The following is a 72089-nucleotide window of genomic DNA, read 5'->3' as shown; positions in this document are numbered from 1 at the left end:
TCAAATTTCTCAAGGGCCATAAAATAAAGTACAAAGAAATGTATATAGTGTATAATTTCAAAAGCTTGGTTGTAAGAGGGAATATTAATCTGTATTAATGTCAGGGTTTTTGCCATTAAGGAACAATTTTTAATTTAAAATATCAAATATAGCTATTTATTTTTACTTCAAAGTTTAAAAACCCAGAATCAAGATTATCTACCCCGCACCCTGCCCCATACTTACAGAAGGGATGGGCAGACACAAACAACTGGTTACCTGAAAAAGAGAAATTTCTGAGTGAAGATACCAGATACAAACACTGAAATTACTTTAGAAAGTTCTCAAAAGAGCGTTTCACTCACATTGGCGCTGCAGCTGCAGTTCGAGGTTGAGTCTTCCTAGAGTGGGTAAGGACATGATAAGTCACAGTGAATGGTGTGCTTTTCATCGCCTGGAGGGACCTACCACCTTGCCTGCCTCAATCTTTCCCACAGGATCCCTGCAGCTCAGCAGCCTACCTTCAGCTTCTTGAGGAGGAAGTCAACATCCCTGATTCCTGCAGAGGTGGAACACCTCTGGCTGGCCACAGAGCACAAGAGCAGGGTGGAGGCGAGGAAGGTGCCCAGAAGCATCTTGACTGGGAACTGGAGCTCAGCTTGCAGACACCTTCCAATCTACTCCTATTTAAAGCTCCTTTCAAACAGGGAAAACCCCTGACATCAAACTGATACCAAGGGCCCACTTTTTCTCTGTAAGTTGGGGCGACTTGATATTAAAAAAAAAAATCACACTGAGTCACTTGACAAAGATTATGTGGTGCCAGGAAATATCATTCCTCAGAAAAGATACTTTTCAAAAGGTTGGGTTTTGAAATACTGAAGGAAAAGTTAAGATCTAAAAATCATAATTTGCCTTCTTTTTTTTTTTTTTTTTTTTTAAAGATACGGATTCTGGTTGTGAGAGTTAGAAGACTTTCCATGAAAGCTCAGGTCTGTGTTTTCCCTTTTTACATCATTGAAAATGCTGATGTAATAGCCAGTCCTGGGTGTTGAAATGAAGGGGACAGAAGGATGATGAGTGACAGGGCAGGATACACTTCCATCTGTTAGGGTTTTCTTTTAGGAACTGTGGCCTTGACCTTACTATACTTTATTACCAAATCTTCATGCCTTTCAGGCCCTGGGTGAAATTCCTGTGCAAATTTGACAAGAATTCTTATGAGCAGGTGTATGAAAGAGGAAATTTTCTTTTTCTTTCCTTTTTATACAAATGTTTTATTAGAGATGAATGTTTTCTTTTAGTGCATTATAGTTAAAAATAATATTGACATAATTATACAAGAGTGGAATATAATTTGCTCCAATTCAGTTCCCAGCACTTCCCCTTTCCCTCCCCTCTACCATCCCTCCCCCGTTCCCTTTCCTCTACTCTACTGGTCTTTTATTTATAAATTAGTGCATGATAGATAAAGGTGGAATTCCCTGTGGTATATTCACATATGTCCACGGAATGCTTGGGTCAATTTCATTCTACCATTCCTCCCTTTTCCCATCCCTCCTACCTCCTCCTCAATCCTCTTCCTCAGTTCCACTCTGATCTCTTTATTTTCATGAGATTCTTACGCACAAGCGAAAATATTCAACTGTGAGCTGTGGCTCTGCTTGATAAAATTGGCCTTGGGGATTCCTTGGTATCTTTGGAGACCTTGTATAGATAGCACTGTGTAAACATCAGGTAAAAACTCAAAACTTAAAATGGGATAATAGCTAATATTTATTGAGCATTTTCTAAATACGGGTCACAATTCTGTGTACTTTATGTAAATTAAATAATTAAATAAATTAATTACGTAATATGCATAGCCCTCAAGTAAGATCGGTACAAATTTGTCACCCTCATTTTTTATCCTTTCAATCCTGCCTACATCCTAGTTTCTGGGCCCATGAATGGGGCTGTGTTCATTAAGAACCAGAAAGCAGTTTTATTGTGCCCCCACCCCCACCCCCACCCAACTCCCATGAAATAAATAGTTATCCTCAGTATTTTATGGTTAGGAAAACTGAAGCATAGAGAAGCAAATAATTTACCCTAAGTCATACAACCAAGAAGCCACTGAATTCAATCCCAGAAGTCTTGGCCCCCAGTCCAGCTCCTGACCTTCTTGTTCTCCTGCCTCTGTGTTTCATCTTTTCTTCTTCTTCTTTTTTTTTTTCAGTTCCTCATTAGATCTTCACCTTTTATTTTTATTTTTTTTATTTATTCTTTTTTGAATGCACGACAGTAGATGTATTTTGATATATTATACATAGAGTACAATTTCCCATTCTGTCTCTTTTATTGTTGTTTGTTTGATTGATTGATTTTGTCCACTTCTCTCTCCAGGACACAAATTCCAGGGGCCTTGTGGGTCTAGTTCATCCCTTAGGGACCTGGGGAATCATGGATGCTCACTCAATGTTTGTTGAGTTAAAACATTAATTTGAAACTTAGTTCTTGAAATACAAAGGTGTGCATAATTTTGGATTTTATAAGGTTTCAAATTTAGTTTCTACGGTGAATATTTGCAGGTGAGGGTAGGTAAGAAAATATTTCTTTTATATAATAAATTGAGAAGGTAGCTGGTTCTTTGGCTTAGTGTTCTGAGTCATAGTGGCCAATCGGGACAAACTTGTAAGATTTTCTTAGTGCTATTGCAAAAATGTGTGGCAATATTTTTCTCATTGCAAACTGTTCCTTAGGAGGGATGATGGATCATCAGGGTTTTGCTGTACTGTGAGGAAGGGGTTCCCTGAACAGAAAGTAAGATAAATAGAAATGGCTTTTGGCTAATTTCTCAAATCATCCCACAGCTTTGACTTATATGTGTGTCCTTTGCAGACATGAAAGAGAAAGCTGGAAAGACTCTCAACCTATGGAAAACATTTTTGTCTGGAGTATAGGTTTTATATTCTTTTCTCTCTGATAGAACCCTGGTGAGTTCTGGGTACAATGTACCCAAACACCCACTTTTCCAGCCTGTTTTGCTGGAAATGTGACAGGTTTTGATCAATGCACTCCTTCCTGCCTTGCTCCCCAGACCAAGTCCTACCCTGATCAACAGGTCTCCTACCTTGGGTACAGAGAAAAGTGATCTGTGAGCATGGATGCTCCTGGGCAGGTTGCTTAGGCTTTCACCAGCCCTCACCCACACGGAGAAGGGAATCTGGGGCCATCACCCAGCCCTTCCCCAGGGAAGGACAAAAGTGTTCCATCTGGGATATGTGTCTCAGGGCTGATCTTCATTTCCACTTGAATATTTGGCCTGGTCTTATCCAGACTCCTCAGACTCGGTCTCCCCTTTACCCACTATCCTCCGGGCACGTTGGTTTCTATTTCCAGCCCCCAGGCCTTTGCCCTTGCTGAGCTCTGCCTGGAATATGCTTCCTCAGCTCCTTCATCCATGGCCTGCTGTCTTCCTCCAACCTTCCCAGACCACAGTGATCATTGCAATCTACATCCCTCCCCCAACCCAATTAATACATAATTGTATACATATTAATGGGGTGTAGTGTGATATTTTAATACCTGTATGCCATGTGTGCTAATCAGCTCAGTATGGTCAGCATTTCCATCTCCTTATCACTTCTTTATGGTTGGAGGCTTTGTGCTCCTATCTTCCAGTTCTTCATAAAAATAAATTTGTTATTATGAACTGTAGCGAGCTGGTCCTCCACCATGCTGCAGAACACAGAAATTTATTTCTCCTAACTGTATTATCCAACCTACCTGAATCTCCCCTCTCCTCTACCCTTTCTAACTTTCAGAAATTGCTATTCTACTCTTTTCTACTTCAAGACCAATCTATTTAGCTTCCACATATGAGAAAGAACGTGAAGAACTCGTCTTCCTGTATTTGACTTATTTCACTTAATGTCCTTAAGTTTCATTCATTTTTGCAACAAATTACAGAATTTCATTCTCTTTTATGGCTGAATAATATTTCATTATGCATATATACCATATTTTCTTTATCTAACAGTGGATGGACATAGTTTGATGTCATATCCTAGTATTGTAAATATAGTGCCATGGTAAACATGGGAATGCAGGTATCTCCTGGGTGTGCCAAATTCATTTTCTTTAGGTATATACAGAAAAGTGTGGTTTCTGGATCATATAGACTATCTATTTTTAGTTTTTAAAAGAATTTTTATACTTTTCTCCATAATGACTGCACTAATTTACATTTTTTACGATGTATAAGAGTCCCCTTTAGGGCTGGGATGTGGCTCAGTGTAGAGTGTACATCTAGCACCTTCGAAACCCTGGGTTGGATCCACATAAAAATAAATAAAATAAAGGTATTATGTCCAACTACAACTAAAAAATAAAATATATTAAAAAAGAGTTCCCTTTATTCTGCAGCCTTGCCAGTATTTGTTATTTTTTGTTTTTTTAAATAATTGCCATTTTGGCTGGGAAGAGATAATATCAAGAGAAAGAAATAAAAGGAGTGTAAATCAGAAGAGAAGAAGTCAAATTATCTCTGTTTGAAGACAACATGTTTATATATGTAGAAAAGACAACTAGAACTTAAAAATGAATTCAATAGAGTTACAGAATATAAAATTTAGTAGCATTTTTATGTACTCATAACAAACTTTTTAAGAAAAATAATCCCGAAAGCAATATTATTCATAAGAGCAACAAAAATAAAACAAAATAAAATGCTCAGGATTAAGTCAGGCATGGTTGTGTGCACACCTACAGTCCCAAATACTAGGAGGCTGAGGCAGAAGGATCACATGAGCCCAATGATTAAAGGCCAGATTGGACAACATAAAGCAATCCCATTAAAAAAATTATGTGTGTGTGTGTGTATGTGTGTGTGTGTGTGTGTGTGTGTGTGTGTGTGTGTGTGTGTACATATAGGTGTATACATGCACATATGCCTAGGAATAGATTTAACCAAAGAAGTAATGATCTGCTGAATTGAAAATTATAGAACACTAATGAAGGAAATTGAAAACACACACAAAAAAATGAAAAGGTCTTCCATGTTCATGGATTGGGAAAATAAATATTGTTAAAATGTTCATACTACCAAAGGCAGTTTATAGATTCAGTGCATTTTTCTATCAAATTACCAATGATATCATTCACAAAAACAGAAGGAACAGTAAAAAATTTACATATGTGGATTTCTTTTGGTGTCTATTTCTCCTAGAATAATTAAGTTTTGAGAGGGCTGATACTATGCCTAATTCATGTTCATCATTATATTCCCAGGGCATGGTATATATTAAATGCTAAGTTATCACTGTTTAAAAGAAGAAATGTCACATAATTTAAATTTGGAAAATGTATTAAATTTATATTATGTATAAAATGATCAATACATGGTTCCCAGTACATGATCAACAAACAGAAAGCAGATATATCATTTTAAAAAACTTGAACATGGGAGGCGTTTGAAGAGTGATTAAGTGATGGATGGAGTAAACCTCCCTCTGTGTAACTCCTTGCATTGGGGGAGTGCTGGAGAATTGCTGACATGCTTTTCAATCTCTCCTGTCTCTGTGTCTCATAGTAACAGCATGGGGAAGCCATATGTGGGGTGGGTACTCCCACTCTGTAGTGGATTAAACAGAAAGAGGGAGACAGGTTAGGTGACTGACTCTTTATCATTCTTTCCCATTTCCCCACCCACTCCATTATAAAAAAGAAAGAAAAGAATAAAGGCTATCTAAGAGTAGTGCGCAGTTCAAAACACTATTAAAACAGCAGATGTTTATCTAGGCAGTCTACAACTTCTGAGGTTTAGCTTCTAGGATTTCTTTGAGTATTAAAATGCAAGCATGCAAATCATCTCCTACAGAGGAAATACACCCAGCTCAGAGATTACTCACCTGTTTTAAATATCAAGAAGACTGGAGAGTGGGATGCACACCAAGATTTCACATAGATAACGTATTTCACAATAAGTGACAAAAGACAATAATCAACCATTTATTTTGTTCCAAAGATAAACTTTGACATTCTTATTTTATGATAAATGCTCATGTGTAATGGATTATTTCTCTAGGAATATAACAAAATGGTGATTTGTTCTAAGAAGCCATAGCAGAAAATGATAAAAGAAAAAAAAACAGCAACAAATTTCTAAGTAAAACCCATGCTGCATATTACTCTAAACAACCAAAAGATAACTAGTTCTGAGATTCCCCAGGCACTAATTTCCTAATAGTTATTTCCCAACCAAGTGTGTTGGTAAGTCCCACTCTGCACTAACACAAGGGACCACAGACTTGGAGGCTTACTCAGGTCACTGAATTACTCTTCAAATGCCTTCCATATTCAAGTTTTTAAAATGTCATATCCGATTTTTGTTTGTTAATCATCTATGGGGAGCCATATATTGATCATTTCATAAATAATATGAATCGAATAATTTTTTACAGAATTTAAATTGTTTAGTCATTTTTTTTCACTTAACGAGTCATTTCTGAGCCCTTAATATAGTTCATGCTCTGAGACTGCAACAGTGAACAAGTCAGTCATGGTCTCAAGGAACCTCTCCCCAAAGAAGGGTGATTTTCAACTGGGCACCTGGGACCTCTACTCTTGAATACATCCTAAGAAAATTCTGGTTCTGCCTTCTGTGGATGCAAGGCCATTGCTTCCAGTTTGTCTTCCACACACTTTTCTCATGCCCTAAGATCTATGATCTATTCCTTTCCCTCACCAATCCACACACCTCACCACTGGTTAATAATAACACATGCTGTCCTTGTAAATGGAATCCTTACATCCAGTCTATCAGGTCATGAAACTTGCCTATTTCACAGACACTTTGCTATGGCTAAACCATTGATGTCTACTAATTCAGGAAAGATGAGAACTCCTCTTCTGGGTTAGGTTGGGAAGGTGTTAGAGTCTGTTAAATCTTACTAAACATATTCAAGCACTTTCTACATATTCATTTCTACACATTTCTACATATTCACTTTCTACATATTCTTTTGGTCATCTTAATAATCTTTATTAACTCCATTTTACAGATCTCAGAAGCCCAAGAGTGTTGTCCAAGTATAAAACTAGAACTGGATTTATCTAACCACAGAGCCTGTATTTTTGTTTGCAATGATACATATCAATCTCCATTTCTGTTGACCCATACTTTATGGCCTGTATTCCAAGTCTATTTAATGCAACCAGAAAATCAAGGAATGCCTTTAGGACAGGGGGAGAGATTACCTATAATAGTGTCTAAGGCTGTGGTCCAAAGTACCACAAACAGATGACTGCAACAGAAATTTATTCTCTCACAATTCTAGAGTCAAGAAATCCAAAACGGAGGTGTTGGCAGGTTTGAAAGCATCCTGATCACTACAGAGGTAGTTGTTGATAAGTAGAAAATAAGTCTGAAGAGTTAAAAAGGAAAGGACAGAGCTCTATAACATCAAGAATGTGTTAGTTCTTCAGCATCAAGAATCAAGATAATCTCAGACACCCCTAAACAAGTGATGAGAAAACCTCCCCATCCCACCAAACACTAAATCTATGGTTAGAGTAGGACCCAGGGTGCTCAGGTCAGCAGCTCAGAGATATAACAAGTACAGGCTTCTTCTGCTCCCTGTGGTCTCACCTGTTGCTCCTTGATGACCATCTCAGTTCCAGGTCTTACATCAGACATGACAATACGAATTCTAGAATTGGAGATGGTGGTTAAGAAATTTCAATGCATGCACTTTTAATATGTATTGCCAAACTGGCTTCCAGAAAGATCCATAGGAAGATTTACAACTTACAATAATTCCACAGTTGGGTTAAGAATGCCTGCTTCTGACATCCCTGTCAACATCCTTGATGGTTTTCATTAAACTTTACCAATGTATTGGACACATATATGTTGCTGATACATAGTTGCTGAATTCATAAGTTAATGCTCCTTTCTATTTCTTCATTTATAAACTGTGCTGTTTTCTGTTTTGTGTTGATCTCTTACTTTTTTTTTTTTTTTTTTTTTTTTTGGTGCTAGGGATTGAACCCAGGGCCTGTGTATTCAAGGCAAGCACTCTACCATCTGAACTATATCCCCAGCCCATGTGTTGAGCTCTTAATAATTTCTGAGAGTTTCTTGTAAATCTTTGTTTTTTAAATATATTACATTTATTTCTAGGGTATAGAAAGAATCTAACTTGGTTTTTTTTTCTATGTTTGATTAAATACCTCTTTTCTTTACTGATTTCAAATACCACTATATTGAGGATTATATTTTCCTTTTTTTGTTTAGTTGTGTTTCTGGACTCTGGTTTGTTCCATTGAATGGACTATGTGCGCTGATGGTATAGAATCATAATCTGGTTTCTGTAGCTCCTTAATGCCTTAGTACAGGATAGGGAATATCTTCCTGTCTCCCATTACTTTTCTTAGAGCATTTTAGATAGTTGCAAACATTTATAACTCCTGATGGTTTCAAGAATCCTTTTGATGATCTTTTCTCTGGTGCCCCCCAAAATCCTACTGGGATTGTGTCCAATTTAAAATAGACTTGAGAAAATTTGATAACCTTAAAATGGTCAATCTTTCCATCTAGGAAGAGGAGATGTCAATTCAAGCTTTAAAAAAACATTTCCCTCAATTCAACTTTATAGTTTTGCTATTTAATTCAGGTTCTGTGCACTTTGGTGAAATTCCTAGGTACACTGATTTATTCAACAATGTTTATTGAGAACTTATATCCTGGGTGTTGCTTTAAGGTTCTTGGGAAAAAGCGGTGAACAAAACAAAGTTCCTGGTCTTGCAAAGCCCATGTTCTAGAAAGTGGAGAAAGGAAATGAGCAAATTTATACATACATTGTTACCATGTCAAGTAGTGGTAAGTGCCATGAAAAACAACAGCCCATGAGGAAAGTGAGAGGTAGAGGGCAGCAGCCGGATCCTCTATGTGGCCGTGAGAGGGATCTCCGATAATGGTGATTTGAGCAGAAGCCCAGATAAAGCAAGTGAGTGAATCAAGCAGATATCTGGGGAAAGAACTTTTCAGGCAAAGGAAATTGGAAGTGTAAATGCCCTGAAGATAGAGTTTGCGTATTATACAGGAGATGCAGCAGGAGAACCAGTGTCTCTATAGCAAAGTGATTCAAGTATAGAAATAGCTATGGTCAGGGAAGGGGACAAAAAGTCACATCATACAGCACCTTAAAGGCAGTGAGGAGGATTTAAGATTTCACTCCAAGTAAAGAGGGAGCCACTGGAGAACATCATACACAGGAAAGGTGCAATCTGACCTATATTGTAGACTTGATCCTTAATGCTTCTGGGAGATCAGTTTGGATGCCCTTGGGATAGTCCTTGTGAGAGATGAAGCTGTTATGGACCATGGTGGTTCCAAAAGATGTAGTAAGTAAACATCAAGATATAAACAATTTTTAAGGAAGAGCCAATAAGATCTACTAATGGGCTGGAAAATGATGGGAGAGAAATAGAGGAGTCAAAGATGACTCAGAGGATTTTGGACTCTGGCAACTGTTAGAGCCAAGTGGTCATTAACTGAGATAAGGACCAGTGTAGGCACTGGGTGGAGAAGTGGTGGTGGGGTCAATTTTGTTTTGAGAACTTTAGTTTGGGATGCTTTATTAAGCATTCAGGGCCCGTGTTGAGCAGATATTTGGATATTAAAGTGTAAAGAAAATGGGAAAGTGTTTTCTGTTTTAATACCTATTATGTGCAGGGTATATTTTCTAACTGGTTATTGATGATGTTCAAATACAGTAGTTTTTGCTAACTAACAACCCCAACACCGTACAAGCATGCAATGCTGTTCAGTTTATACACATCCCTGGGTCTCAGTTGTATTTGACTGAAAAGCTCTGCTGAACTTGGCTGGGCTCATTCATACATGACTGGTTCATTGAATTCAGGCATGACTGACTCATATATCATATCATATCATAGATGGGTGGATAAGACAGGCACATCCTTCCTGTGGGGATGGGAGAGGAACAAGCCCAATGCTCAGTTTGATCTCAAGTCTCTGCATTGTATTTGCCAACATCCCAATGACAAAGCACATGACTAGCCAAAGAGCGAAGCAGGTCACCTTGCCCACTGTTCAGAACACTGAACAGTGACATGGTAAAAAACATGGATACAGGTTGGAGTGAGACGTTAAAGCTAAATGATGCAACAAATTAGAATTATTAAAGTTTATATCATTATACCCATACACTACTGAGCCTTCTTATTGTAATAATTTTCAATTGATTGCATTTTTTCCCATGTAAATAAGTGTTTTTATCTGCAAGTAATGATCCTCTAGTCAAGAGGTCTGCAAACACTTTTTCTCAAATGGTCAGATAGTAAATATTTCAGACTGGCCTTAAGGACTCTGTCACAACCATTCAACTCTGTTGTTGTGGCAAGAAGGCATTCACAAATAACTCACAAATCAAGTGGCCGTGGCTTTAGTAAATTATGTATTTTAAGTCCTGGAAGAAATAGTAATTACAAAAAAAAAGTTTATTTACCAAAATGGGTGGCCAATCCAGTTAAGGCCACAATTTACTGAGCACTGCTGCTCTAAACAATTCCTTTAGAATATCTTCATTTCTTTTTCTTTTTTTTTTTCTTCATAGAAAAAAGAAACACTGCCATTTTCTTTTCTTTATTGGGAATGCTTTTAATGTCTTTCATTTAAATGTCATGTCTGCTATTGACTTTATAATGGGGAATAGTTTTGAATTTCTAGTTCATTAAGATTTTTGTTTAATTCTAGCTGAATATTTCCAAATGTCAGGATCATGAGTTTGATCTTTCAACCTCTTCATGTGATAAATTATTTTAATAGATTACTAAATATTGAAAAATTTTTATATTCCTAGAATATGTTCTGTTTGATTATATGACTATCTTAATATATTGCTGGATTCAATTTGCTTTTCCTTTATTTTGTATTTTTTCATCTATGATGCCCCCAGGAGGTTTTCTCAGGTTTAATCAAATGTTCAACTAAGCTTAGATTCAATTAAATATTCAAACACAAGACTAGCATAGGTTATACTATGTATCTGTATCCTCTGAATAGTTAGGGATGGAATATAGCTTTCTAGGAGGTCAAAATTAGTGGGCAGTGCTCCTCTTCAGTAGGAATGGTCCTCATAGTTATTCAGAAATTTGAGGACTCCAGGAAACGGCTCAGGTATGAAAAATACAGACTCCCATTGGGTGGGCATGGGCATGTACTAACTTGAATCCCCATTCCCCCTAAGAGCCAATATCTTTTGGAAGAGCTTCATAAACATGGCTTCCAGAGAGCCAAAGGCTGTGGTGTCTTCATGAGGAATACTTAATTCATGTATTATTCTCCCAGTCAGATACAGTTTACAAATCAGACCTCGTTGGCAGTTCACCTGTATCTGGTTTGCAGGGAAACATCTAAAGTGAACTATTAAGGCAAAAGTCAAATTATATCTCAGAAATGGAAAGTTTGCATTGACACTCTTCTTAGAGCACCTACCTCCATAAGTGATTTCATTCATATTAATAACGTTTCAATCTTTGCTAATTCTTCATTTGCTTACCTACTCTTCTACTAAGATTTATTCTTTCCTGTGCTCTTATGAGTGTGTTTGTCATTCTTTTTTTTCCCCCTGGATGTAGGATTCCCATAAGTATCATCTGTAATACTGGTATAGTAGTTGTGAATTCCTTTGGTTTATACTTAGCATGAAAAGACTATTTCTCTTTTATTCTTAAGGATAACTTTGATGGGCGTGTTAATCTAGGTTGGCAACTCTTTTATTCCAGGACTTAATATACATCATGCTCTCTTTGCCTTTATAGTTTCTGCTTAGAAATCTACTGATATCCTGATGTATTTATCTTTAAATGTGATATGGCACTTCCCTCTTTCAACTTTTAATATTCTTTATTTATTTTGCACTTTGGGTAATTTAACTATAAATGTTGTTGAAGTTCTTTTCTGATCATGACTGCCTGGGATTCTAAATCATCCTGTACCTTGGTGTTCAGGTTTTCCCCAATATTTTGGAATTTCCTGATATTATTCCATTGAATAAGTTTTCTATACCTCCAACCTATAACTCTTCTCTCTTGTCTATTCCAATTATGTTTAGTCTTTTAGTGGTGTCCCAGAGATCACGTATGCCCTGTTCAATCTTTCTTATTTTCTTCTTTCTGAATGTGATAATCCATCAGTCTTGTCTTCAAGACCTTTCTTCTACTTAGTACAGCCAATTGATAAAGCTTCCAGCTGAGTTTTTAAAATCTGACTTAATGAGCTCTTCACTTCCAAGATCTGTTTGGTTCTTTTTCAAAATCTCTAGCTCTTTATTGAATTTGTCAGTCATATCTTACACTATCTTCCTTAATTCATTTAATTGTGTTTTTTATTTCCTTGGAAATCACTGATCTTTTTAACAAAAGTCATTCTTTTGAATCCTTTACCCAGCATTTCCTCTACTTTGAAATCTTTGGAATCTGTTGCTACATAAACTTTAGAAGGTGTCACATTTCCTTTTTTTTCACATTTCTTGTGTTTCTAGGCTGAGAGTTGTGCGTGTGTTAGGGTGATTATCTCTTCCATTTTCACGCAAAGAACGTCTTAATAAGCAGCCTTCTTTTGATGACGTGTCTTTGGATATCAGTTTGTAGTGTAGTGTTGAGTTTTACTTCAATTAAGCTTCAAAGTATAATTTCCCATGGTTACTTTAGCTGTGGTTATGGTTATCGGGTTTTGACATAATGTGTACTGCATCAGTGCCTGAGGGACCCACTTTTCCGATAGGTCTCACTAGAATGGGGTACCTCTGTTAATTCAGGCTGGTGTGCTGTAGATCACAGATAACGTGGGGTGTGCCCCTTGTGGTAACTCCTATTATGTGAGTGAAGCCCTCACTGGGTGGTGGGGCTTTCTGCAGGCACTGATGAACTTAGCTCTGTAACTTGAAAGTGATTCTGATTTTGACTGTTCCAGTCATACTGAAAAACCTGAAACAGCTGGGCGCTTTTGTCTCCCATTTATTTTAAGTAAATGTGTCTGCCAAGGTTCCAGGGGGACTTACTTGTGATCAGAATTGGGGTTGATTTTTCTCAGCTGATCTGGGAGCATAGCTCTGAGGCAAAGCACCTGCACCATGTGCACTACGCCCTTAGCTAGATCCCTACTACTGGACAAGAAAGAGAAAAAGAAGAAAGAATGAAAGTGGATAAATAAAGAAGAAAAAGGAGAATGAAAGGGGAAATAATATGGGAAAACAGGGAAAAGGAGAAAGAAGAGAGAGGAAGCATCCAATTAAAGAATAATAAAGTAAGAGGAAAGTAAGAAAATACTAAATAAAAAGAAATAATAGTAAAAGACACAATAGATGAAGGGGAAAAAAGAGTAAAAATGTTCTCCTAGCTGAGGTGCTTGAGGACACGTCTCTCCAGGTCTTCTAAGGTTGGAATCCACCAGGTATGGAAGGGGATAATAGATTGAAACTGCTGCTTGTTTTAATTCCTCTCAGATCTCACCAAATGAGTTGGGGGGCGGGGGCGGGGAAGCAGACTGTGCTGTGTCTTTCTTGCCCAGCAGGTTAATTGATCATATTTTTTCTGGAGGCTTTTAGGTTGTGTCCTTGAGGTTTGTAGTAATTGTTGAACTGCAGTGATCCCTCTTGCCTGCTGAGTTTTAGCAAAAGTACTGCCTGCATGCGCAGTAGTATAAATTTGCCCCAGAGTTTTGTAGACTGTGCACCCAGAGATCTGGCAAAAGTTCCAACTATCTCCTCGAGTTGGGGTACCAACTAACCCTTCAAGTTTTTACTGGCGAGGAGTTGTGAGAACCTAGTGATGTGCCAGCATTGATCCTGGCCTTCAGACCTGGACCCCATTTGAAACAATACTCAACTAGTGTCACTTCACATCAGAGGACAGGATCACTGAACCACTGTCTCCTCTGCTCCACTGTCTGTGTTTCCTGTAGCATAAACCTCTGTGTGAACCTGTATCAAAGGCACTTCCTCAAACTATGACTGTCTCATGTGGTTGCCACCTACCCGATCAGTATTGGGCAAAGTCAGTGGGGTCCCTGAGATGTGATTTTCCAGGATTTTCTAATCTTCAGAGCAGTTTAGTCTTTAACAATAAGACTCTTCTCAAGATGGCTGCCAGCTATGCACTCCAGTGGTTTGCTGATAGAACCAGTGAGTTTCTTCTCTAAAGCTAGCTTGTTGTACAGGCTTTAGGTCAACTGTTTATTTAAGCTGTTTGTCTGCTGGGTTCAGTCTTCTGTACCACAATGAGACTTTGTCTTTCACCTTTACTCCCCTGAATGAGGTGCCAGGCACTAAGAGCTGTGGTATTCTTCTTCTCTTGCTTTGTTCATTTTCTACTCCACTGACTTCCAGTGCTCACCTTCAGCTCCTCATCTCCGTGAGTATTACACATCTCTTGATTTGTTTCTCTCCTGAGTTGGAGCAACCCAGTCCTGACTCTGTCTATTCCACCATCTCAAATCTCCCTCCTCTCCAACTTCATTCTTAATTTTTTACTTTTATGCATTCTTCAGATTTCAATCCAGTTATGGCGACAAAGTGAATTAAGAAGATTTTCATCTTTTTGTACACTACAGAAGAGTCTAAAAAGTATGAGTATTTTCAGTGTTCCCTCACTCTTCCAGAGGAAGTGAGAGATTTTTCATATTCATTTCCATAAACCCAGTAACAAAACACTGCCTGGGACACAGTAATTAGAATGTGTGTTGAATGAATTAAGTTCAGAATGAACTTGTCATAAAATCTGAGTGTGATTGATAGGGAACAGGTAGACATGGGTAATAAGAATATGGACAATGAGGGGTTAATTCTACTGAGTGAAACTATATGCTAATTTTCATGTTTTTAAAGAAACAGCTTACATAAAGTCATTCCTGGCCCTGCTCTGATTAATGATAATAGTCCTCTAACAACATATTATTCACAGGGCTAAGGAGCTTTTGCCTAAGACTTCTCTTTTGATAAGAGGAAGACAGATCACCCTGACCAGAGGCTGGAGGAATCCACAACCTCAAGGTCTGTGAAATCAAGTTCCAGATAAAATCAGACTGTGCAAGTCAACATGACCAAAGTTGCCTTTATGTCCTTTATATCTTATTGTACTTATGAATTTTCACCTTCGTGGGATTCACTGAGACATTCATGAGCAAGACAAATGCAATAGGGATTAAAAATCTGATATGATCTGTCAATCAAGACCCATGAGGTGGTTCTTGGGCAGGATTCTCTGGAAACTTTCCCTAAAAATCCCAATAAAAGCTGGGACAAAAAGAAGTGAGTTGTTGATCTCCTCCCTGAGACAACCCACTCTCTCACTTGACAGTGTCTTCCCTACTGCTTCTTTCTCTTCTAATAAACTTAGCTATATTTTTTTTACTATACTTTGTGTGTTGCTTGAAATCTTCTCTCATGAAGACACAAGGGCCAAGGACACAATGCAATTTTCTGGTAGCATGCTTGGTGCCATGTGACTCAGATTCAATCTTATCCATATGATCTCACTGGCCAGGTAATAAACATTTCCCCTTTTAAAGGGATTGAGATAGTATGTCTTTGCTGGCTGCCTTGTCTTCACTTTCCCATGCCATTGGGAATACTGCTGCTTACTTTTTAAATGTGAGAACTATAGACTTCACATCTGCTGTGTCTGCAAAGCCTACAGGGATACTAGATACTATATTCTACCTTTCTCTACAGGAGGTAAACTGAGGAAGCAACCTTGGTAAATTTCCCTGATTGTTTCTCTTTCTGCTTTGTTCTTTGGCTGTAATTTACTATATGTAAGCTCCTGTAGTTCAGTTGCAGGGTTAGCACAAAGGCTTTGGATTTTTTTTCTCTCTCTCTCTTCTACTATCCTTTTGCATATTCTAAGATATGAGGTTTCCTGGAAGTTTGTTATTAGCCAATCTTGAATGGAAAGTAAACTTCTGTGAATTAGCTCCTAGACTCATTTGATACTAAGACGCAAGAGGGGTGTGGGTGTAGGGGGCTTGTCTTTTTAAAATCCAAGCTGCTGTGAGACTTAAACAAGTAATTTAAATTTTTTGTCACAAAATATAATTTGAATCTGTTTCTCTCTCTCTCTCTCTCTCTCTCTCTCTCTCTCTCTCTCTCTCTCTCTCTCTCTCTCGTTCCCTCTCTCGTTCCCTCTTTTCATTGGCCAGAAGTTTTCTTTCTTAGGTGAGTATTTAAAATACCAAAGGCCAGAGATACCACCTCCCTCCAACTTCATAGTCCCAACTCCTGACTCTTTAGTCCCTGATATGATTGAAATTTTGAGAAAAAATTTTCCTCCTTTTTTTTTCACTCCCTTAACTCTTTTCTGTGATAAACACAGGCTCATGATTCATGCTCCAGCTAAATCAATCTGTCCTTTACAACTACTATCAGCAAGGAGGCATTCTCAGACCTTCACTTAGTTAAATCTTGCTGATTCTCACATTTACTTTCATATTCTCTGTGCACAATGTTTGGAGAAGGAAGCTATTCAGATTTTGACCTGTTTATATGTACATAGATCTTATAGATATAGTCCCAGAGGAAAATGCCTTCTTTGTTTAACCTCCTATTAAAATTGGGATAAATATTCTCCCAACTGGTATATCATCTGACTGGTAAGAAAATAGCTCCACCCTTGGGAATGGCAATTGCTATAGCTAGACATGTATGGTTTTTGCATTAACCCCCAGCATGAAGAAATGCGATTGCTATGTGAAATCTGCCCAACTTGATCATGGGAGAAGATATCAACCTTAAATAACTATGTTTGCCTGATATCCGAGTTTTCTTAAGTATCCTAGGAATAATAGTAATTAGGTAAACACAAATGGGATAAATGCTTCTAAATGTATGTTAGAGATAAAACATCAAAGTCATTTGTGGTTTAGAATACTGAAACTCAATAGCTAAGTATAAATTCTTAAATTATATGTATAATATATATGTATGTATATAAATATATACACACACATTGTGATTTCATAAATTGTTGATATATATATATATAGAAAAAAGAGTTTGAGATTGCTTCTTTTCTGAGTCTTCACTAAAAACAGGTTACCAAGAGTTAAAATTCTCATTAACATGTACTCTTCTATATACAAGAAACAAGAAGAAATTAAGCTGTGTTTGATGAGAAAAACTATAAGGAAAACATAAAAGTATTTTATTTCATTGTGGAAAAGAATAATTTTGTGTACAGTCAGAAGTTTTGTAAGAATAGTTTCAAAATAAAAACTTAACGAAGGAATTAAGTCAGAAAAGACCAAAAAAGTAGAAGTGAAAGAGATGTAAATAAAGTTAGTTATGAGTCTGAATATATTTGGTAAGGAAGGCTTAAAAAAAAGAGAGAATATTTTTGTATAAGGAACATTCTTGTATGGCAAAATAAGATTTTGTCCAAAAGTGAAATAACTGGTTTTTCCAAAATGGGAAAAGGAAGAAAAGGAGAAAACCACACAAAGCAAGTCGCAGAGGATCTAAGTAATTGCAAATGGTCTGTGAAGAATGAAACTTATTCAAGAAATTTTGTATGTGTGATACTGTTGGTTCATTATAAAATTATGGCAGATTATTTAAAGGGTTTTCCTAAAATAAAAATTTAATTCACTGATAGAACCAAAGTCTAATTTTCTATGTTTAAATAAATTAATTTTCTTAAGATATTAATCTGTTCTTGGTAGAACTTATAAAAACATAAAAAACAAGGACTTTCAATTTTTTTAAGATAACTTGTTAGGTTTTCTGTTGCCTTGATTTTTTGGTTACTTGGGAAAACTGAGTATTAATTTTGCTTTTATTAAATTTACCTAGCTTTTCCCACTCAGGAACATTCCCAAATCTCTACAAGGTGTTCATATTCTCACCATTAAAAATAAAACAGCAACAACAAAATTGCAAGAACACCTAGATTAAAATCTCGGGGACCATAAGGGGTTAGAGACTGAATCTTTGTGTACATACCATAAAAAAAAAATGGCAGAGGACTTATATGTTTTCAAGCCTCAGGAGCACCTAAGAGGTTGACAAGAGACTATAAGCTTAAAGGTAAGACAGATATGGACAGGGGTGCTACACTGGATTCTCACCACCCTCTGGAGAATATCTCAAGAGTTCAACAACAAAAGCCAAACAAAGACCATGAAATAAGGGAATGCCCTCCCATGGTCAAGATAAGCACTGGCCATCTGGGAAAGGGATGCCTGACCCAGTAGAAGTTTATGGCCCTCCACTTGTTTTTTCCTTGCAGATGAGAAATTAACCATATATCCTATCGAATTCCCCTTTGGGATACTTCCTTTTAAAAATTAAGGTTTATTCAAATATCTACTTGTTTTTAAAATCCTTTAAATGATAACTTTGTAACTCTGGTTAAATCTACCTTATAAGTTTTATCATATAAACAGCTATTATTTTACAATACACTCATGAGTAGTATCTTAATATACTATATACTACAAAAGAAAGTAATTAAATTAATTGTCTGTCAATTGCTGAGCTCATCAGAATTCTAACCATGGATATGTTTTTTGGTTTTTGTTTGAGATAGATTTATTTGGGAAAGCAGATACACATTCAAGGGAGAATGTGGGCTATCTCAGGGAAGGAACTTTTGTGATAACGTAAGAAATGCACATTCAAGGAGAAGGCAGACTATGTCAGGGAAGAGACATTTAAGGGTGGGGGAGTAAGAAACACACATTCAAGGGAAATGCCAGGCATCTTGCAAAGAAGGATGTTTGCCATATTAAAAATCAGAAGCTCTCTGGGTAAATCAAGGAATATACATTCAAGGGAGAATGCAAGCTATCTTCAGAGGAAGAAACAGCCTATTATGGCTGCACTGTCTTTTTTAATACACAGTTTTGATCCTTCTCTGAAGCATTTTCAATCAGATTCACAGAAAAGACTCTAAGAAGTACTCTTACATATAGCTTCTTGATAAAACTAAATTTATAGACAAATTAGTTTTCCTTTGATTATCTTTGGTAAAAATTGACTGGTAAAATTTTATTTCTTTGTCCAAAATTGCTATATAAAATGAATTTAGCTTATTCTTATTGGTCTTGTTTGGTATTTTTTTTTAACTTTGTAACTATTATACCAATTGAGTTTTATAAAAGCACCATACTATGATCTGGTTCAGTGTTTTCAAATGCTAGCACCAGCTACAAAACAGGTAAGATTAAAACTAACAATACACTCCAGGTTAGTTTGGCATAAAAACTTTTTCTTCTAAATCTCCTTGTTGCTCAAATGTGGCTAGAATGTTTATGAGGCTCACTCTCAATTATCAACCATTTCCCCTTCAACATAAGACTAAATAAGACCAATAACTTGGACAGTTACATCCCAGCGACAAGGGACAATTAAAAAAACAAACAATAAAAACAAAAAAGAAGTAATGACAAAATGGTTAGCAACATCTTCAGGAAAAGTTTTCACAAAGATGAGGGGGAATAAGAGTATAAGAGGTGACAAAATCAAGATGGAGTCACTTGTGCCAACCCACCAAAAACTAAATAAAGCCAAAAGTTAATAAAATAAGGGCTCTTATGTATGAATGCCTGATAATAGCTATCATGAAAGACTCTTCCGAAATCATAAGTTTTTCCTGAATCAATCTGAGTCATATCTAAAATAATTTCTAATCTCTTAGTTCTCCAAAACATCTTTTTTTAAAGTTACTAATCTTTCTGGTAATTATTATTTGTGAGGAAAAATACCCTATTGTCTTAGAATATATATTCAATATATTCAATATGATTCCACCTTTCTGGTCATTACGCTTCTCTCAATCAGCGAACTATCAAGACTCACCTATATGTTGAGACTACTCTTCCACAGATACTCTTGACTATTACCATGGACTTCTTGATTGCTCAAATGCTGAATCCTCTCAACTGTGCTTGTCCTATGACAGAGAGCAAGGACAAAAACACCTAATCCCTAGGCTTATAATCTTCACCAGCAGGAGGTAGTCAAAGACCTGACATCTACTTTCCCCAAAGATTTTAGGGTCTACAGTCCTTGAGAGAGCAAGGATAAGAACAGGTAGACATGAGTGATAAGAACATGGAAAATTAGGGGTTAATTCTACATGCTAATTCTCAACATGTTTTTAAAGAAACAACTTATACGAAGCTATTCCTGGTCCTGTTTTGACTTACCATAATAGCCCTGTAACAATATATCTATTATCCACAAAGCTGATGAGCATTTGCCCAAGACTCTTCTTTTGATAAGAGGAAGACAGACTGCCCGGATCCAAGGTTGGAGAGTTCAAGGTCTGTGAAATCAAGTTCCAGATACAATCAGCCTGTGCAAGCTAAGATGACCAAAGTTGTCTTTATGTCCTTGGCATATTATTTAATCTTATTATAATTATAAATTTTTAGCCTTGGGGATTTCACTTAGATATTCATAAGTAAGACATGCAATAGAGATTTAGCAATCTGATACAATCTGTCAATCAAGAGCCAGGAGGTGGTTCTTGAGCAGGATTCTCCAGAAATTTTCCCTAAAAACCCCAATAAAAGCTGGGACACAAAGAAGTGAGTTGTTGACCTCTTCTCAGACACAACCCACTCTGTCCCTTGAGAGTGTCTTCCCTGATTCTTTTTTCTCTTCTAATAAACTTTGCTATATTTTAACACATATCTCTCTCAAAATCTTCTCTCATGCAGACACAAGAACCAAGAACAAAATGCAGATTTCTGTAATGTGATAACTTCTGGAGCCTAATTCTTTTGTATTTTATATTTCTTTTTCTTTTTTTTTGCCATATTATATTTTCTGTGTCTTAATTGTGATGTGCATTTTTGTAGAAAATGACTCCAGATTTGTGCTATCACTTTTTTTTTGTAGGAAACCCTTTTGATTCTTCCTATCTGTACAATCTTCAATACTGAAACTCAGGAATTTACCTGGTATTTCTAGTTATGAAAATTCTTTCACTGTTCTTAACCAGCATACAGTTGGCCCATTTGCTGAGGTTCATTTGACATAATCATACATGCATGGAATGGAATTTGCTCCATTTCAGTCCCAAGTACTTTCTCTTTTCTTCCCTTTTCTCTCCCTCTGTTCTCCTTCCTCTAGTGTACTCATCTCCCTTCTATATATGTATTGTTTTAAAAATTGGTGCTTTTTAGATATACATAAATGTAGAATTTAGCCCATTGGGCCATAAGATCATATTATTTAGTTAAAAAATTTATTTTAGTTTTTTTGATCTCTAATCTTATTTTTCTCCTTATTTTAATGCCCAAATTTTCTAGGAGATTAAATTAATTTAAAATTCCATTAAAACTTTTGTTTCCACTAAAGCCATTTTACCCTGGATATAGCTATCCACCTTCTCTTTTTCTAAGTTCTCATGGCCACTGACAGACCATAAAACTGATTTGGGATTCCATCCTGCTCTTCTCGTACCTTACCTGAGAATATTTCTCATCTTCTTTTTTGTTCTTTAGTAAACTTCTATTTTTTTTCATTTTAGGAGAGTTTCAGATTTATATAAAAATTATTAAGATAGCACAGAGAGTTTTCATATACCATATACCTCATGTCCAGTTGCCCTTATATTGATATTTTACATTAATGTGTACATTTGTTACAATTCATGAACCAGGGTTGATATATTATTATTAACTAAAGTCCATAGCTTATTGGGGCTTCCTTAGTTTTATCCAATGCCCTTTTTCCTGTCTCAGGATCGCATCTAGGACACCACGTGACATTTGGTCAGCACGGTTTTTCAAGCTTGAACTTTCTTTATTTTTGATACCTTGATAGTTTGGTGGAAGACTGATTCAGTATCTTGTAGAACATCTCTCAGTGGGGATTGGCCTGACATTTTCCTCATAATTAAACTGGGCTTATGTGTCTTGGGAGGAAGACCACAAAAATAAAATGCTGTTTTTGCCACATCCTAACAAAGGTACGTACTTTCAGCATGATATATCACTGTTGGTGTTACCATAATCATATGGCCATAGTCGTTTTATTAGATTTCTTCACTGCAAGATCAGTCTTTTCCCTCTTTTTTCTATACTGTGCTCTTTGGAAGAAAGTCTCTTTGCACAGGTCTCATTTAAGTTGTAGAGAGATATACTCCACATCCTAGAGGACTGAGGATCCATATAAATTATTTGAAATTCTTATATATGGAATATTTGTCTCTCCAATTTATTTATTTATTAAATTATTTATTTGTATATATTATTATATTTTATATATTTTAAATATTAGTAAATTATTTATTTTTAGTTTGGATTCATAGATATTTATTATACTTTGTTTTATAATTCAAAGCAGCTTTGTTTGTCTTGTTGCTCAAATTGTTTCAGCTTTGTCTATTAGGAGTTCCTTCAAGTTGTTTCCTGAATCCCCTTTGATCTCACAATGTTTCTTTCTTTTTTTTTTTTTTAATTGAGGGTTTTGAGAGGGTTTTATATTCTTTCTTTTTTCATTCTTTTCATTTATTTTTTGCTTTCTGGTGCTACAAGTTACTCCAGGCTCATCTTGCCTATTTCCTGCCCCAGGAAGCAACCAATTTTTTTCCCCCAAAGAGTACTAGTTCCATTTACTGAGGAAAGGCATTAGAAACTAAGAAAGCAGCTATGTGAGCTCATTGATGCTGGTTTTCCACTGAGGTTTTCTGGTTGTGCAATCATATTTTTTATCTTGTTCTAATATCACTTCCTTTCTGTAACAATCTGGCCTTACTTTATGGATGCAATATGAGAATAGGAATTATAGTTAACACAGGAAACAGGAATAGAAGGAAAAGCTCTTTATTAAGTGTTTTTTCAATGGGAGTTCATTTTGCTCTGGGTGCACCATTTAAACTATGGAGTATTTTTATGAATCTAGAAATTTTTGTTCCATTGATGCAAATGGATAGATGTTCAGAAAGATGAAATGGTTTCCACTGAGACTTTGAAAGCCGATGTCATTTCTTTCAGTCCTTAAAACAAAATAAACAAACAAAAAAACCCTTGGATGTTTACCTTTTTTTTAGCAACTTAGACACCCAATGATCTGTTCCTGATAGGGATGGATGCCATTTCACCTTTTTCTCTAGGAAGCTGGAAGTCAGTCAGCACAGTGCCTCTCTCTAGGTGACATCTTGTCCATTGCTGACCTCAGAGAGTCATTCTCTTCCCAGAGGACAGTTCCTGCCTTCTGTAGCCTCAGGGATGAAAATTATTAGCAAGCTTGCTGGATCCCACTCTGCTCAGCCTCCAGCACCTGCTTTAGGTACTTGAAGTGGGCGACTCATCATTGTCTCTGCTCATCCTATTCCTTGTAACCTGCTCTATCTCTAGCTTCCTGGGGTGTGGGATGCAGCTACAATGGCTCAGAGGTGATGATTGTCTAACACTCTTACTCTACTCCTACCTATGTCAGTCACACTGAAACCTCATAAAGTGACAAGGTTGCTGTATTAGTTGTATATGGTTGTATGACAGACTACTTCAAAACCAAGTAGCCTATCATAACATGTACTTATTATCACACTGTTGGTGTCTGTCAGAAATCAGGCATGACCTAGTGGGTTCTCTGCTTCAAGGCTTCTCTCAAAGTTGCAGTTGAAGAATTGAAAAAGCAGGTGTAGTCTCATTTTAAGGCTTCACTGGGGGAAAGATCTACTTACAAGCCCACATGTGATCTTGGTGGGATGTAGTTCCTCATGGGTTGTTACTCTCAAGATACTGGTTCCTCCCTGGATGTTGACTAGAGGCTCTTCTCAGTTCCTGTCACATGGGCCTCTTTAATATGGCAACTGGCTTTACCACAGTGTTCAAGGAAATAAGTAACTAAAATAAAATATCTTATATAACCTAGTCATAAAAATGACATCCTGTCACTAAATCCAGCTCACACTCCAGAGGAAAGGATTACATAAGAGCATGATAGGGATTATCAGGAACCATCCTAGAAATCTGCCTATTACAGGTAGGATAGGGATAAGACTCTATCCTGGTCTCCATAGGGGATTCATGATTTTTCTATTTGGTATGGGTTGGGTTGTTTCTGTGGGTTATGGGGAAATAATGTGTGTAAAACCAATGGGTTTAGCACACCATTTGAGCCCTGTGTTATGGTATGGATTTGAATGTCCCCCCCAGGATCATGTGTTGAGGTTTAGTCCCTAATGCAGTGATGTTCAGTAGTGGGACTTCTAGGAAATGATTGGATAGTGAGGGTCTCACCTCATCAGTGGATAAATCCATTGATGAATTCAAAATATGAATGGATTATTGGAAGGTGATAGAAATGTTAGGAGGTGGGGCCTAGCTGGAGGAAGTGGGTAATTTGGGGCATGCCTTGGGAAGGGGATCTTATACCTAGCCCCCTTCCTTCATGCTCCCCTGACACTGACCACAACGAGGTGAAGAGCTTTGCTTTGCCACCCCCTTCTTCCATAATGTATCATCTCACCACAGGTCCAAAAACAATGGAGTCAGTCAACCATGGACTAAAATCTCTGAAATTGTTAGCCACAATAAATCTTCCTCCTTTTTTTTTGTTTTTTCTCAGGCATTTTGTCACAGTGTTGAAAAGCTAATTCATCCTGATACCATGAACTTTCTTTTTAATATGCTGAGTTTGAAAATATGGAAGGAGTTTCAGGTAAAAATGTTCAATCTATGGTTGTTCAGAATAGTTTTCTTAACCTTTCCTATAAGCCAGTCTTTGACTTAGATAATTTATTTGCATTGTCATTTTAAACCCCATATAAATTCTGTAAGAAAGACATTGTTGCCTGAATTTTTAGATAAGGAAACAGAGTTATAGAAAAGTTAAGTAGCTTTGCAGTGTTTATGGGCCTCAGTATCCTAAGCAGCTCCCCCATATTTCCATTAATTGTCTCATTTGAATCTCCATCTCAAAGGGCACAGGGATCTGTTTATCAACACTTTAGGGACTGTAGTAGGTTATACTTTCTATGCAACTCCTCAGATCTGCTAACTCTGTATGGGTTGTCCCTACTGCAAACTATTGGCCCTTGTCTCATTTTCTGCCTGTCCGCTCTGCTCCTTTGGATAGGATGCATCATGGCCACTCTCTCCCTGGATATTGATTCATTCTTTCTCCCTGAATCATAATGTTATGGTTTGGATATGAAATGTTCCTCTAAATACTCATGTGTTAGAAAAGTGATTTCAGAGGTTAAAAAGACTGAATTATGAGACCTGCAGCCTTATTGGTGGATTAATTCACTTGATGGTTTAATAATTGGAATGACTACTAGGTGGAAACTATAGGCAGGTGCAGTGTGGCAGGAGGAAGCAGGTCAGTGAAGGCCTGGCCTTAGACTTATCTTGTGCTTGGCTCTACACTGTTTCTTTCTGTTTTCAGGCTGCCATGAGCTGAGCAGCTTTCCTCTGTCATGTCTTTCCACCATGATGTTCTGCCTCACCTCAGGCCGAGAGCAATGGAGTCAGCCAACTCTGGACTGGCTGTGAAACTGTGAGCCCAATACAAACTTTTCCTCCTCAAACTAGTTCTTGTTAGGTATTTTTGGCAGTGATGAAAAGCTGACTAACACACAAAACAAGCACTGTTTCTCCTCCATGACTAGTAACAAGTTCTAGAAGTCCTGTCCACATCAAAGTACAGGTTTCTCACCACCCACCACCAGAACCTCACTTACCTAATGAGAGACAGAGCCAGAATTCAATCCAAGTTCTCTGTACTCTCTCATTCTGCCTCTTAGGTTGACCATTAAAGTAAATTCAAACTCTGAACTCAAATACTATTTTCTGATTATTCTCTCCACTGTCTATATAATCTCAATTTGTTTAAATAGGTGAGGTGGAATCAGAGAAATGATTAACATTCCTGCAATGCCACAGTCAGTCAGGAGTAAAAGTCGGTAGGAGTGATGAGCGTCAGGAATTCAGAGCAAAGGTAGGGAAAGGCAGTAGGACACCGCAATCTTGTATACCTTAAGAGTTTATTTCACTCCTCTTTTGGTGGAAAAGAGGCTCTGTTGCTTGGAACAGTACACCTGGGACATCAAGCACAGAAGCCAGTAGAGACCTTATCCCCAACCATGTGCTTTAATGTCTGCCTGAAAGACCGAAAAATTGAAGCATTTTCCAAGTTGATTTCAGAAGTAGATAAGAAAAGAAAACAGTCACCCAGCTCCTCATGATTCTTCATAGGAAGCAGAGGGGAGGATCCCATGGAGTACCTCTGAAGGTTCTCAGTAACAGTGGGGGATCTCCAATGGCCAATGCTCACCACTGTATTCATCTGATATGGTTTCAGTTTGGCTCAAAGAGCACAGAATTTGCTGAATAGAGTATTCTTTAATTTAAAATTGTGAGATGATTTTTATGAAGTTTTGTTTCCAATGGTCCTTTTAGATAAATTATTAGTTAATTTATTATTTTAAAAATTCATCTCCAGTATCATTTTAAGGAAGAACTAAGGGTCTGGTTCAGAATCAGGATTAGGATCAGAATGTGGGTTAAGATCCTACTACAGGTTTGGCCTCCAGCAATATGTGATTCAGTTGAGTTCCTCCTTCTGGAAACCTTCTGAACTCCTAGCCCCGGGAGCACCACACATGATTAACTTTCTTCCAATGTCATACACTTACTCCCTCTAAGTCTTCTTCAAGGGTCCTTCATATTGTTTATAATCTTCTATATACTGGATTCTCCCCAGACTCAGTCTTGAGCTTTATGCTTTCTCTATCACGATTTAGATGTCCTTGTTCAGTAACCTGGCTTTAATCAACCACATGCCAATGACTTTCAAATGATATCTCCAGTCTCTGGACAGATATACTGAACTAAAAATTCAAGTTACAAAGTGTTTTATGTTTAACCAGGAACAGATTTTCTTTCCCTTATTAAAAAAAAAAAACAAATCAGATCACCCTTCTGCATACCAGCTTGGTTATCAAGGTGTGGCAGTAAGACTGGAAAGAATTTTAATATTCCTTTGATATATTTAGGATTCAGTCTATAAAGAGAAGATTGCCATTTTGACTCTGATGGCTGTGATGTGATGCTAGTTGCCCCAGGGCAGGATAAGAATGAACAGTGAGGAATTCAAGTTGGAAATCTCTTTTGGTACCAAGGGATCATGGGGAAGAGAAAATAGAGAAAAAAAGAGGCATGCAGGAGCCCAGGCTGGGAAAAGTGTTACAGCTCTCGAGGGGAATGCTGAGAGGAAAGGTTTTATGTCTGTGGCCTTGAGAGGAGATTATCACCTAGCTAGCCCTTACACCTCCAGTGGGGAAGAGGTGATAATATAGAGTGCAATCATTTGCCTGGCATGGTCAATCAGAGGCAAGGAGGGATTGTGGTTCTATAAAACTCCCTTAGTTCCCCTGCAGTGAGGATAGGGCTTACAAATCCCCATGTTACCAAAGGGTTATGGGCCATAGCTGGGTGGAGAGCTAGTGAACATTTGTCATAAGGTATAAGGCAGGCCATGGAGCTAGGATTCGGGGAAGAATATGGCAGACACCCAGTGGGTACACAGAGCCAGCTAGTGTGGAGCTAAGTCATCCAGGAAGCCCCAGGGTCTCTGGAAATCCTCATCAAGTCACACTGGCTGCTAACTTCTATAAGGAATGCCAGAAGGGTAAGGAATGACCATGGACCATGTGAATAAGGTGAATTGTGTACAGAGGATATAAAAGATACAAAATGCAAAAATCCTTTCCCCAGGCACTGCTGGGAGAGCTTGGTGGGCTCCCACCATGATGAGGAAGAGAAAGGTGAGACTGGAAAGACTTTTAATATTCCTGGACATTTAAGAGGTTGTGTTTGTTTAAATCCTTCTTGTAGTTGAAGAATCTTGGGCTGAACTTACTCTAGTTCCCCGCTCTAGCCTGACTCCATTCCCTAGTGGGTCGGGACCATGGGACATTTGAACTTTGTGCTTCTGAATTATACTTCATGGAATTACAAACTTCCTCAACTCATAAATCCGCTTGTTTAATATTTAGCATGTATCTTAGGCAAAATCCAACCTTAAATGAATTTTTGACCCTTCTCCTCAACTAAAAATCTCAGTCCACTCCCAATTTTTCCTACTTTAGTCAGTGATAGCACCGTATCCCATGAACTTAGGTTCATCATGGGTTACTCCTTTCCCTTCACCCTGACACATCATCCATCAGCAAGCTCTATCCACACCCATCCTGAATCCACCTGCTTCTCTCATCCTCCACTATAACTACTATCCTTGCAAAGATTATTGCAATATCCCTCTCCCCTGTTCTCACTCCTGAGGTCGTTTCCCTGTGGGACACTGTATAGGTGATCATAGCCCCTGGACACTTGACATGGAGAGTGGGAAGGAATTGGATTTCAACCCCTACTCACCTGCTGTGCCTGGTACCCTTGGGTAGGATCCAGCCTACAAAGACAACCAGCAGCCTTCCTCACTGCAGTGGGTGCTCCCTAGGATGCATTATCCACCAGCTAGAATCAAAGTGGACTCTCAATGTCATCCCAACACTCTTAGGACATTTTCAACTTCCCACCACAGCCTGTGATGTCCTTCTCTAGCCTCAGCACTCATCCCCCAATTGCTATTTTTCTCTCTGCTTCCTACATAATGCCAGTCTGTCCCTCTTCCTCTTTCCAGCCTGTTGAACTTTGCTCAGGCCGGTTCTTTCTTGCCATCCAGAGCTCATCTTGAGCTCAGATACTACATGGTCAGTAGGATTTTCCTCAGTGACCCTATTCATATTGCCCTCCTCTAACCCTCTATATTATTACCTGTTCTGTTTTCTTGATAGCAATTACCAACCTCTAAAAATCTCTCTCTCTCTCTTTTTTATTTTACTCACTTGTTTATATCTTGTTGCTTCCTCTTTCTCTCCCACAATAATAAAAACTCTAAAGTCAGGGAACATTTCTTCTGTCTGGTCCACCTCTATTTTAAGAGTCTTAAGCAGTGAATGGCACACATTTGTTGAATGAACACTTGAATGAAAGAATCAATGGTTAAAATGACATGTGGAGCTATTGTACAATCTCATAATAAAGACTGTACGTGGCTAACCAGCAAAGCCAAGTCTTTAGAATTTCTTAGAGAGACAGTGACGTGCACTTAGAGACACAGATGGAAAAATAAGCCCAAGAAACAGACAAACAATTTGTTGGATGGTGAACCATGTACTTAAGTTATAAAACTTTCAACATTAAGAAACTAGCAGGTTGATGTCAGTGCCATCAGTCAATCCTAACAAATTATTTTTCTTTTTCTGCATACATAAATGGAGTATAATTTCTTACTTTTCTGGGTGTACATGATGAAGAATCTTACCAGTCGTGTAGTTATATATGACATAGGGTAATAATGTCTGATTCATTTGACTTTTCTTCCCATCCCTAATCCCTCTCTCCTCCCTTTATTCCCCTCTACCTAAACTAACTTTATTCTTCCCTAGCCCCTCTGCCCTTATTGTGAGTTAAGCATCCATATATCAGAGAAAACATTTGGCCTTTGGTTTTATGGGATTGGCTTATTTTGCTTAGCATGATATTCTCCAGCTCCATCCACTTATCAGCAAATGCCCTAATTTCATTCTTTTTTAAGGCTGAATAATATTCTATTGTGTATATATATCACATTTTCTTTATCCATTCATCTGTTGAAGGGTACCTCGGTTGGTTCCATAGTTTAGCTGTTGTGAATTGAGCCTCTATAAACATTGATGTGGCTGTGTCACGGGAGTATGCTGATTTTTAAGTCCTTGGTATATAAACCTATGAGTGGAATGACTGGGTCAAATGGTGGTTCCATTCCAAGTTTTCTGAGGAATCACCATACCACTTTCCATAATGGTTGCACCAATTTTCAGTCCCATCAGCAATGTTTGAGTGTACCTTAATTTCACACTTAAGTTTTCTAAACATTTCAAAAGTTCAAAAACATTTACTATAATGTACTATGCTTGGAATGTAAAACCTTTGATATAAACATCAATAAAAACCCATTTGCAACTGAATCTAGATCTTCTAGATTATCATCTAAGTTAGGCTACAGATATCTTACCTAAAGAAAATATATTTTATTTCAATATTTCAAAATTTATTGAGACATATTTATTGAGTAGTTCATGGCCTATAGTGAAGAATATCAATTGCGCTTCCAAGAATATGTATTTGCTGTTTGGGGTATAAGGTCTATTCCTAAGAAAGTCTATTTTAATAGAATTTACATAATATATTCTATTTTGATAATCTGATGAAGATGATAGTGAAATAGTTTCCCCTTTCTTTTTTGTAATGTCTACATATTAGCTAAAAGTAGGATGGTAAAAAATGCCCGTCAATACTTTGATTATGATACCAAAGAAACTTTTGGGGTATTGCCCGGCATTACCAAAATGAAAACTAGAGAATAGCAAAAGTTTTAAAGTGGAGAATACTTTTACAAAGGCACGCAAAACAAATTCCTTTGATGAACACTTTTTTCTTCACTCTGAAACCTTTTTTTTGTTGTTGTTCATTATTTATGTACATCCTGTTTGTGGCCTACAAAATCTGATCACAAAGAATGATACAACGCATACTAAACAATAGAATCCTAGTCCAATCTATTCATCATTAAGTGTTCAAGTTTACTAAGACATTATTCATTGTGTTACTAAGTTCAAGAACTGCCCACTTTCACATAATTGACTCTAATATTCAGCCTTTGTAAGTGAATATTACTGGTCGTGACTGAGCAGTTCACAGAACTACGACGCAAGGCCTGCTATCAAGTATCATCATCTTCTGTTGCCTCATTTGCTCCTAATCTTCAGGTCTCCCAAGACAGCTTGTGGTCTGAGGCTCTGACTTGGAGTTTTTCTTCTCACCATTTCTTCTGCTCAGTTAGGAAAAGTAGTTGTGCATCATGGACTAGGTGTTATGACATCTTTTGAGATCACTGTAAGATACTAGTTATTAAGTATAAATTCTGCTGAACAGTAGAAAAAAAACGTTTACTTGAAATCCTTTCTACTTTTCTTCTTTCCTTCTTCTTCCCTTTTTCTCTCCTTTCTTATCTTTCTTTTTTTCTTCCTTCTTTCCATCCTTCAAATTCCTACTGAGTTTCAATTATGGAAGAAACTCAAGGTGAGACAATTACCTATGAATGCAATTATGGAAAAGAAACCCTATTTCTGTGCTTAGAACATTATAGATATTCAACTGGAGGGGGAGGCAGGTAGAATCACGTACATGGTTTCTGCCTTCAGTGCTGACCTCACTGAATCTTTTATGTGGACTGACTTAGACACACACAAACTCATCTAAGCTCTCCTCTCATATCTTAGAACCCTCAATAAACGGTCCTCCATCTTTTGCATAGATGAATGGGTTTTGCTGTGATGCAGTGCAGTAGGGGAAATGACCTGTACCATCATTCAGAAAGTATGAAGCAATTCACAAGATGGAGTCTATAAAGCACAGTGTGGCAGACAATGCATTGGGATGCAAATCAGTAGACCTGATTTCAAATCCAGATTTTGTTTCCAACATGCTATGCAACTTCAATCAGTCACTCCATCTATATGAGACACATTTGAAAAATGAGAGGATGTATTAATCAGAATCCTTTGAATCAAAAATGACAGAAACCCAGCTCAAACTAGTTCAGATGTCCATTTTCTGACTACAGGAAGGACTTAGAAAGAGTTGGGATGGCACAAGTTAGCACTGAACCCTTATAGACAACCTGTTTCTCCACACCTTTAATAGACTGAGACAGAATCAAAGAGGTATCTCATCTTTAGGGCAAAATTATTGCCCATGTACTTTGCTCATCTATCTGCCCTGTCCTATATATACATGACAGTACTTTCTGTTAATTCTTAGAAAGTTTTCTACCTCCCAAAGGCATGAAGTACTTGCCCAAAGTAAAATGGCTGGACAAAGTGACAAAGTCCGGGTTTAAGTTCATACCTGCCTTCTCTTGTTCAGGGTCCTCTTCACACCACCAGGATTCTTCTTTGATCATGCAGATAATACTAATTTACTGCCTTGTTGCCTGTGGTCATGGGATAGTCCACTGTAGAGGCAGATAAAAAGTTAGTTTCTTCCTGGGCCTAACTGAAAAACCTCATTAATCTATATAATTTGTATTCCTGGATCATGGGAATTTTTATTTGAAAGCATACTGGCTGATAAATTCAATTATTGCTTTAGATCAAAAAGAGATATAGAATGACCATGCTAAATTATAGGACTTTTTATAAGAGCTGCATTCTGGTCTTTTAAAGCATACACAAAAATTAAGACACAGACTCTCTACTGAGGAGCTCACAGGTCAGCAGTTAATTTCCTGAAGTTTCCTCAGCTATGCAGTGAGAAGATTAGACTCAGTAACTTGTAAAGTTCTCTAGTTCTCCAGCAGTCTAAATTGATTGAGGAAGGCCTGCTGGCATTTCTTTCAGACTACAGATTCACAGGGCAAAGTTCCTTGTACTAGGTGAGCAGTTTCATGCTGGCTGTTAGCAGTACAGGAATTGTATATGTCCTAGGGGACTTTATCTCCAGGGCATTGTCTGTCAAAATACTGTCCCCCAACACTGAGGCTGGATCTGGCTTATAGGCACTTCACTAGTTTTGCTTCTGCTTTTGATCTCTCCAAAGCATGTTAAGAATCTTAGAAGAGGCAGGTGTTTGAGCTTTGACTGAGGCTTTCATTTGTGCTGGTTTTGAAAGGAAGAAGAATGAGGGTTCTGGGCATCTGAAGAGGAGATTTAGGTGCTAAGGGACAAGCCATCAGGACACCAGGGCCCCAAAGCCACAATCTAAACATATGGAAAGTTGGTAAGGGCTGAGTCTCCTGAAAAACAACTGTCATAATATATGTGTGGTTAACACTGAGCACACTTGTCACTCATACTTTGATCTCAGGGAAACACTTCTGGTTAACCACCAAGAGCCAGCCCCACTTCCTCTCAAGCCCTCCCTGAGTAATCTGTTCAACTATGACATACCCACGGAGACAGGAAGCACAGTGAAGTTAACTGAGGTAACTAGCTGGCCCAAGGTCACCATGGGACTCTGTTGATAGTCTACAAGTCATTTCACTTTTTTCTTATGCTAATAAGCCATGCAATAATAGACTTTCCACAGTTTAAATGACATAGTGTAAATGTCAAACTGCCACTTGGGCTTATCTAGCCTTTTCTGTTCTAATCCAAATGTGTCAAGCCAGTGAGATCTTGAATCCATTAAGCCTTCTATTACTACTTGATATATAATAGTGATGTATAACTACAGGTAATTACAGTACTCATTTTTGTAACATATTTTAAGATGCTTAAATGAAAGTCATTATTTAATACTTAATTTCTCAGAAATATAAAATGTATGATTATATGCTGTCTTTACCCTAAAATGGGATCATTATATCTATAATTGCATATTGGTACTTGAACTACTTTTCCTAGACGAGCTTGCAGGGAGTGGTAGTGACAGGCTATACCAACCTATCTGCAGGCATTATCTGTATCATGTATCTATCATCTGTCTATCTACCTATCTATCTACCAATCCATCCATCCATCCTTCCTCTATCTCCTTATCTATAGTCTTGACTCCTGGAACAATTTTGTGAGATGACAAGACATTCATGTATTTATCTTTTTCTCTGTTTATGCATCAAGTACCTATCAGGTGCCAAGCACTACTCTAAGTAGTGAGAATTCCTCAGAGAACAAAACAGATAAAAATCCCTGTCTGCCTGGAGCTTACATTCTAGAAAATGTAAAGAGTAGATAAGATAAGGAGAGAAATGGGAGCACAATATGTATTTCGTGTTTAGTATTAAGAAGAAAATAAAGCAGGTGTCACTTGAACAAGTCCTGAAAGAGAACAACGAGTGAAACTTACAGCTATCTATGGAAAGAATATTCTAGGTAGAGAGAGAAGTGAGTGCAAAGGCCCTGGAGCAGAAGTGTGATGGCAGGATTTGAGCCACAGCAAGGAGAAGGGCACTGTGACTGGAGCAGAGGGAGGGAGAGGTAATAAAAGATGAAATCAAAGAGATTGGGGGAAGGGTGTAAGAGATAGATGGGGGAAGTTGTAGGTCCTGTCCTAGTATGGACTTGGCTCTTACTTTGAGAAGAAGCCATTGGAGGGTTTTGTTCTGCTCTAATTACTGTATTAAGACATTGTAGATGACAAGATCAGAAGTAAAGAAGCCAGTTAGAACGTTACTGTACTCTCAGGTGAGAGAAGATGCTGACTTGGACAAGTCTAGTGGTAGGCAAGGTGGTAGGGAACACATTCAGATTCTGGATGTGTTCTGAAGGCAGTGTTGTAGAGCTGAGAGGGTTTTTCTGACAGATGGAAATGGAGAACATAAAAGGAAATAGAGGAATCAAAGATCACCTCAAAGGTTTGGGTCTAAGCAATGGAACTGCTATTCATCAATATAAGAAGAGCACAAGGACCAAGTTGTGGAGAAGATCTGGAATTTACTTTGCACAGAAGCATGAGCTAACTATTGGAAATCTAATAAAAATCAAGTAAAAAGTTGAACAAAAAAGTCCACAGTTGAAGGACAAGGTTGGGATTGACAATTAAGAATTGGGAATCAGTCACATATAAACAAGTCTAAAGTCATGAGAAGGAAAGCTGCCACCAAGAGAGTGCAGGTAGGGAGAGTACCCCAGGACTGAGCTGTGGGGCATTACAGTATGTAAAGGTGGGGGAGGGGAACTAGCCAAGAGAAGACTGGCTGGAGCAGACAGAAGAAGTCATTGAAGGAGTTCATAGAGTTGCCATGGAATAGGACGAAATTAAGTAGTTTACCCCCAGAAACTTTATATTAATTGTACTATATTTAAAAGCATGTCTATGATTTGGCCTAAGAATCAGATAAACTAAAACTAAGATGATATTATATTATGCCATTCAGTCACAGAAAGCTATTAGGGTATGCTTCTCACTACGTTTTTCTACTCTGAAAGAAGCTGTATACCAATTTAAAATTCAAGTTATTTGATGTAAAAAACTATTTAGAAGTTTTTCTGCATAACTCAGCAATTGAGAACTCACAATTCTCAATCTATATCTATGGAATGATGCCAAAAGCAGTCTAAATTAAATTTAGGTTACTTAAAAGTAGGTTTCATATGAATTACAGAGTTTAAAGAAGTCTGAATTTGTGCAAAGGGTCATTTGCTCAAATTCATTTTCTTTGTGATTGGATAATGCTCTAACATCAACCTGAGAGCAAATAGGAAAAATGCTAGGGACGCTATGAATGTTGTATAAGCAATGCTGTAATTAATTAATTAAGTTTCTAGTTGGATAATCCAAAGTAATGCAACTGAAATATTATACTTAGGGGTCAATGAAGTATTCACACACGGTAACCACTACTTGCTAAAGACAACACATATATAATTCTACAAGTTTATTATTAGTGAATTTCCCTGGTTTGAAAATAAAAACTCTGTTTCAAAGGGAAATGCATCAATATAATAAAAGTTTAGCTGGATGCTCATCTAAAGCACTTGTATAATTGTGCTACTAAAATTAATAACACATTTCAGGATATGACTCAATTGCAATTTGCTCTTAATAAAACACACCTCAGTCAATAGTGGATGTTATTGTGATTTCCTTTCAAAGATTTTTAAAAGTTCCCTAAAGGTAAGAATGTGGGATAGATGTTGATAAAGGAAAATGAGTAATAAAATATTTTCGGAAGACAAATTTTCTATTATTGCCTATAAGGGCAAAAATACTCAACAAGAATTGGGGCATCTAAAATATACTTTTTAAACTATGATTTATCCCCAACTGAATAACTATGATGAGAATGACGATTACAGAAAGAAAATAATTCCAAATCTGATACCTGAGGTCTTTCCCTTCCAGGGAGGAAATCTTTCCCCTACCTTTTTGTGCATTCTCAAAAGGCTGGAGTTTCTCTGGAAGCCTAGGAGTCACCCTACTTCAAGTGCCAGATATGCACATTGTCCAAGTAGGTGGTTTCACTTAAATATTTATTTGTACATGTTCTACATACCTTACCCCATTTTTGTAAGGTTAAAGTAACAATATTTGTGAGAGATCTGAAGATGTAACTCTCCCTTTAGGTGTTCTTTTTGTTTTAGTCAATATAGGAAGTCCATACAGGGAACTGTAAAAGTCAGACATTTAATGCTCTATTTTAATTTCTATTTTAGGGATAACATTAATGATTATTCCAATAATAATACTGCCATCATGGGCTGGGAGCACGGCCCCATGGTAATAGTGCTTTCCTAGCTTGCACAAGGTCCTGGTTTCAATCCCCAGCATCACAAAAACAAAAACAAACAAAACCCCCACAATCTAGGAAACATGGTAGCAACTGTATATATAGAATCAGAGATGTGAGCACCTAGCTGTGTTGTACAGATAGGTATGTGGTTCACAGTTTGTTCTTTTGCTCTGTCCTCTGTCCTGCATCTGTTACACAGTCTTTGATTGGTAAATCTTGCTGATGTCCATGAATCTGTTTTTTCAAAGTCTTCTTAATATCTTGGCTTTAAGGAGTTTCCCTATTTCTTGTTGTTACTTGATTGGTGTGTTTGCTGGCAGACTATTGCCACCACAATGATGTGGTGTTTAAAATATCATTTCCACTAAACATTATGGTATTTTTCTACTTCCATTGAAAATTATTCTAATTTGTGATCTCAATGTGACTGATAAGACAATACAGAACTTCTATTAAAGAATTACCATTAAAAAAAGCATTTTGGAGCATTTTCTTTTTAAAACCAGTAAATAAAATTAAAGTAGTCTATAATTAACTTTCAATTTTAAGATATGCCTATTTTCAAAGACTGTGAATTACCATAGAGGAATTTGTCATAAATCAAGAAATCAAAATTTAGAAATTTGAATGGAGTTCATTATTCTTAATAAGAAAAATGACTCAAGTGTTAAAATTTTCCTTTTGTTCAAAAATCTAAGAAATGCTCACTTTTTCTAACAATTACTTTTTAAACCATCCTTTAGAAGGTCGATCACCAAGACAGCTATAAAACATGACCTACTAACTAGCCTACTTTTATTAAGTGGTTTTGAATGGCTGACCCTGTTTCTCTCAATGATCCCAGATTTGTGCTGACAATCAAAGTAATAATTCAGGGTCTCATATTTCATAAAGTGACCACAGAAAATTATCTCTAGATTAACAAAGTACTCCTATGAAATTTCTAAACATGGCAATAAAATCATCTGTTTCTTTTCAAACAAAATATATTTGCAGACTTATTTTCCTTGAATTGTAGTTTTTAAAACCATATAATCTACAAAGGTGGAAAATATGATTCAATGCTACATTTGAAAGACTTCCCAGTATAAAATCTTAACTAGAAAAGTACTAGTCAAAAGTAACAAGTTAAAAATCATTTTTCTTCCTGTTGAAAAAAGTAGTAAGTTCAGATCTGTGAGGCTGTGTGAGACAAGGCTACTATACACCAGACGAACCTGGTGTTAATGAAATCGTCCAATCGTGAGCTCCATGAAATGCCCTTGGCTTTCTTCACTCTTCAAAGCAGTGTAATGGCTTTGAATCATGTTGTCAGTGATGACTAAACCTGACCCATTTAGAAATGCTTATTTCGTAATTCCCCAATTGTAGGGCGTCATGCTGTGAATACGACGCAAACAGCAGCAAGTTCTTCTTCACTCAGAGACACACTAGCAAGGCTTTATTATTTTTAAAACAAATAGTCCTATCATTGAGCTGGTTAAGTAGTTCCTTTACTAATTTCCTTTAGGGAAAACTTAATCTAAAAGAATATGAGGCAAAAGCTGTGTCTCAAAAACCTTGAGAGATGTCTGCACAGACAAAACATCTTGACCTAATTAGAAAACAAATTAAACAACCTTTTAAATGGTAGAATCCAAAAATTCATAAGGAAAATAGATCTTTAAGACATAATTAAATTCATTGCAGGTTCAAATCAGACAAATTATAACAAAGGGAAATCATGAAGTATATTTTTTTTTGTAGGTAATGTGCTTGACGATGTCCATGGATCTCTTCCAAATTCTGCTTTACAAATCTCTTCCTTTGGCTGATTTTTCTCTTTATCTTTTCACTATAATAAACCATAACCACAAATACGACAGTTTTCAGTGAGTTCTGTGAGCCTTTCTAGTGAATTATCAAATTTGAGGATGGTCTTGAGAACCTCCAAACTCTGCCGTTGGCATCACAGGTGAAAGTGGTCTTGGGATTTGCTCACTCCAGAACTTTATAGCTCCCCCAAATAAAAACATCATTGTGTGCTTCAAAATATTTCACTGAAATTTTGGTTGCATAATTTTACTAGTGTAACACTCACCATAATCGTTCCAAAATATTCTAAGTTTCTTGTTCCAGGCTGCTGAGAGCCACAGCCGAGTCGGAATGGCCCCTGGCATTTTGCCAATAGTATTGGTTGAGAGATGAGCCATTAAGATGATGCTGAATTGATTTAATTGTATATTAGACCTTTACTGTCCGCCTGGGCCTGCTACTTTGGAGTTCTCGCAGAGTTCCCGTTGAGTTCCAGTTGAGCTCTCGCAGGGATTCCTGGAGAGTTCACATTGGTTGGGGAAGTGCTGGAGGAGGGATTTTCCGGTTGGTGGTTCCTGGAGGAGCCGCATTCAGGAGAGTTCCCAGGAGCGTGTGGAGTATGCTGGTGGAGTTCAGAAATAAAGTTTGTTCCTGCTTCAATGGCTCGTGATTTGTGCCCAGCCAGACTGCGGCACCAGGCATATGAGAGGGTCATTTTGACTAGCCTTGAGTGATAAAATGAGAATGGACTTGACATGCAATTAGAAGTTTAAGACGCAGTGCATGTTTCCCACTGTCTCTTTCCCTTTGTCCCAACCAACAACTTTCTAGATAGTGGCTCCATCATCCATAGGCCAAGAATGAAAGTAACAGGGACCAAAGCTCCCAGTGAATTGTGATAGTAATGTAGCATACCTGAGAAATAAATCTTTGTTGTGTTAAATCACTGTGATTTGCAAGTTTGTTATTGCAGCATAACCTAGCCTATCCTGACACAACCAGAATCATTATTTACTCAAAGCTTAATAATACTTCCTATAAAAGGACTATACAGGGATATCTTTTTGTTATTGTTACTACATAATATTTTAATCAGTTGGGAATAAAATATATAATAGCTATATGGCTGATATTATTTTAGATATGACTGTTTTCATCAAAATGTAAAACATTTGAACCAGCAACTCCATCCTAGAAATATTCAACATTTACAGCAGTGCATCAACATATATAATCTTCACAGCACATTTTGTAACAATAAAGATAAATGTTTAGTGATCGGAGAATAGTTAGAGAAATTGTAAGGTTTTCATATAAGGGGATTGCTCATTTGACCATTACAAATTATAAGGAGATTTCTCTTTCTAACCAATATAAAGAATTAAAGGTTAGATTTACCCTCAATGTGAAAAAACAACACAAAACAAACAAGTAAAATATGGAAAAATATGTGAAACAATGACTTTTAAGACATAAGAATCAGGCAACAAAAGATAATGATCTCCAAGAAAAGAAACAGTCCTATGATTGCCCTACTGTACTGCCTTAGAAGAATTTCTTGACTTTTACACAAGAATTGAATAACTAGATTGAGTTTATGTGACTCCCTCAGCTCAAGAACCAGTAATATGCCAGTAAAGCAGTATTTACTGGATTATTTATAGTACTAAATGCCTATGTTAGACCAGAAGAAAGGTCTCAATTAACGATCACAGTTTCCACTGAGGTAGAAAATGGATAGCAATTTAAACCCAAAAGAAAGGAAATAAAGATCAGAGTATAAATTGAGGGAAAAAAAGAGTAAAGAAAAATCAATGAAACCAAAACTTGTTCTTAGAGATGATCAATAAAATTGGCAATCCTTTAACCAGACTGACCAGGTAAAGGAGAATATAGGTACAAAATATCAATATCAGCAATGAGAGGGATAATGCCATTACAGACACTACTGGTAGTAAAAGGACAATCAGAGACTACTATGAACAATATTATACCAATCAATTAAAAGAGGTTAATCTCTAGCTCTCATTCAAGAAGAAAAAGGTAACCTGAGTAGCCCTAGGTCTATGGAAGTAACAGAATTTTAATTAAAAATCTTCCCACAAATAAACTAAAGATTCAGGTGGCTTCATTGTTGAATTCAATGAAACATTTAAAGAATAAACAATATCCATTTCTACACAAACTCTCCAGAACATTGAAAAGAAAGAAATATCTCTCAACTTACACAGGGGACTAGAAAAGCACAACACAATATACTCTACGAACATAGACACAGAAGTTCTAAAAAAAAATTTTAGCAAGTCAATTCCAACAATAGGTGAAAAGGATATCAAAAAATGACAGAATAAAATTATGGCAGCAATTCAAGATTGGTTTAACATCCAAAAAGCAATCAATGTAATTCATCATTTTAACAAATGAAATCATAAGATCATCTAAGTAGACATCAAAACAGCATTTGACAAGGTCTAACATCCACTCTTCTGCTTAAAAAATGTATCTCACCTGATAAAGGGCCTCTGTGAAAAAAACCTATGAGTGTCATATTAATGATTAAAGATTGAGTGTTTTCCTTCTCAGATCAGGAACAAGACAAAGTTTTTCTCTTCTTCTCTTGACCTGGAAATCAACCTGTGGAGAACTGACATAAAAAATGAGTCTTAAATAAATATAATTGATATGGCTCTACATTTATTTAATGCCAATAATTTATCATTGAGTTGAGTAGAGCTACAGTGTGATCAGGCAAGGGAAATAAATAAAACTCATCTATATTGAAAAGAAAGTAAAACAGTCTTTATTCACAGACAACATGACTTAAGACCTGGAAGGTACTAGATTCCAATGGAAACTCCTAGAATTAATGAATTATTTTAGCAAGGTTGAAAGATAGAAATCAATATTAAAAATCAGTTGTAGCCGGGTGTGGTGGCGCATGCCTGTAATACCAGCTGCTCTGAAGGTTGATGCAGGAGAATCACCAGTTCCAAGCCAGCTTCAGCAAAAGTGAGGTGCTAAGCAACTCAATGAGACACTCTCTCTAAATAAAATACAAAATAGGGCTGGATATGTGGCTCAGGGGCTGAGTGCTCCCTGAGTTCAATCCCCCGTACCCCCCACCAAAAAAAAAAAAAAACATGTCTACATATTGGTAACAATCTATTAGAACTTAAAATTTTAAAACAATACTATTTAGAAGAGAATTTTAAAACTATGAATACTTGGGGATATTTCTGACAAAAAGTGTGTAAGACTTTGTAACAAAAACCTCAAATGTTATTGAGAGAAATTAAAGAAGACTTAAATAGAGAAATGTACCAATTAAGTTCCTGGATTTGAAGACTCAATATTTTCTAAATATGCCAAATTGGTTTCAAGATTCAAAGTCATTGCCAGAAAAATACCAGCAACATTTTTATAGATATTCACACATTTGTTCTTAAATTAATAAGGAAATGTAAGAAATCTAGAATAGACAATTAAGTGATTAAAAGAATTTCAAAAAGGAAGAACAAATTAAAGTGTCTAAACTACCTGATTTCAATACTTATTTTGAGTTATATAAATCAAGACAATGTGATATTGGCATAAAATAGGCAAAGATGTCAAAGAAACAACAGAATGTAAAAATACACATGCAAAGATAACTGCTTTTCTATAAAGGTTCAAAGACAATTCAAAAGGGGAAAATATTAATCTTTTCAACAGCAGTGCTGGAATTGATTCATATATATGAAAAAAATGAACTTTGCCTTACACCTTGCACCATATACAAAGATGATATCAAATGTGTCATTAGAATTAAGTATGAAATCTAAATCTACAGTGCTGAGGATGTATCTCAGTGATAGAGCACTTGCTTACCATGAATGAGTCCCTAGGTTCAATCCCCAGCACAGCAAAAAAAGAAACAAATCTAAATCTATAAACCATATAGACAAAAATATAGGAAAAAAAGTCCCTGTGATCCTGGCTTAGACAAAGACTTGTTAAATTTGATATCAAACAGATTATCCATAAAAGAACAAAGTGATAAGCTAAATTTCATCAAAATTAAAATGCCTGTTCTTCAAAAGACACAGAGTCAAGTCACACACTGGGAAAAAATAGCTACAAATCACATATCCATATCACATATAACTGGAGTATATAAAGAATTATCTAGATACAGTAATGAAAAAACAAATAGCACAATTAAAACTGGAAAAGTGTTTGAAAAGGCACTTTATCTAAGAAGATTACAGCTCAATGGTAAATGAGCATGTGAAAAAAATGTTTTAGGGAGATGTAAAATAAAACTACAATGATTCACTGTAAGATTGAGCATACTAAGTGCAAATGAGAATGTGGAATAACTGGAACTTCAATATACTACTGATGGGAATGAAAATTGTCCAACTTTTGGGAAATACATTGGCAGTCTTTTTAAAAAGTTACAAACATATACCTATGTATCATCCTTAAAGAAAAAGGGGACAGTAAAAACCATGCGCCTCAATGATCCCTTCTGTTTCCTAAAACCTAACCATCCAGTTAAGGGAATAATGAGACCAAACCAGGGCCAGAATGTCCAGACCCATATTATCTTTTTTTTTTTTTTTTTGTACCACGGATTGAATCCAAGGGTGCTCAACCACTGAGCCACATTTTTAGTTTTTATTTTGAGACAGGTCTCACCCTAGGTTGCTTACAGCCTCACTAAGCTGCTGAGGCAGGCTTGAAATCTGTAGATCCTCCTGCTTCAGCCTCCTGAGCTGCTGGGGATTACGGGCATGCACCATCATGCCAGCCCAGACACAAATTATCTTGAAGGACCCTGGCTTTCTCCTATGCACACTGGAAACTAGGGAAAGTGAGTGCCATCTGTGTAAATGCTAGGACCGTTGCTAGGACCGTTGCTCCTTGGTATACTAGTTATATAAACAAACTAAGCAAGGTGATGCTAATGATGTTACTGCTTCTGCAGGGTAACATGGAAAAGTCCTCTTCACAGTGGCAACTGCAACAAACTGAGGATACTATGGAAAGATATGTGTCACTTGCCAATCTAACCACCACAGGAAAAAATGCCATGAGGATGAGGAGGTACTACTTGATGGAGCAGCTTGAGTTGCAGAGGTGCTATCTGTTCCACATATCACCACTGGACCTTGCCAATAAGCATTTCTCCATTAAAACATTATGCTTCATACATCATATCTGGATATTTTCTTTGATCTTTCAGCAGCCTATCCCACTGCTCTGGCAGCTACTCCACTCCTATGTACAGTATATGTCCATAAAAATATAACATATAAACAAAGTGAATGTCCATGCAAAAAATGTAAACAATAGCCTGGTGCAGTAGCCTACACCTGTAATCCCAGCTGCTCAGGAGGCTGCCACAGGAGGACCGCAAGTTCAAAGCCAGCCTCGGCAACTTAGACCCTAAGCAAGTTAGTGAGACTCTGTCATAAAATAAAAAATAAAAAGGGCTGGAGATGTTGTTCAGTGGTTAAGTGCCCCTGGGTTCAATCCCCAGGGCAAAAAAAAAAAAAGTAAAAGTAAGCAGTAATCTCCACAGCAGCAGTTATCAGGTGAATGTATAAACAAACTGTCATATATGCATACAATAAAGTAATACTCAGCAATACAAAAAAGAGAATGATACAAGCAACAACATGGGTACATCTCAAAACAATTATGATTAGTATAAAAAGTCAGACAAAAAAGTACATACTGTATCATTCAACTTATATAATAGGAAATACAAACTAATCTCTAATATCAGAAAGCAAGTAGGGGAGAAGTCTGAAACAGGAATTAGAGAAGGACAGAAGGACATATGGAAATTTGGGGAAGATGTGTCAACTGTATGTTTACTATCTTAATTGCACAGATGTTATCAACGGTGTCAAAACTGGTCAAATTATATCCTTTAGCTAGGTACAATTTATTTTGCCAATTATACATCACTAAAACTGTTCATAAAAAGTATATGTGGCATCTGTGTATGTCCTTATGGAACTATGTCCTGATGTATTAAGCAAGAGGGGAAATTCATTACATATAGTTTGATCTCATATTTTGAAAAAATAATGAATAAGGCAGTTTGAAACTATTTAGCTCTCGTTATATACTTATGTGTTGGAAGGTTGATAGCTCGCCCAACGAACTATTGCAGTGATTATCTCTGAGGTGTGGCACTTGACAGGAAGTGATATAGACATGTTTAACACTGAGCTGCTATCACTTCTGATAAAGTCATAAAGTCACTTTGATAAAGTCAGAAAGTTTCCTTTCAGGTTTCTTGTATGTTGATAAAGGGACTCACTTTTTGGTCAGTCTAAGTTCGAGACAATGGAATGGGTCAATTTACTTCTTTCTGGAGAGAACAGACATCTATTTGTCCTGATAAATGGTCCCAAAAATTTAGCTGAAGACTCAGGAAACTCCCCGCTAGTCACCTTTGGCGTGTCCTGGAACCTCAGCAAACCTTCAAGTAACAACAACCGACGAAGAAAAGCGAGAGCAGGAAAGTCCACACCTTCCCAAGTCCACGCCTTCCCTGAGGCACTAACTAGACGCGTGCGCAGTGGTCTGGGGGGCTCTTGGGGCGGGGCGATGAGAAGGGGGCGGGGATCGGGGCGGGACTGTGGGGCGCTCGCCGCGCCTAGAGGTCCGGAGCCCGGAGACTTGTCCGAGGCCCTGTAGCCTGAGGGCTTGGCCACGCCCACGCTCTCCCAGCGCGGCTACCTGGGCTCGCGCTGTTGCTACGGCGGGAATCTGGGAGGCGCAGCGTAACGCCCTCGTTACAGGTAGCATTTTCTTCTGCCAGGCTTTGGGAGGGGCCGGCCCCGGAGATGCCGCGGGCGGTGGCGACTCGGGGAAGGAGGCGCCCGCCACAGGGTCCGAGCACTTCCTGAGGGGTGCGGGAGGCGTGGCCTCGCGTCGGTGCCTAAGTCAGGCAGGTCTGGGTTTGCTGGACTTCCCCCTGCAGCTACCCTACCGCCAGCGGAACCCGGGCCGGCTCAGGGAAAACAGAGGCTTTGATTTCGCCTTGGGCTCAGGTGGTTTGCGCGTGTACGGCCCTCAGGTTGTTGTTTTCATATATATATATATATATAATTTTTTTTTTTAATGCAGTGCTAGGCACTTGACCCAGGCCAGCCTGATTTCGGTCACATGTTTACTGTTTGGAAGGTAAGACTGAAAAGGATTTCATCTTCACCTCCTCTCTCAAGCCTGCATGCGTTGTTGTTTGAATATATGCAGTCGCTGAAAAATGCTTGAGTTTTTCAAAAGGTTGCACGTGCACGACTTCTTGCAGTATTGCAGTTCATTGGACTATAGTGTGAGAAAGTTTTTTATTTGCCTCAAAGAAATGTCAGAAAGAAAAAGTAGACTCTGGCCCTTCCTGTGAGTTGAAAGAATCTATGTGCTTTAAGGTTTGCTGATTTTTGTATTCAACAGGCATGCCTCTTAAGAAATTTTCCCCAAAATACGAAATTGAAGCATAAATTCTGGTTATTGTCTCCCAGAAAAATGTTGCAAAGTCACTTATGGAATCACTTGCATTAATGGGTAGAGCCCATGGTGTCCTTGGTACTATCGGGGATCTGTGACCCATTTCAGAAAACCTCCCCGCAGACCAGACGGCCTGGCTGAGTGTCTTCACTGCCGTTTCTCTTCCAGAGTCAGGGAGCAGAGGTTGGGAAGACAGTGGAGCAGGGCGTAGCTGTCTCAGTGCCCCCATTCAGGGATTTTTAACAGATTGCCCACTTCAAGTTATTTGCAGCCCTGTCCTTGCATCTCACAAGTTGTTTCAATCCAATTATATTTTGCAAACTTCAATCTTCATGTGATTTATTTAAGAATAAACTATTTTACTTTAGAACTTTATTCTAAAATAACAACATTTATTTTTAAGGAAATATATATTAAGGTACCACAGTCTTGCAAGCATAGAAAATTACTAATCAATAAGGTAATTACTGCTTTGTGAAAGAGTTGTCTGACATCATCAGTGCTTTTTAACTTTTGTCTCTTTGAAACCAGATAATAATTTCATTTTATTTTATTTATTATTATTACTTTTTGTACTGGAGATTGAACTCAGGGTTCTTAACTACTGAACCACACCCCCAGCCCTTTATATTTCTTAATTGGAGACAGGGTCTCACTAATACTTTTAATATTTTTTAATTGTGGCTTTTAGACTTAGAAGGGAACTTAGAGGCCATGTGGTCCACAAAGAACATAAACCTTTTTGATAACTTCACCAGTAAATTTTGTTTTGTCTTTTGATGGGATTATATTTAGCAGAAAAAGTTAGTGCTCCTTAGCACAAGTGATCCTGTGTTAGAAAGCTACATGTTTTAAAGCTGTATTTTGGAGCAAGTCTTCAGCCCTCTTGTGCAGGACATTCCTCCCCTATCATTCATTGCACCGATGATTGGTATTCCAGGCCCCTTCTCAGGAACTAGCTGCCTGTGGTAGCAGTCTGATTTTTTAGCATGCCACTTTAGAAAGTAGATTAAATAAAGGACTTTTGATAATTATTTCTTCTCTTTAGGTATGGTGATGGATCCCAGGGGCATTTTATCACTGTTATACCCCCAGGTCTTTTAATTTTTTATTTTGAGATAGGTCTTCACTATATTGCCCAGGCTGGCCTCAAACTCAGGATCTTTCTGTCTCAGCATCCACAGTAGCTGGGATTACAGGCAAGAACTGTTGCACCTGGCTTGATAATTATTTATGTTCATTTTCATCTTGCTGTTTCTAAGGAATTTGTCTCTCGACTTTGGGGATAGTTTTTAATTGTTATGCTGTTATCTATAGTATTTACATATTATTTTTATTGTTATGATAATTGAAAACTTGAGACTTTTTGAAGTACCTTTTTTGAATTCTTTTAGGCTATTGAGAAGAGGCTGATGATGGTTCTGAAGACAGTTGCTTCTGTTGCTGCTGCCAGGTTGGCTCTGGACATTCAATTAGTCTCCCATCTAATCTGACTTTGATAATGTTGCCCTCAGATCTCTGTGGGAGATTTATTAGAAACTTGTAGAGGATCCAAAGCAAGAGGCCAGGAGGGGTTGGGAAGGAGGGTTAGATAACAGGTAAGATAGAAGGAACAAGTTCTAGTGTTTCATAGCACAGTGGGTAACTGTAGTTCACAATAACATGTTACATTTTAAGGAGAACTAGAAAGAGGAGCTCAAAGACTCCAAACACAAAGAAATAATAAGGAAATAGAAATGCTTATTACCCTGACTTGTTCAGTACATGTTTAATATGTGTTAAAATATTACAGTGAACCCCATAAAAGGTTTTAGTATTATCTATTCATAAATTTAAAAAAATATAAAAATAATGTTCTACAGACACAGGAATTAGGCATATTTTTGAGTCAGTAGAAAAGTTTCTTCACTAAATGTCATCTGTCCCAGAGTATACAAGTCATTGGACTTGTCCTGCTCGTATTTATGGTGTTTCTCTGGAAGTGTGTCTGATAATTCCTTTCACCCTTCTCCATAGAATGTTAAGGAGGAGGAGCCACCTTGCCATTGTTGGTAAAGAGTGGTTTGGCTAATGGTAGAACAGATGGCAGTAGGGACATCAGATTGTAAATATTGAGCCCAAGTTCATTCTCCCTGTCCTTCAAAGCTCTACTTTGGGAGTAGAATTCAGTGACAAATTGAGAAATGAAGGGTGGTAGAAAGTAGAGATTTACCACTCTTTAGTGTATCAATAAGATTGCCTCATCTATCTCCTCTACGTAGTTGAGTTTGGTTTACAAAAGGAAGAGACATTAGTTTATTTTAGTAGACAGCATTTATCCTCGATACCAAGGCCATAGGTTTTATCTTGGGAGAGACCTGTTCTTAATTTCAGTTTGTATAGACTCTGATCCTAACTCTGACAGTCAGTTTGCCTGAAATTGGTCAGGCTCAAGAGAATTAATGAATCAATACCACATCTTTCAATATAACTGAAACATTGAAAAAAATTCAGAAGCATATGTTCCATTAATAGGAGACAAAAATGTATTTATATGGGAATGATAAAGTAATAAAAGTTATATGTCTGCCTATTTCATTATTGTAACATGCTGCTGAAAACTGTAACCGAAATATTTACATAATCAATAAACAGATATTGTTGTGAACTACCTTAAACTTTTTGTAGTGTCTCTGCATAGATATTAATTAGAATGTGAATCTTCAGCGCTCTTTGACTGCTTGATCCATAGCCTTAGTAGAGCTTAAAGTGTAATTTTTGGCAAGTATTGCAATATTTTCATTAACCAGGCTATTTTTTAATGGTCAAAGATAGTTTTGGAATTAATAGTTTCCTAACAGAATTCTACCATGTACACAAATGTATATAAATAACCTAAGCATAAAAATTATTGGATATTGACTTATATATTCTGATGAATGTGGGTTTTTTTTTTCATATTTTGTCAAGACAGGAAGTGAAGTCAAATGGATATTGGTGAGTACTCTGCAACAGCAGGTGCCTCACTTTATTGGTTCAGAGTCAGCCGTAATTTGGAAGCCTTCTTTAGGTAAGAAAGTCTCAAAAAAGAAACAACATATTTTTTTAGCTTTAAAAAGAAATGATCTTCTGTTAAATGATTCTACATGTATAGGCTAGAATTTTTATACCAGGGTTTTCAAGGTAATAAGATCAATTTGTTCTGCATTCTAAAATATATTTTATTGATGCACATAGCTATAAATTTGTTTTTATGAAGCTTATAATTTTTGGATGAAAATTAATGCAACAAGGAAAATGAAATCAAAATGTTAATTTAACTAAATTATTGGTATTACTATCATATCCTTTAATAGTTTATGGTGATTCTTCTATCATTAAATTGGTAATTTAGTGATTTTTTTTTTTTTTTTTTTTGGTACTGGGGATTGAACCCAGGGGCATTTAACCACTGACCACATCCCCAGCCATTTTTAAAGTATTTTGTTTAGGGACAGAGTCTCACTGAGTTGCTAAGTGCCTCACTAAGTTGCTAAGGCTGGCTTTGAACTCAAAATCCTCCTGCCTCAGCCTTTTGAGCCACTGAAATTATAGTTGTTCCATACCCATGCCCAGCTAATTTAGTGATTTTTATCCAATAATTTTAACCATCCATGTTACATAAATTATATTTAAATATATAACACAATCCTGTTTAGATAATTACAAAGTGGTTTTCTAACCTAGCTTTGGGTAAAGTCTTTGTTTTATGTTTGGCTTCACTGATTTTCTGGTACAGGATTCTATTAGGGGCAACTTTTCTTTGGTAATAATTTAGTGAAATTTTAACTATGTATTCTGTAGGTTGCCACATGAAACAGTACAAGCAAAATGTTAATGAGTGTTCTCAGCATCTGAATTTAGAATCAAGCTTCTATTCCTTTACATTACTATTATAGATAACTAGCATTAAAGAGTAGATTAGTAACATTTGCTTTGAACTATTGATAGTCAGCAGTTTCATGTATTTTACATTGAATTGCTAGTTTCAAAGTTGTGCATGTAACTAGTTTAGTCAAACTAAAATATATATAGTAGCTTTTCTGATGCTTGGGATACAGCTTTGCAACTATTTTTGTTTCTCGTTTGGTTTTCCAAACCCTAAAGATAACTTCATTTTGTTTAGTGACTTTATAGGTCAATCCTGCTTCTGGGATCCAACTCTATGTTGTGGTTAAGAAATGTTTCATATCAGACAGAGAGACTCACAAGACAGATATATTTACACATTAAATAACTATTTCATTAGATTTAAAGGTATGTTTCAATTATGAAATTGAATCTTCTATATATAGAGTTCTAACTTTGAAAGGTAAAAGAATGATTAAATAGTTAACTAGAATTAAATGCAGTTCAAAACCACCCTTATCATTATTTTGCCTTGTAAATAATTGTATACTTCAGATTCTCAGGTAAAGTATATGTAGAAAATGACCATATATATTTAGATATATCTGAAGTTCAAATTTGTTGTAACTTAGTTGCATCCCAAGCTGGCTAATACCTAGAGATCCAGCATGTCTTTTTGTGAGGAGTGAAGAACACCTGCTCACTTGCTGTTTATCTTTGACTGAAGAGGATCCGATGTATTACTTACAGAAAGACTCTGGCCCTGCTGTATACATCTTTCCTAGAGCTTGTGTGTCCCAGCTGTCATCTGAAAATTATTGTAGACTATTTGACTTTTTGTTAGAATTGTACTTTGACATAGAAATAAAAATAGTTCAGAAAAATGGAATTTTAATATAGCAATACAGACTGCAATACTTATTTGAGCACTTACTGTTTGCTGCCACACTAAGTGCTTTAATCCTCACAACAATTTTATTAGCTGGGTGTTGCTGTAATCTTTGTTTTGCAGCTGAGAAAACTGAGGCTTCAAGTAATTATCTCTGACAAGATTACTGATTAGTGAGTGGCGTAGCTGAGACTTATCTAGACTTATACTTTCAATTATGTTGTCCTGTCTTCCAGACCTCTCAGGAGTTCTTCGCAAAATTGCAGTGTGATGCTTCCTCCTTTATAGGAGTAGTATGATATAGTAATTAACCAGAAAAAAAACAGAAACAAAACCTGAGATATATGCTGCTTCCTTAGACGTTTCTCTTGGAAGCTTCCTCAACCACTTCTCCCACATGCAAACTCAGTCAAAGCCCATTCTCTTTTCTTCCATTGTGTCTTGTTCCAACTTCAGTCATATAATTTATCAATCCTTTTCCCCATGTGATCATAGCTTTGAGAATAAATTTACACTTATTTATCTCTATCCCTAGGGCAAAGCAGCATTTATCAATGCACGAAAGTGGAATATTATTACTAAAATTGTGTTATTATTTTCATTTTATAATATGATTCTATACAATTAAATTGCAAATAGTTCATAGAAATGTGAAAAAGATCATTTTCTAATGTTTACAGAATGAAGAGGAACAATTTCTCTGTTGTGAATAAAATTGTCCAGTCTTCACCAGCAGTAAAACAGCCCAAACTTGAGTTCTGCTCTTCTCTAAAACAGACTCAAGTGTCCACTGTTGTTCTCGACTGGGGGAGTCTGCCTCACCATGTGGTATTACGAATTTTTCAGTATCTTCCTTTAATAGATCGGGCCCGAGCATCTTCAGTGTGTAGGAGATGGAATGAGGTGTTTCATATTCCTGACCTTTGGAGGAAGTTTGAATTTGAACTGAACCAATCAGCTACTTCGTATTTTAGGTCTACCCATCCTGATCTCATTCAGCAGATCATTAAAAAGCATGCTGTACATCTTCAGTATGTCAGCTTTAAGGTAAGAAAAATAAGCATTATAGAAAAACTGGCTTATATACTGTGTTAGCTTTTTGTTTGCATATTTCATTTTTTGGTGATTTATAATTACATATAATAGTGGGAATCATTTTGCCTTATTTGTACATGCATATAACATAATTTGATCAATCTCATTCCCAAGTACCTTCCCTTCCGCTCCTCTCTTCCCTCTCCAGTCAGCTTGCTCTACCCATCCATTACTACTATTGTTATTTTAATTAGTGTGTTATAAAAAAAATAGAGAAATGCAGAATTCATTAAGTCATACATGACATGGATATAACATAAATGGTAGATTTTGTTTTCTAGTTCTTCCCCATGTCCATCTTTCTCTCCATCTCAGTTTCTTCCTTCTATTCGTCTTCTATTTTTGTGAGATTACCCCCTCCTTCTTTTTTCCTTTTTTATCTTCTCTCTCTAGCTGTTGCATGTGAAAGAAAACATTTGAATCTTGACTTTCTAAGTGTGTATATTTCACTCAACATGTTCTCCATTTCTATCCATTTACTGTAAAATAAAATTTCATTCTTCTTTACAGGCACCTAGGCTAATTCCATTACCTGGCTATTGTGAAATGTGCTGCTATAAACATTGGTGTGCATGTATCACTATACTGTTTAGATCTTCTGCATAAATACCAAGGAATGGGATACCTGAGTGGTTCTATTCCTAGTACTTTGAGGAATCTCGATGCTGCTTTTCAAAGTGGTTTTACTAATATGCATTGCTTCCAACAAAGTGTACCTTTTCCCCACCTCCTCGCCAGCAATTATTGTTCTTTGTACTCTTGATGTCTGCCTTTCTAACTGGACTGAGATGAAATCTCAGTGTAGTTTTGATTAGCATTTTCCTAATTGCAAAAGATGTTGAACTTTTTTTTTTTCATATATTTGTTGGCCGTTCATATTTCTTTTTTTGAGACTGTTTACATTCAGAGTTATTGTGAAAAGATGTTTATTATTTTCTGTTACTTTCATTGATTCACATATTTAATTTGGTCTTAATTTTCATTTGCTTAATTACTAGCAAGCTTCATCCATTTGAGGGCTGTGGGGTTTCTTTTTGAGTTTTTTTGAGTATAGTTTAAAGTAATTTCTATCGTGCTGGCATAGTGGTTATGAATTATTTTAATTTATCCTTATTGTGAAAAGTTTTATTCTTAAATTATGAATGATTGCTTTCCTGGATATAATAATAATGATTGGTAATTGTTTTCTTTCAGAGCTTGGATTACCTCATTCCAAGCCCTCCTGGATTTGAGAGTATGAGCTGAGAAGGCAGAAATGAGCCTTATTTTTACCTCTGCATGTGTGACTTAACATTTTCCTCCTGTGACTTTTAATATTTTATACTTATTCTCTGTTAGGCATTTTGATGTGCCTTAGAGGTGTTTTTTTTTTTTTTAAATCTGTCTATTTGAGGATCTATTTGCCTCTTATATGGACATCTATCTTATTCCTAAGATTTGGAGAATTTTCTGCTGTAATTTCATTGAAAATGTTCTAAATGCCATTAGCCTGTATCTCCATGTCTTCTTACCAATCTCAATGAATCTTAAGTCTTTTAATGTTTTTCCGAGTTCTTGTATATTATTTTTTAAAAAAATTTCTTTTAGAGTTGTAGATGGACAGTTGTAGATGTGCCTTATTTTATTTATTTATTTTTATGTGTTGCTAAGCATCAAACCCAGGGCCTCACATATGCTAGACAATATACAGCCTTAGCCCCAGTTCTTGTATATTCTGACTATGTTCATTTTTTCTTACTGCATACTAAGTATTCAAGTTCACATACCCTGTCTCTGAGGCCTGAAGTTCTGTGGATTTATTGTGTTTTTTTTTTCATTTCCAGGATTTCTGTTTGGTTTAATTTCAAATCTTTTTCTCTTTATTGAAATGGATTTTCTACTATTGTGTTTGCTCTCTTAATTCATTTCTTAGGTCTTCTTTTGTTCATTAATCATTTTAATAATCAATTTTTGTAATTTTTTTTGGAGTTTTATCCCCTTTAGTATGAATGGATTCCTTTGTTGGGGGATTATAATTTGGAGGGAGCCTTGTGTGCCTGTTTCCTTACATTTTTTAGAGGTCTTAGACTTACACATCTGCTAAGATGGATTCCTCCTTTTTTATGAGAGGGTCCTTTAGTATGTAGTTATCTCTTTTGGAATAAGTCCTGGGTTGTTGGTATTTCTTAGCTTCAACACATAGGCTCAGTGTATTCCATGGGTTAATTTCAACTGCCAGTGCCTCTCACTTTGCCTCTACTGAGCTACTGATTTAAGTCTCACTCTTGGAGAGCTGCTGTAACACTGTGGATTCCTCTCAGTCATCATTTTGAAACTTCTCTGATTTTGCTGTAGGAGCATATGTCCAATAGTGAAATCTGAGAGCCACCCTCTGTCCATTCCTGCTTGGTACCTGGTTGTTAATTGTGGTTTGTTGTCTCTCCTCTTCTATGTGTTAAAGTATCATTGAATCCTGAGTGGACTTAGATTATATGTGAAGCAAGATATACTGTCACTTGGCTGGATTGTGGATATAGTTCAGTAGCAGAGTCTCCACCCCCTGAACTCAGTGGTATCTCAATCACTTCCCAGAAAGGCGTGAAACAAAAAACAGCAGGAAATGTTATACAGCATTAAAATAAATGTCTGTTGCCTACTATGACATCTACAACAACAATTACCACAAAAATAGGAATAACAGGGTCAGCAGTTAACAATAAGTAGTCATAAACTAGATCTAGCATTAAAGTAAACAGCAGGTGTCAACTGGCCATCCACAATGGACTAATACCTGCAATGATGTAAATGGTGAGGACAGCAATTACATAAACTAAATATAAACTAGTTCTAAAAGATGACAAAATTGCAGTTCATTAAGAGAAAAGAAAATGAGTATGAAGGCAATAGAAAGTTTAAAATATTCAGAAAGTGAACAGAGGAGGAGAGGGGCAGCAAGTGACAGCTATAATAGAGGAGTAAAGAATAAGTAAAAGAAGCAAAATAGTGAACAAGAGATTAGCTATTAAATGGAGAAGAAAGAAGAGAAAGGGTAACAATAAAAAAAAAGCAAAAGCAAAAACAAACAAATAAATTAAAAAATCAAAGCAAAACAAAAAATCAGGACAGTTCTAAATGAGAATTTCCAGTGGTGGGGTTTGGAGATTAGCTCTGACCATACCTTTGGAAATCTGTCAGGTGGTATCTGCTACAGAGAAATTGGATCCACACAACCTGGAGCTGGGCAGATGCTGATCTCTGCTGGGCTTCTGAATCTCAGGGGCCTCAGAAGAGCTCCACTCACAGGGCAGGGTGACTAACCCTCCACAGGTCTTGCAAGGTGTTTTTTCCTGGATCAGATTATATAATTGTACCTGCCTCTCCAGCTTCTGGATTCTCCCCAGCTTCTGGATTCTCCCCAGATGGTCATGTGAGCTGCCAGACACAAATCGAAAGTGAGCCACACTCCCTCAGTATCCCCACCCTGAATTGCCTTGAGCACAATCCTCTCTGTGCCCATTTCAGTTGTGCCCCTCTAGGCATCATCTAGGCCCCACAGCAGCATGGCAGTATTTCTTATGGTCTTCTGAGCTCCCATAGCAGCAAGCCTAGCTTGCCTGCCTCAGGATGGCTCCCTGCCTCAGGTCTCCACTTGCCAGTCCAGAAACATGGAGTACTTTTTAAACACACCCACTGTGCAGCTCTGGTTTAGCTGAGTTCAGACCACTTCTCCATTCTATTGGTTTTCCCACACCTAATTTGTTCACTGTGTTTCTTTGTCACTCTGCCTGTGTCCTCGTTCCTTCAGTGGTGAACTGGTGCCACTGGCCTGGATCCTAAGTGATTTTTCTTGTCCTTTTTGCAAAGCACATGAATTTCTATGTTTCTATCATTCTCTTACTGTCTCATATTGAATTTCAGTGAATTCCCTTTGTCACCCACTTCCTGAGAAGTAGTACTCTGGCTGCTTAACTCCAGAACCATGGAGCAACTGGAAAATCACCTTCTTCTAATCTGCCATGTTTTCTTCTACCTGTTAACAACCAACACCCATTTTGTATATCTAGATCCTTCTCTGGAAGTACTTTGAGTTTTGCAGAAATTTTAATCTCAAAAATTTTCCAGTTTTTCTCTAGCTACTAAGTAGATTGAAATATAGCACTTGGATTATAACTGACTAACTTAAACCTCAGTTTTCTTCATTTGGATGCTATTATTGAAATTCAAGTAATTATAAAAGATTTGAAAATATGAACTAGTTGCCAAGTTGATTTGTCATTGCATCTGTTTCTTACCTTTTAATCTGAGACATTTTGTATAAAGATATATTCATCTGTATTGTTTAAGTGGATAAATAAAATTGTACAGTTGAATTTTATTAAATATATTTCCAGTAACTCTGAAATTTAGGAATTTCAGATTTAAAAATTGTCATTGTAGGTTGATAGTAGTACTGAGTCAGCAGAAGCTGCCTGTGATATACTTTCTCAGCTGGTAAATTGTTCTATCCAGACCTTGGGACTGATTTCAACAGCTAAGCCAAGTTTTATGAATGTGTCGAAGGTAAGGATACTGTGTTTTTTGTGTGCACATACTAAAATTCTTAAATATTGCCTAAAGACAGACCACATCCTACTTCTAAAAGATATACAGGATACCCTATTCAGAAACCCTGAAAAAAATGGGGGATTTGGCATTGGGATAATAGAATAATAGAAATAATTAGATGAAAACTTATTGGTTCTGCATAGGTATTTCCTTGTTTTATGATCTGTAGAATCAGATTAGTCTGAAATGCTTCTTCAAAAGCTGCTGTTGCACATCAGCTTCCAGGGCCAGCTTCTAGGTGAGCTGATGCAGTCACCAGAGCAGACACCAAAAATTAAACTTCAGTTTAAAGTGAGTTTTGTGACTGCTGTCAAGGTTGAGGATCTCTATGATATCTGGTGATATCTGGGTGTTTTTTGCTGGCAAACTAAGGAAAAATCAGATAAAATTGCAGCATTTTACTAAGCATAAAAATTGCTAAACAAATACATTGTTATTATAGTGATATATGGACTCTAAACAGCCTTTTAGACTAAAGTAGCTAATTAGGAGTTGATTAAAGGAAAAATGAACCTCATATTTCTTAAAAAATAGTGGTATGTTTATATTTCTCTAATAATTTGACACCATAAAATCTAGTAGAGGCCTCGCCCACTCCCTCTGAAAATTTGTGTGAACCAATTTATAATCAGAGTTTTCTTATAAATGAATTTGCATTTTTAACCAGTTTGGTCAACTTAATAGGAACAATAAAATCATTAGTAGGTTCTATTAATGTTGAAAATTGATTTTAAAAAAGGAAAAGTGATCATGCCTGAATTTGAGTTCCAAACTTTCTATCTTTACCAGAAAACAGTGCATCTGAAACGTTGTGGAATTGTTTTCATTTTGAAAACTATAAATAAAATTTAATTTATAAATCTTTAAAACATATAAAGATTTGGAATTACTTTGTTTAGGTAATTTGTTAGGAAGACCATGTCAGTGAAGAGTGTGTCATCCATCTAACCATTCATTTTCTTAACAACTGTTTATTGACCATCTATTATATGTCACATGCTATTTTAGGTCTTGAAATATGGAAGTGTATAAAACATAAAATTTCTATTTCTTTAGGGCAGGAGTTGAAAAGGTCCAAAGAATAAATATTTCAGGCTTTGAGGGCCATTCTGCCTCAGACACTCAGCTCCGGTATGGCAGTGTAAGGCCAGCACAGACAGTACATAATGAAGGGGCACGACTTTGTGCAAGGCAGACTTTATCCATGGACACTGAAATATGACTTTCATGTAGTTTTCACATTACAAAATAATTTTTTCAATCTTTTAAAAACATAAAAACTATTCTTAAGTCACAAATCATAGAAAGACTGTGGGCTGAATTTGGTGGTCCATAATTTGACAACTCCTACTCTAGGAAATTAATATAATTGTATCCTTTTAATATTGAACACCAAATTCTACGGTTGAAAATAACAACTGCAAGGCCTGTTCTATGAAATTTTTGAAATTTCTCCCTTTCTCACATTTCATTTACTAATTATGAAAGTATAAATCTCTACACTTTGTTATAATGAAAATTTCTTCTACTAGTTAATGGTACTGTGAATAATAGTAATATGTGATTGTTTGCATTTGTTGACATAGCTTTAATGAATTATTTGATTTGAAGCTGTAGACTTTTAAATAATGTTCTCATAAATTTTTTCTTATGCCCTTCCAGGCTCATTTTGTCTCAGCACTTACAGTTGTGTTTGTCAATTCAAAATCATTATCATCAATCAAAATCGAAGACACACCAGTGGATGATCCTTCATTGAAGATTCTTGTTGCCAATAACAGTGATACTCTAAGACTCCTAAAAATGAGTAGCTGTCCTCATGTTTCATCTGATGGTAGTTTATATTTTTTATAAATAAAATTATGTTTTATCATAGTAATGATAACAGTATAATTTCTTATTGAAAATTACAGGCTTATGAAACCTAACTCATTAATTTTATTCAAATAAGTCAATCTGTAAGCTGGATATAGTTTAAATTGCTTATCCTGAGAATATTTTAATTACATTATATATTCAAACACATAAAATTAGACTTTGTATTATATGTATAATCCTGTTTCTTGGCAACCATCTCGGAAATCATTAGGTATCTGTTGTAGCAAATAGTAAATGTTATCAAATTTAAATTTACAAAGCATTATGTTAATATCAATATGATTATTTGTTCTTAAGAATTTTTCCCCATTTTCCACAGGAATCCTTTGTGTAGCTGACCATTGTCAAGGCCTTAAAGAGCTGGCGCTGAATTATTACATTCTAAGTGATGAACTTCTCCTGGCACTTTCAAGCGAGACTCATGTTAACCTTGAACATCTTCGAATTGATGTTGTAAGTGAAAACCCTGGACAGATTGAATTTCATCCTATTAAAAAGCACAGTTGGGATGCACTTATTAAACACTCCCCTGGAGTTAATGTTGTTATGTACTTCTTTTTATATGAAGAAGAATTTGAGCCGTTCTTCAAAGAAGAAACCCCAGTTACTCACCTTTATTTTGGTCGTTCAGTAAGCAAAGCTATTCTAGGACAGATAGGTCTTAACTGCCCACGACTAATTGAGTTAGTGGTGTGTGCTAATGGTCTTCAGCCTCTTGATAATGAGCTTATCTGTATTGCTGAACACTGTAAAAATTTAACAGCTTTGGGCCTCAGTGAGTGTGAAGTTAGCTGCAGTGCATTCGTTGAGTTTGTCAGACTCTGTGGGAGAAGACTAACCCAGCTCTCTATCATGGAGGAAGTTCTGATCCCTGATGACAATTATAGCCTTGATGACGTTCATACTGAAGTCTCAAAATACCTGGGGAGAGTGTGGTTCCCTGATGTGATGCCTATCTGGTGACCAACTACCAAAGATTCTGAACATTTTAAATAATCAATAAGATTAGCTGCTTTCTGTCTATGCAAATGTAAACTTAAAGTGCATAGCCTAAATATTTTAGGTTAAATATTTTATTGTTTGCAAACTGTCTTATTGGATTGCTGCAGAATCACGTGGAAAAAGTATAAGAAATGTCAGTAACCAGAAATCTTTGTCAACAGAGCATAGACACTATAGATTAGCTGGTTGATAGGCTAGGGCTAAAAACTAAATAGATTCTTCCCCCTTCCTTGAAGGCATATTTTAGCTTACTAAGTAAATTTATAATGTTAAACTTGGATCTCTTCAGTTATACCTTTTACTTTACACTTCATATTGCTTTAATTGTATCTGATTCCTCTTGGTACTAATATATTTTACAAAATATGTAGTATTAAAAATTAGAGTAAAATCAAAATATAAATACAGAAGTTTAATTTATTATATTTATAAAAATTTTAGCACTCTGTAAGATCATCTTGTGAGTCAGTAAACAACTTCTAATTTCCAGTGTACTTTGAATTCTACTTTATATTAACTTGGAAGATAATTGGCATTAGATTAAAATTAAATAACTCTGATGCCTTTTATAATGATACTATGAAAAGAAAAAAGACATTACGATAGTTAATTGATTAAATACATTTCACAGATAAAGAAGTAAGTTTTGGGGGATGTGTTAGAAGGAGAATCAGCCTGGCCTGCTGTTATGGATCTGGGATTAGCCAGCTCTTTTGCATAAGTGATCTCATAATTTAATTAACAGCAGAGTTAAAACTCTTCATTGTCTTTAGGATGAAGATGTAGCCTTAAAATGACCTACACCATGTGGCTCCTCCCCACTTCTTTGGCCTTATCTCCCACCATGCTGCCCCTGACTCTTCTGCCATTCTCTCAGTTCCTTTAACTGTCCTCTGTCCTCCAGGCACAAGGCATCTGCACATCTTCTGTCCACCTGGCTTACCCTCTGCTCCCCCAGATCTTTCTTTAATGTTACTTCCTTAACACTTGGCCCATTTTCCTTGCCCGTAGGTCAGGTCCAGGTTGTAGATGCCCTCACACTCTGTAGTTCTTCTTAGCAGCATTTATCAGTGTCATTTACTATTTACTTGTGTGGCTATTACACATTTTTTCCATTGCACTGGGAACTCCATCAGTGTAAGACCACTGTATTTTTTTTTCCTTATTGTTATATCCCAGCATCTGGCATACTAGCTAGCACATAATAGACTCTCAAAAAAAAGTACTTTACTTAAGTACTTTTCTTTTTCAAATTTGTTTCCCTGCTTTCTATCCCCAGTGTCTTTAAGTTTCTAAGAAATTGATTAAACTTAAAAAAAAAAAAGAAAAGAAAATTAAATGTCTAACATTTTCCAGATATTTCCATTTGAATATCTTTAATTATAAAAATTTAAATATTCTTGCCTATTTAGCAATTAGAATGCATTTGTGGTTTGTAAATGGTGGTTTTTAAAAGTAATATGTTTATATTCCTTAATTTAGGACTTTTCTTATACTCTCATCATTATTCCACAGTCTGTCTTGCTGTGAGCTCTCAAGGGCAGGCATCTCATATTCACCCCTCTCTCAGGATAGTGGGTGCTATGTTAGTGAGTGATTGATCACTAACATAGCACCCACTATGTTATGTTGGAACTGAGTTTAGTGGTTAAAAAATAAAACCAAATTGTGTGTGTGGTGGTGTATGCTTGTAATCCCAGTGGCTCAGGAGGCTGAGGCACAAGTTCAAAGCTAGCCTCAGCAGTTTAGCCAGGCCCTAAGCAACTTAGAAGACTCTGTCTCAAAATAAAAAATAAAAGGCTGGGGAAGTGGTTCAGTTGCTAAACACTCCTAGGCTCAATTCCTGGTACCAAAAATATAAAAAATAAAACCAATTTCTTGAAAACAGTGTTATTATTATTACAGATCATCTTTTTATAACTTAAGATTTCCAGAAAGTACAGAAGCAGCCAATAATAGGAAACTTAGAACCTGATCAGGGTAACAGAACCACAAAAGAAGTAGCTTTAGGACTGGGAATGTGGCTCTGTGGTATAGCATTTGCCTGGATACTGGAGACCCCTAGCATGGAAGGAAGGGAGGGAAAGAGAGGAGGAAGCAGGCAGAAGGAAGAAGGGCTTGACTAGGATGAAGTTAGTGATCAGAGTAATGGTGGATACTGCAGCAGTGAGCCTCTGGTCTTACCTGGTATTGCTTTAACATGTCATACTGGAAGAGGGTTGAGAGAATACTGTAGGTACCTGTATGGTGAGGTAACAGAATGCCAGTGGTGTTTGCACTGGTAGCTAAGGAAGCAAACAGAGGTATTAGAGGAGAGTGGTCAAGCACAGAGAGAAGGAGCACCATTGTCTTATTCACATAAGATGAGAAGTTATGCCCTAACTGGAGCTTTTCCAGGGCCTGCTGGTGAGCTTTGTGAACTAAGCACTCTAACGAACCTTAGAGCAAAACTCAAAAAGAGTCATCTAAGTTCACCAACTCATATCAATTCCCCTGATTGGTCTAGTTTACTGAGTGAATATAAATGGAAAAGAAAAAGATTTTAAGATAGCCAAAAACAAGGCCAGAAAATATAAATTTTAATGCTTTACCTAATGAAAGCATTCCATATGCTTTGGAAGTCTATGAAAACTTGTTTACCTAAGATTAGAGAATTTTAGATAAATGAAAGTTTGTTATTAGATTTTAAATTTCAGTCTTCGAAAAAAAAATTAGTCCTATAAACATACTTGTTCATGTTAAAAATATTTCTTTGCATTTGTTAGAGAATTTTAGAATCATTTGGATAATTTTGTGGGCAAAAAAGTAAATGGAGAGAATGGGGGGTCTTTTTGTGTTTTCTTTTCCTACCTTGTGGACATTTGTTTCATTGGTATTGTATAAAATAACAGAAATGAGTCAATAGGCAGGCAAATTTTTTTAAGTGTATCTGTATTGCTTTTGTGCCAAAAAGTATGATAAACATCATCTAAGGATGTGAGAATTCTCTTTGTAGGCCTGTCCTTTATAAACTGATGACTTAGGTACATGCCTACTCATGTTTATAGCGGCACAGTTCAGCTAGCCAAACTGTGGAACCAGCCTAGGTGTCCATCAACAGATGAATGGATTAAAAAATGTATATATAAGCAATGGGGTTTTATTCAGCCATAAAGAAAAATGAAATTATGTCATTTGCAGGAAAATGGGTGGAACGTGAGAATATTATATTGAGAAATAAGCCAAACTCAAAAAGGTCAAGGAGCATATATTTTATATGTGGAAACTAGAGAGGAAAAAGGAAAAGAAAGGTGGAGGGAAGAGAGTGATACTGGCCAAATTATATTATTATATTTTGTACATGTATGAATATGTAACAAAAAATCCATCTTTATGTACAACTATAATGCATCAATAAAAAACATGGAAAAAATGGAAACAAAAACAGGATGTGGGTATATGGTGTTCAAATCAAGGTAATATTTTTTAGGGGATGGGAAGTGACCAGAGGAGAGAAAAAGGAGCTCCTGGGATGGTGATAATGTTTATTTTTTTTACTGGGGGTTATAGAACATTCATGGCCATCAAAATTCATCAACTTATTTCTCTATGTACACTATACTTCAATAAAAAGTTTACTTAAATGCCAAAAATAAATAACTGAATAAATTGATCACTTATTCTATTTAATTAATTTTGTACAGCTCACTCAAAACATATTTAAATAAAAATTTCTTATTCACCTTATTAATCTGTAGTATTTGACACCAGTTTTTGAAGTATTTATCATAGTCGCTTTTACTAAGGAAAATTAAGTTACTCAGTACTACTACTCCACTGTCATTTGAACTTTACAATATTTTAACTAAAGTTAAATAAACATTTTGACATACAAATCAGAAAAAAAGGGCATGTAAACACTTTGATACAATGCACCAGAGGGCGCTGTATTCCAATTCTTCCTAAGAAAGAAATCCTTGAGTCTATTGTTTGCATTTCCACTGAACATATTTGCATACTGGGCAGAAGGCATTCTTGCTCTACTTTGGAGAAGCAGTTTATTTTCAGGTGGGCTTGGTTTTAAAAGCAGTACCTACGTCCAGCAATGTTTTGCCTCTTCACTACCTCAGAAGGTTGATTATCTGGAAGAGTGATTATGAATTTCATCATTCAAATATTTTAGAGGCTCTTCTAAAATTGCCTTTAAAACCTGTGTGCCATTTCCTTGTTGGTATCTTCAATAGGAGCACGACTTTTATCTTTTGGAAGAAAATTGATTTCTGGAAACAACCTAAAGTTATTGAGTACCAAGGAAATAAATAAGGGAGATCATCAAATTAGACACTGCTGGATACATTGTTTTTCTTTTTAAGCAAGAAATAAATTCTTAACTTGCTGGTCTTATATTAGATGCTTTGAATGTTATAACACAGTAGAGGAAAGTATTTAACTGAATACAAGAAAGTGCTAATTGTGTAGCATAAATTCTCAGCTATCTGAGAATCATTATTTAGGCTTCTTCCTGGCCAACTAGGAATAGGAAGTGTCCTGTTGCCTCTATAACATATCATTCATAGTAGTAAGAACCCATGAAATTACCCCCAAATGAAAAACTGCAGTATTGTTAATAACTAAAATCTATGATTCTCCTATACCTAATCCTAAGGTAATTAGTGTTCATTATTTTTTTTGCTTACCTTTTTAATTTACTACCTCTCTATGTGTTCTTAGAAATTTTATTTTGATTTTGTTTTGACTTCATAAAAACCATATCATGCTTTGTAATTTTTTTGACTTCTCAGAATTGCTATTTCTATAATTCATCAATTTTGTTAATTGGTGTTATTTATTATGATTATTATATTTTATTCTGTAGCTATCACAGTTTTTTTAAAAAATCTCTTTCACTGTTGAAGGGCATTTGGACTGTTTTGGATTTTTCTCTGACAAATAGTGATATCTTGAACATTCTTACATATAGACCTAGTACACAAATGGAGTGATTTCTCCAGTGATAAGATTCAATTAATTATTTTTTCCTCTAACATATCTACATGTAATACTGGAATTATTCTACCGGAGTTTTCTATATTTCCATGAAGAAAGTTTCCAAAATGATTAATGCAATTCCACATCTCTTATTGACTGTCTAACCTACTTCTAGGGAGCCAGAATTACATTTGGTCCTTTGGACATTTGTATGATATATTTTTCCTCTTTGTACTTCACAACATAACTGAGGTAGAATAATAGATATATAATTATATATAGTCACATGTAAATAAGTAGAAATGACAGATAAGGCATGTGACTAGATAAGGCCAACTGACCATGAGATGCTTCAGATAAAGGCTTTCATCTCTCTTGTCTAGTACTCCCTGTAGTGCAGCTTCACTGGCACCTAGAATGTTTCTTTCTGGAATATGCCATTGTCTGTTACCTGGGAAATATGTTACTCATAGCATGGAAAAGCATGGATGTGAACCTGCATATCCTTTCTTACATGTATAAGCAGCTTTCCCTGTACCAAGTTTGATACGCCTAAAGGTATTGCTTAGAATCTTTATTACCTCAACTCAAAAGAAGCCTCCAATTTATTCAACTAATATTTATTAAGCATATACCACAGCCAGCATCATAAGCTACTCTTCATTCTTATGCCATAGAAAGACCTCCAGGCTCATTCTCACTTTTCACACAGAAAAGAGTCTAGTTTCAAAGATGTCAAAAAATACAGTGTAAACTGCTTGAATTCACTTTTTAATCCTAGGTCTTCAGGATGGAGAAGCCTAAACCATCCAAGATCCTGTAGATTACAGAAAGATCAGAGAGCCCCCCAGAAATTAGTTCATACTCAAAACATCAAAGTAACTGAGTCAAAATCAAAATTGTTTTCTTTCTTGCATTTATCATGTTTCTGATTGAACACATATTTCTTGAGAAGCAAGATATGCATCCAGGTTTTTCAGAAGATGGCTTTCTATTTAGAAGATATGTCTTTGTCTTCTGCTTACAGGTATGCAGTAGGATCACTTAAGTCACAGTTTTCAATGTGTATGTGTGACTGTATGCCAGGATGAACTTTCTGTAGGGGCAAAAGAGTTCCCAGTTTTTCTCCCTTCTTGATAGAACCTTTATACTTAATTGGCTTAATGTAGAAAATTTTGACACAGAAACCTGAAAGAAAATAAGTATAATTATTATCTGGACTTCAATAGCCTTGAATCAGAAATTTTAAACATAAGAACAGAAATGGACAGACGACTTTCAAAAAGAAACAGTTGAATGAACTTGGGAGAAATAGAAGAAAATGACAATTCTGTTAAAAAGACTAAAATTACAATATGCAAAAAGGAGAATAGACTCAAATGAACTCTAATTGAGGTATTGAAGAACAGTAGCAGGAGAACATGAGGTTGTAGGAAGTTGACCCCAAACAGTGTTATTCCAAGACATATTCTGATAAAATTATTAAACTTCAAAAATAAAAATGGTTATGGAATAAAAATATAGACTTTTCTAAATATCAAAAAAAACTTTTAACAAAATAACTACCAAGTAGAGAAATAGTATAATGCAATATTTATAAAACAATATGACAGTGTTGAGATTAAATATATGTCATATCTATAAGTGTGAATGGGCTTCTCTGTTTAATACATTTCCTATTGGCTTGAAAAGTAAAACCAAATTTTATGCTGTGTGAAATAAAACAAGGATAGAAAAAGCTAATCATAAAGTACTGGACAAAGATTCACTAAGCAAATGGAAACAACAAGAAAGCAAGAATTATGTTCCTATTACCAGAGAGTAGAATTCAGGCCAAGAAGCACTGAAACAAGACTAGAGAGAATGGTGTAAATTGGTAATGGCCAGGGGTTCATAAGTAAGATACAAACATTCATGTGTTAAGTAACTCAGAAATCGTCTATATGAAGCAAAGACTACAGATATGCAAGGAAAAATAGAAATACACTAATAAAGGCAGACTTGAACATATTACTCTGTTAAATGCAACTGGGTCAAAATGGGCCAAGAAGAAAAAACAAGGCTATATAAAATTTTGTTATTCAATATGGTAGCTACTAGCTACTTGTGGCTATTTAGCATTGGCCATGTGGCTAGTCTGAATTAAGATGGGCTTCAGCATAAAATACACAATGCATTTGGAAGATTTAGTACACAAAATTACTCTCTTTCACTGAAGGGGCTCTGGGACTGAACTGGCTCAAGTCTGGGAACTGGCTGGAGATTGTAATCCACTAATGTGATGATTAAAGTCAGAATTTTGTTCATGAGATCTAGAGATTTTCTCAAAAAGAGCAAGATTCCAATAGACTGCCCATTTATTCAATTCTAGTGTTACCATGATAAATGAGCCAATACCACAAATCTCTGAGGTTCAGATGAATCTTAATTACTGCTTCATCACTGCTACCTGTTAGGTGACCATGCTGACTACTGTGGCTCTTAAGTGCCACCCCTTCAGAGAACCCAGTTTGATGGCAACTGCTTCTGCTGTCATTTGGGGCCTGCAGAGGACTGCCACCAAACAGCTCCTCAAAGATGTGGTTCCCTCACAACCTTGGTGAGAGAATATTCTCTGGACTCACCTGCAGTAGGAATGCATATATATTATTCATTAAAAGATACAATAAAGTTCCTAGCAGTATTTTCTCAATCACCTAAAACTGAAAAATACCCAAATGCTCACCTAAAGAATAGCTGAGAAGCTACAAGTATATGCACATAATGGAATCCACTCATGAGGAAGAGTGAATGTAGATTTAAACAGAGCATCATCACAAGTATGATGTGGAATGGAAGAAACCCCACAGGAAACAGTGCGTTCTGTTTAATTCTATGTTCCCCACACCACCCACCCCTGTACTGGGGATTGAAGGCCCTCCACTACTGACCTGTATCCCAACCCTTTATTTTTTATTTTGAAACAATGTCTTGCTAAGTTATCTATGCTGGCCTTGAACTTGGGATCCTTCTATCTCAACCTCTAGGGTAGCTATTTATACAATCTTCTAAAATAGCAAAACTAGAAGCCAGGGTAGCAATTGTCCTCTCTGGGAGCAGTAACTGAGCAATAGCTAACACAGGGGTTTTGGGGAGACTGGTCAAGTTCTGTCTTGATGTAATAGAAGTTTGCAACAATGCACGGAGCTGTATGTTTGTGTATTTTGCACTTTTTTGCATGTATATTATACTTTGAAAGAATTAAAAAACAAATCCAATGTCTGGAGTACCAGTAGACCTGCTTTACCTAGAACATAAAAGCCTCTGGAAATATTTCACATTAAAATCTTTCAGAAATGTCAACTTTTAAAAATACTGATAAATAAAAGTTTCTATCCATTATGATTAATAGATTTTTTTTTTAAAGCAAAACTACTTAAGCCACAGAAAGAAACCCTTTCAATGAGCTATAGAGTTTGGGGGAATGTGTGCATAAAGCAGAAGCTTTGGGGAAAGGTACTAGAACACTTTTGAAATGCATCAGCTGTTTTGGTTTGTTATATCCTTTATGTTCTAGGTTTTATAATTTTTAAATAAGTACAAAACTAGTATGTATGAAACCTACATTAAGTAAATAAGCATCGGTAGGGGTCCCAGGTCTGTGCATCACCCTCTTACCTCTTCCAGAGAGCCGAACACCATTATTAATGGCATTTTTGTTTTTGTAAGGTTTTTCCTGGCCCATGATCATTCCAGTGAATGGTGCATAAACGGTAGATCCATCAGAACACAGGACATCCACGCCCTGATGAGGTCTCTGATTTCTAGGATATAAAGAAGGTCCAGCAGATTGAGTAGCTGCCCTGGGATACTATTGCCCACGAACATGGTTTCAGCCCACTATTCCCAGTCTAGGGTATCTAAAATTGAAGCTGCCAAAACATGTTGGGATGTTCTAGGATTCCTCACTCTGTTTAGCCAAATTTTAACCTCTCTCTCTATAGGTCATAATAACCATGGTGTAAAGATTAAAGCATTTAAAATAGTACTTGATACGTGGCGAGTCTTAAACAAATATTAGCTATTATTATTATATGGCATTTTAGGGAAACGAGATAGTACATGTAAATAAGTTTTATGGCTTGACCTCTTCAAGACCATTTAGAGTTGTCTTTTTATGAGAACTTATCATAAAAATATCACATGTTACCCTAGTCTTATTTTTCTCTCAGTGACAAGTCATGGTAAACATCATTTATTGCACGTGGTATTTTAATGCCGTGACTGATGCCTCCTGGGTTTCTTAAACTGTGTGGAGCACAAACACAGAATGATTCCAGATTGTGAGGTTGCTTGAGTCTATCTCTAGCAAGCCCTCAGCTCTGGCTTTCCACTGTTCTCACTATGCCTGCTCCCTCCAGGTTCCTCTCCTTCCAATAGATCACTGCCAAGCAATCAGATTCACCAGAATTGTTAGAATTATCTGTAAGGTGACATTGATTCAAGTGAAGAGCCAAGAAGTTGTTGTGGTGTAGGTCCAGTGTATATAAACTTTAGAATTAAGTTAAGATTTTAACTGAATCCTCATTTTGGCAATCCAGAGGCCATTTTCCCATATTTCCTATGTTAGCCCTATCTCAGGTATTTGAGGTTGCTTTGTAATTAGCATCTGAAAAAGTGAGAGTTCCGCTCCAATTAGGATGGAGATCACAAATACAACTGGACACATGGCTACCTCAGACAGTGCCACCTCTCCCCAGGTAGATGTGTTATTGAACATTCATGAGTTCACAAACAGCACAGCTCAGTTTCTCGTTGTCTGGAATGGATTGAGACACTTTCTTGCCTGCTTGGAATCATCCTCTAACATTCAAATTCCAGAGCCTGAGTCAGTTATCATGGGCTTGGTGGAAAAGAATCCAAAAGCTTGAATTCAGGCGGAACCTTCACCATCTCCAACTGGGTTTGATGGGACTAACACTTTGGTACCTCAGTTCAAGTTCCTTATCTTTAAAATACAATGTTTGATTTTCACCCTTGGGAAGCCAGATGAGAAAAATCAATGTGTAGAGAGGTTGAGAGGGAAACATTGTGTTTATTCTCTTCTCTTTTTCTTATTTTGTGATCTGTCCCCCATTCAAAACCCTTACTTAAAGCAGAGTTCTTAGAAGTTGCTCCAAAGACCATCATGTTACACACGTCTCTGGGTTTTTAGACTGCCTGAAGGGGGATACTCATGAGCCCTCAAGGAAACATGGGAAAGGACACTAAGAAAAGAGGTAAGTAGCTAGAGACTGGTGGGTATTTTCAAACCCCATACCTTTGAGCAGAGTACTGTCCACAGCCGTGGCTGTCACATGTCCGGATCTCATTGGAATGCTTGCCTGCACACAGGTTAGCCCATGGCCCAGCCAGTGCTGAAAAGGAGAATCATGAAAGCCTTAGATATCCCCAACCTCCATTTGCCTATGGCCTCCCAGGGATGCTAAGAAGTCGTTTTCACTACAATTTTTGCCTAACTTTCTGTGATTTCTGGGAGACTCTTTCTTACAGAATTTTGTGTCCTGATTCATATGTAAAACTGACTTTTTCTGTAGCCACAGAATTCTGTTATGTGGCACATAGAGTGTTTATTTATGTATAAGCTTCATCATTATAACTTGTTTCAAATTATTCACTAATAAATGGTGTAAATTGTACTTTTCAAATTTTTGTTGTTTATTACCTGGCATGGGGACCACTATGTTTAAGTTAAGTAAAAACAAGCAAACAACATAGCTCAAAGAACCAGCTTCAGAAATTCTAAAGGAACTTTGAAATGCTGCTTTATGATTTGTTCTAATAAACAAATCCAAGCAAATGTTTGAATTAAGGGCAAAACATACTTGAACGAGCCAAGTTTATTCAACACTAAATAAATCTGTCATATTTGTGAACATGGAAGAAGAAGATCCTAGAAATAATCTAAAATGTCAAAGCAATTTCATCTAGAGGGAGGTCACAAGAGAGGGAGGGGCGGGAATAGAAGCAACTCTATGAAAAGTTATGAGGAAGAAAAACATGGAATTTTCTTTCTCAGTGTACTTTGTGCAAACTTTAAGTGCAATTTGTCTCTTAGTAAGCACTTGATAAATTGCCAATTGAATTAAATTTCCTGATTTTTTAATGTTAGCATTCACAGAACTGAGTTAGCATACTCAGCCTTTCACTTTGAAACTAACAAAAGCAGAAGCAAAAACAAGAACCTGTAAATTTGATGATTGATTTTTCTTTAAAGACATTTTACTCCACACTAGGAAAAGAAGCTACAGAATATTGTCAGTGTTTTCTTTAATATACTTTTAAAACATGGGCATCAGAAGTCTTCCACCTTTGAGGTAAAGCTTCAAATCAACACCTAGATCCAGATGTATAATACCATTACTTTGGCAGCTAGTATTTATCCTTCAGAATTGAGACATATAGTAGACAATTTATTAATCTGTTCATTTTTCTTTCTTGCTAGAACACTAAGGGTGCATTGCTTTTGTACCAATCCACACCAGTCTTTATATCAGGAATTTTCTAAATCCAGTTCTTAAACTTTCCATTTTCTGTTTTGTCCCAATAAAATCATAGATCAAGTTTGAAAGGCTTTTCTGAAAGTCCTACTCCCACTGTAGTTTTCCTTCATTAAAGAACCAGAACATTGGGCTGGGGTTGTGGCTCAGTAGCAGAGCACTTGCCTATATAAGGCACTGGGTTTGAACCTCAGCACCACATATAAATAAATAAAATAAAGTTACATCAAAAAGGAAGAAAGGAAGGAAGGAAGGAAGGAAGGAAGGAAGGAAGGAAGGAAGGAAGGAAGGAAGGAAGGAACAAGGAAGGAAGGAAGGAGGGAAAGAACTAGAACAGTAGAGATCATCAACCCCCCAAAAAAACATATTTTTCCTATCCCACTTTTAGTAACTAATACATAAGTTTCTCTTGCAATTGTGCTACTAATGACTTTTAAATCTGCCCAGGAAATAAGTTTTTAAAAATTAGCCAAAGTTCTAAAAACTGTACTTTCAACTTACCAGTGGAAATCAGAGCCGCTGAAAGGAGGACCCTTGTGGAAAACATCTGGCTTTTGCTTCCCTTATGTTTCTTCCTCTAATTAGAATTGCCCCCACGCTCTCTTTGAAGAATATTCAAGTTTGAATGAATATTTTCGGCCTCTTTAGTCTTATAATTCTGTCTCTCTGATTTCTTTTAATTTGGTGTGAGACACAGAAAATAGAATGGAACAAACCAACTTCTAATATCCCAGGGATAGTGATTTGACACGTAGGACCATATAAAAGCCTTTGATCTGAAGAAGCAGCCAGCTTTATTGGAAATACTGACTAAATATTAACAGGAAATGATAAGACTAGGTGCAGACTGATGGTCTTTGTGGCTGTGGTTGGGGAGAGAATATATATGTGAATAATAGCATATTTACTACTATCTCTGTAGATCTTTTATTCATTTCTTGGGTAGCAATATTTCAGAAGAGAATTGATCATTAATAATGTATAACCCTTCATAACATATTTTTCCATATATCCCTTGGGGTTATTTTTTTTATTAAGATGTCAGATTTCATCTGTGTAATAGATGGATACAACACGCATAGCATCCATCAGTAGGAGAAAAGATATATGAACTATGGTAGAGTCATATAATGGAGTGTACCAGTTTAAATAAAGACAATCTCTATGTTTTTGCACAGTTATATCTCTAAATGTACAACTGAATTAAACAGTTGTTTTAGTAGTATATATACATATTGTATTCTGCCATTTATTTCAATAGCAAAGTTTTAATATTCATGAATATTGCATATACTGTAAATAAACAAAAAAGGAGAGAAATGAAACTGTGGAGAATATACAGAGTATTTAAACTCTAAAATATTTTATTTTTGAAAAAAGATCAGAAGCAAATATGGGAAAATATTAATTTGTTAATTATTGGAGACAGATACATAGATGTTGAGTTTTCTTTGTACTTTTCTGTGCACTTCAGTGTTTTGTATGTTTCAAATATACCTTAGCAGCCCTTTTCAATCCTTATAAGTAGATGAGACCTAGAATCTTCTGTGGGAACATTCTCATTTAAGTAAATTTTTTGCTGTAGAAGGTTGGGACTGTGGCCCCAAATCTTCACCCTTTCTGCATCCTCACCCTTGCTGTGTCTCATCTGGGTGAGAGGGGATGTTCTCAACCCTGGATTTT

General features: G+C 36.5%; 3 protein-coding genes and 1 long non-coding RNA gene across 17 annotated transcripts in view; 1 reads left to right on the top strand and 3 right to left on the bottom strand.

Moving 5' to 3' along the window:
• Positions 1 to 1086, bottom strand: part of Il9 (interleukin 9) — a 3589-nt gene extending 2503 nt beyond the window's left edge. The window contains exons 1-3 of the mRNA XM_005333196.2: positions 501 to 1086; positions 345 to 380; positions 226 to 258 (exon numbers count right to left, since the gene is read on the bottom strand). Coding sequence (XP_005333253.1) covers positions 226 to 258; positions 345 to 380; positions 501 to 614 — 183 coding nt within the window. The 5' untranslated portion in view covers positions 615 to 1086. The remainder of the gene's footprint in view (positions 1 to 225; positions 259 to 344; positions 381 to 500) is intronic.
• A 27707-nt stretch (positions 1087 to 28793) lies between these two features.
• Positions 28794 to 44640, bottom strand: LOC144377535 (uncharacterized). Of its 2 annotated transcripts, none has more exons than XR_013438530.1 (4): positions 44392 to 44640; positions 40584 to 40719; positions 31958 to 32063; positions 28794 to 31562 (listed from the first exon to the last, which is right to left on the bottom strand). It is a non-coding gene; the product is annotated as an uncharacterized LOC144377535 (long non-coding RNA). The 2 variants fall into 2 exon arrangements; XR_013438529.1 differs by having other exon boundaries at positions 44525 to 44618.
• A 68-nt stretch (positions 44641 to 44708) lies between these two features.
• Positions 44709 to 62323, top strand: LOC101973554 (F-box/LRR-repeat protein 21). Of its 13 annotated transcripts, none has more exons than XM_040272845.2 (9): positions 44709 to 44875; positions 45204 to 45260; positions 46979 to 47037; positions 48538 to 48633; positions 49729 to 49859; positions 51021 to 51387; positions 55852 to 55974; positions 57682 to 57853; positions 58217 to 62323. In XM_040272845.2, exons 6-9 carry the CDS (start codon positions 51022 to 51024, stop codon positions 58858 to 58860), a joined length of 1305 nt encoding a protein of 434 aa, XP_040128779.1. In that variant the 5' UTR covers positions 44709 to 44875; positions 45204 to 45260; positions 46979 to 47037; positions 48538 to 48633; positions 49729 to 49859; position 51021; the 3' UTR covers positions 58861 to 62323. The 13 variants fall into 13 exon arrangements, with proteins under 13 accessions (XP_040128779.1, XP_077905086.1, XP_077905091.1 ...); XM_078048960.1 differs by having other exon boundaries at positions 48534 to 48633; XM_078048965.1 differs by lacking the exon at positions 49729 to 49859 and having other exon boundaries at positions 48538 to 48560; positions 51203 to 51387.
• Positions 62324 to 64610: 2287 nt separating this feature from the next.
• Positions 64611 to 71170, bottom strand: Lect2 (leukocyte cell derived chemotaxin 2). Its single transcript, XM_005333198.3, has 4 exons — positions 70908 to 71170; positions 69167 to 69263; positions 67525 to 67670; positions 64611 to 65055 (listed from the first exon to the last, which is right to left on the bottom strand). The coding sequence occupies exons 1-4, from the start codon at positions 70951 to 70953 to the stop codon at positions 64889 to 64891; spliced, it is 456 nt and encodes a 151-aa protein (XP_005333255.2). The 5' UTR covers positions 70954 to 71170; the 3' UTR covers positions 64611 to 64888.
• Positions 71171 to 72089: the final 919 nt, after the last annotated feature.

The sequence above is a fragment of the Ictidomys tridecemlineatus genome, chromosome 1 (assembly GCF_052094955.1).
Source record: "Ictidomys tridecemlineatus isolate mIctTri1 chromosome 1, mIctTri1.hap1, whole genome shotgun sequence".
Taxonomy (NCBI): domain Eukaryota; kingdom Metazoa; phylum Chordata; class Mammalia; order Rodentia; family Sciuridae; genus Ictidomys; species Ictidomys tridecemlineatus.
The sequence above is the reverse complement of the archived record's forward strand: the minus strand, read 5'-3'. Positions and strand labels throughout refer to the sequence as shown.

Excerpts from the sequence above, each read along its gene's own strand:
- LOC101973554 (XM_078048956.1), top strand. The coding sequence starts at position 48,551 with ATGGATATTGGTGAGTACTCTGCAACAGCAGGTGCCTCACTTTATTGG. Across the intron at positions 55,975-57,681 it reads GTTTTATGAATGTGTCGAAG|GCTCATTTTGTCTCAGCACT; the intron begins GTAAGGATACTG and ends ATGCCCTTCCAG. Across the intron at positions 57,854-58,216 it reads TCCTCATGTTTCATCTGATG|GAATCCTTTGTGTAGCTGAC; the intron begins GTAGTTTATATT and ends CATTTTCCACAG.
- Lect2 (XM_005333198.3), bottom strand. The coding sequence starts at position 70,953 with ATGTTTTCCACAAGGGTCCTCCTTTCAGCGGCTCTGATTTCCACTG. Across the intron at positions 67,671-69,166 it reads GGACAGTACTCTGCTCAAAG|AAATCAGAGACCTCATCAGG; the intron begins GTATGGGGTTTG and ends TTTATATCCTAG. Across the intron at positions 65,056-67,524 it reads TGTTCGGCTCTCTGGAAGAG|GTTTCTGTGTCAAAATTTTC; the intron begins GTAAGAGGGTGA and ends ATTTTCTTTCAG.